Here is a 72,089-nt window from a genome sequence, read left to right on the forward strand (position 1 = left end):
TTAAAGCACAGTTTCCAGCTATACTCAAGGAGCACTCAGAAGAGACCTCATGAAAATCAGATTTCTCCCGTAAATCCCATAAGATGGATTCAATTTCCATTTTAATTAATAGCTTATTTGCTAGTCATTTGCAATTCAGCTTACGGGCAAGAGTGCTAACCTGGCTAAACAGTGTTTCCTTGTACTGGGCAAATTGCTTTATAATGTTAGGCCAGGTTCCCCCCTCCATTTCTGACTTTTTACGGATTCTCTGAAGAATCATTATGTGAATAATAAGACAAGTATTGAGTTACAAGTAGCATTGGCAGAGCAAACGTATCTACTTTACAGAGCACCTTATCTGTACTTGTGATAGACCATGTTCTGGATCTATGGTGGGCGGATGAATTGATGGTCTTATGGTAGGAAGTATATTTCCTTTTCGCCTTTTCCATTGCTTGGGACACAACTGAGCAAAAATTAGTCATGAGTAACGGTCCACTGAAAGCAGCGGAACAGGCCCATCTACATCCCGTTGCTTTCAGTAGGACCATGTCATAGCTAACATTTTGCAGATGATGACAGCACAATAACCTCCACAACATATATAAGCTGTGGTTGTCTATGCAGGGCCTAGTGGAATACAAGCAAATCAATTCCGGGCCAAACATACCATTCGATATACTGCACCATGTTACCAGGCTTGCCTATGTTGCTATTTACACATACAAGTGAACACATACATGTGTATTCATAGAAGCATGTTTTTCAGTCACTGCACTGTATAACTGTATTACTTGGAATTCATCAATGCCAATATACAGTTGGGGGAATTAGCAAAAACAAATAAATTTCAAGCAGATGCAGATTAAATGCAGATCATTAGAGATAAAGGGTGGATTTCAACATCACAGTATTACCATTCTATCAGCCAAGAGGTTTTGCTTGCCACACTCATCATATTTGAAGTGGGACATGCACTAAGATACTTGCAGTAGTAATGACTGGGGTTTGGACAAAACATGTGTAGAAAGACCTTTAGAAAATGGAAAGGAAGGATTGGGTTCCCTGAGTTTCACAGTAGCCTGGGAGTGCAGAGTATACCTAGACTTTAGCAATACTAAGCATGAGTTCCTTTAGTGGCTGGTCTGCTCTAGCTCAGAGTGAGAGCTTGCAAGGTTTCAAGCATGGATTTTTAAAATTCCCTGTTCAGAAATGGGACAGACTGGACTTTAATGGTTGCATCCACCTTTAGTCCTGGGACATACACAGGGTTGCAGCTGAACCAGGCTTCTCAGTAATGCACCACATTACCCAATAGTGGATCATATGTTAAATTGGCATAATTTACGCAAACATCATGCTCAGGAGAAAGTGGTCAGTTAATAAAATGCAATGTATTAAAAATGACATGGCACAATCCAGGGAAAATTAAAGGTGCATTTTATCCCGTTGAAATCTGAAGGATTCAACACTGCTTAACTCTGGCCATCATGTGCCCACTGTTTGCAGATAATCAAAGATGCTGTTCCAATCCACTAGTTTAAGCGCCTTGTTCAAAGGGAATGATGAAATCCTAAACGAAGCCACCAGAGATGTAGAACACAAGTCCTGCACAGGCATTCTAGTCACCCATGCACTTAGAATCAATGGCGGGAGAGGAGGAAAGAGCATGCTAACTCTCCTTCCCCCAACACTGTTCTTCTCATCCTTCATGAGCTGGACACAACCACCTGCAGCTCCGTGAACAATTTAGAACACAAAATTGCATAGGGAACCTGCCTGACTAGAAAGAGTTCTGCACTTCCGAAAATCCTGCTTCCATATCCTTGAGGGCTACAGGGACAGGGGCAGAGAACAAAGCCAATATGCTCATCCCTGAATAGGGCTCTAGTTGACCTTCTAAGGAATCATCTGTGGTCAGGAGAAGTTCATCAAGTGGGGCGGAGCTGCAACACTCACTTCGTGGCGGGGGGGGCTACTGTGGCTTCCCAGGAGGAGGCAGGTGGTGTGGAGATTGCTGTCGTGCAAAGCATTGATAGAAGCACCCGATTGGTTCTGTGGGTGTAGTGCATTTTTATCTGTTCTACAGTTCTACTTGGACCATTATCGCCATCCCTGATAAAGCTCCCTGCTACACAGAAGTATAGCATGGGGAGGGGAGGGAATAGTTGATGAATTACTAATGCCTCCTTGGTTTTGCCATGTAGTGCATGTTGAGTGGATTATTAAATGTTACAAACACAGTAAAAGCTAGCATGCCATGTACCCACAGGAACTGTGTGGTAACCCACTTTATACTGTACAAATCTATGAATGCTATGTGCTTCCTCCCTTCAAATCCTGAAGGGACCACCCACCCACTGACTTAGGATGATAACTTTCTCCAAAAATGACCTGTCAGCAAGACATAATATATATTTTAGTGATCTGGATGAAAGTGTCTGACATTTCCCCCTCCTCTTCCCAAATCTGTAAGGAGGGGGGGCTTTAAAATGCAGCAGAATGCATTAATTCCAGATGTTTCATACTTTCCCCATTTCACTTTAAAATGCTAGAAAAGCAGTTTCTTCCAGCCTGTAGTCAAAAGGTGCATGATAAAACTGCATGAAGCAAATGATGTTAATCCAACGAGTAGGTAGCAGAAGAAAAGGTGAAGGTGTGTGAACCAGGAAAATTAAACTATCGTGTCAAAATAAGTTCCAGAGTTTTAAAGTTGGAAAGAGCTATGGCAGAATCCATCTTCCAATTAGTTGCAAGTTTTCTTCTCCTGAGAAAGAGGCTTCCATTTTTCTGCCTTGATCTGAGGGCACTTTTCCTAAGAATTTTGGTAGGTGAGGGTTTTGAGGGTTATCATTGAAAGTGGCTGAGGGTAGGGATGTCTGAGAATGCTGATGGAAACAGAAATGGAGACAGAAATTGCTGATGTTCACTTATTCATCTCATGTTCATCAAGCTGGAATATGAGGGTTCAAGCCCTCCCTCCGGTACCTTGGACATAAGTTTTTGGTCTCACTGTGTAGCCAATGTTATATTCATGTCTATCCAACCAACCAAAGCTGAAGCAAATCAATTAGTACGAGGGGGGAAATAAATATACATCAGTGACCACCATTGTAAATATAAATACAAAGAAGAGAGAGTGACAAAAAAGAATAAATTGGAACGATAAAATACCTGAGTCAACTGAAAATGAAAAAATTAAATAAAAGCTGGAGTTATTGCTGTTAAATGAGGATATTCATGTAAATGTACTGTCCTTGTCGTCATAATTTTTTTTTTTGCAAGGTATCCCTTTCACCAGTGTACTGACTAATTATAGCTCAATATGGTAAGAAGAAATTACACAGAATTGCTTTCTGTATATTGATTGGACTTGACTCGTTATCCTTTGGCTGCTAGCCCTACCACAACATCAGCCTGCTTGTTTAAGTGGTAAAGGAGGCTTGCCAGGCAGTGAAGAGAACTAGTAATCACCACTGAAACCACAGTCCCACAGTGGCACAACCACAAAACTAGCGTACATAAAACATTTGCTTTCCTCATGACAACTCCCACACTGAAAAACATGCTACTCCAAAATACTAAATGCATTACATTTAAGGAAGGTTGAGAACACTTTGCTGATCGGACTCATAAATAAACTTTCAAGAATATCCTAAAGCGGCTTTGGACATTAGAAATATAGGTTTCAAGTAAGTCACCAAGAAGTTCTCACATTGCAGTTCACCCTAGCTACCTGATAGTGCTTGTCACATTCACTTCTCCAAATTCTTTCAAAGATTTACACTTTGGAAAGTGCTTGTGTTTAACTGTGTCAGAGTTGTCAAGTTGGAGTCAGTAATAGCTGGCTGTTCCCTTAAAGGTGATTTGACTTTTCCTTTATCAGACATGTGGCCTACTAAACATACATGTGAGAACCAGGAGAAACGTATCGTACCAAGAAGCCTGTACCATACCATCTTAAAATTTGTCAGACCTCACTAAAGGGCATACACAAGATGATGTGGTTCACCCAGTGGTGAGGACGGGCAGGGCTGAAGCAACACTACTTATTTCACAGCAGGGGTGATGATGTCATCTCCTGGGGTGCTGTTTGCAAATCCTCTGCATGCCAAATAAATAAGCTTTTCTCAGAATCTCGCCAAGAGGGAGAAAGTACATTAACAAACATGGCTAAGGGTTAAAAACTACTGCTTTTATTTTGAAAAAAAATGGCAAAATGTATTTATTATGACCGCCAAAATGTCACAAAATAGCACACGATGAAGCTTTTGTTGCATTATCTTAGGAGGGTTGTGGTTGTATGAGTTGCAATGAAGAAAGTCTGCACTGGAGAATTTACCTTCACACTGCTTGATGGATATGTTCTGTCCTGTGCTATTTTTCTAAAAAAAGGGAGATGCTGGAAATCACCATGAAAACCTCCCTCATTCTCTTAGAATGGCAATGGCACCTACCTGAGAGGTGCCGGAACTAAGTTCCGGAAAGTTCCAACTGAAAGAAAGCCTGGTTCTCTCTCTCCTATACAGATTTTGGATGAAGTTTTAGGGTTTAAGATATGAGGATGAAAACAAGTGTAATATTTAAAAATGGACTCACAAGAGCTATATACATGCTGGTTCTCCAGGCATATACAGTGGTACCTCTAGATGTGAACGGGATCCGTTCCAGAGCCCCGTTCACATCTAGAAGCAAACGTAACCAGCGATGGCACGTCTGTGCATGCGTGCATCACTTTTCGCCGCTTCTGCACATGCGCATGACGTCATTTTGAGCGTCTGCGCATGCGCAAGCGGCGAAACCCGGAAGTAACGCGCTCTGTTATTTCCAGGTTGCCACGGAGCGCAACACAAATGCGTTCATCCCGAAGCACATTCAACCCGAGGTATGACTGTAATGTATGCATGGAAAATGGAGCTGGATCATACCTGCTATCTCTGCTCACAACCTGCATGTGTCTTCCATTCTAATCCTCTGACATCCCCACTGCCTGACCTTCAAAAGCAGAGAGCCTGCTCTATAGGGTTCTATATCACATGTGCAGTCTTCTGAATTACAGGGGCACAGAGCAGACTCCCCACTTCAAATTCTTCCTTCCAACATTCAGAGGGACAGTGAGCCACAGATGGCAGGATGAGGGCCAGCAGAAACAGCCCCTCTCTCCTGCTCATGGATTTGTAATGATGGGTGTAGTGAATGCCTGAATTGGGCTGATATGCCAGCCTAAGCGGTGTGTGGATTATTTTATTTATCAGGAAAACAATGAACAGTGAAGAGAGTGCAAGTATTGCGAAAGAAATTATTTTTAAAATTGGACTAATATTCAGCCTGCCAAGTAGTGCAGTTAATGAAAGAGTGCCCTTTCGTGCTGGAAAATTTTTCCACAGTTTGAATATCAACCTGTTATAGAGGCCACTCAAGGCAATATGCAGGCCTGCCCTTCTAAAGAAATGGCTTCAAAGATGGAAATTGTGGCCCTCCATGGAAAATAATGTATTTTTAAAATAATTTTTTAAATTAATTTTCACATTTAAACATTATCAGCATATACACCATAACAAACAAATACAATTAAAATAAAAATAGAAAATAAAACATTTTCACATCTTATTAAATCCATATTTTGGAATTACTCAGATCCCTTGACTTCCCTCTATTCCCTCCCCTGGTTCTTTTATATTATCTTATATCATACATGTATATAATTTCCTTATCCTCCAATTATTTCCAGATTTGAACATTGTCCTTAATATTACAAGTGGGGTTTTTTTAAAAAAACCTGCTATAGTATTAACTTCTTTACAATGTTTTTGTATATATGCAATAAACATTTTCCATTCTCTCTTATATTTGTTGTCTTCTTGGTTTCTTATTCTTCCAGTTAATTTAGCCATTTCAGCATATTCCATTAATTAAAGTTGCCAATCTTCTTTAGTTGAGACTTGTTCTTCTTTCCAGTGTCGGGCGATCAATGTCGGTGTGGCCGTTGTTGCGTACATAAACAGATTTTTTTTCCATCCTGTTCATGGAAAATAATGTAGGGAAAAGAAATAAATCCTGTTTCCTGACAGAGAAATGGTAATATTTCATGTCCTCAGTAACCCCTCTGTCTGTCTTCAAGATCCAAATCCAGATCTCCTCCTTCTTTATCAAACTTCTCTTGACTGCAAATCTCTATGAGACAGAGCAACAATGCACAGGGGTCCCTCTATGGGTGCCTGCAATATATAGACCCTCTTTACACACATTGCACTTGGAGTCACCACAGTAGTAGAGGGCAAATGTTGTTCTCCATTTAGGAAGCATAGTTAGCTGCTCCCAAAGGGTTTCCACAAGGATTGCAAAGCATCTTTGATAAGCACTGCTACTCACTTCTATGTGTGTAAGCCTCTAAGGAGCTGAGGGTGTTGCCCCATCTTGTTTTACAACAACCCCGTGAGATAGTTCAGGCTGAGAGATAGTGAGTAGTCAGAGGTTACGCAGAAGATGTGACTGTGGATTCAAATCTAGGCCTCTCCAACCCCAAGTCTAGCACTCTAACCACACCAGCTCTCAAGTATGTGTGAGGCCCATTGAATCCAACAATATTGTGAGTGGATTTGAACCTGCACTGATTCTGATGTGGCATTTTATCTGTGCATGTTCCTCCAGAAGCATCAATGCACCTGTCCATTAGTTCTTCTTCACACAGTGCCACGTGTGGAGAACACAACTTTCCAGAAGGACTTCATCTGTGCTGGCATGTTATCTGAATCTGTCCCTGTGTAAAAATACAAGGATATCTGTTTTGAATGTCTTTTTGAGTAACTTGTTTGGAGAAAATACTTGGTTTTGGCTTGATGGATGGATGCAATTGGAACCCCATGGAAGAGTAGTGGAATGTAGGAAGCTTCCATATGCTAAGTCAGACCATTGGTCCATCTGCTGCCTACGCTAATTGAATTGTGGAATTGTAGAGCTGGAAGGTACCCTGAGGATCATCTGGTCTATCCCCCTGCAATGCAGGAATCTAAAGCTTCCATGACAAATGGCCATCCAACTTCTGCTTTAAGATCTCAGGGAAGGAGAGTCCACCATCTTCTGAGGGGGTCTGTCCCACAGTCAAATACAGTGGTACCTCTAGTTACCAACTTAATTCATTCCGGAGGTCCATTCTTAACCTGAAACTGTTCTTAACTAGAGGAGTGATTTCGCTAATGGGGCCTCTTGCTGCCGCTGCACTGCCAGCACACGATTTCCGTTCTCATCCTGGGGCAAAGTTCTCAACTCAAGATAACTCTTCCATGCTAGCGGAGTTTGTAACCTGAAGCGTTTGTAACCCAAGGCCTTTGTAACCCGAGGTACCACTGTAGCTCTTACTGTCAGAAAATTATTAGTCAGAATCTCCATTCTTGTAACTCGAATCCGTTGGGTTCGGGTCCTACCCTCTGGAGCAGGAGAAAACGAGCCCTCTAGATATTGGCAATGGTTCTTTTAGGGTTTCACACAGGGATCTCTCCCAGCCCTACCTGCATATGCCATGAATTGAACCTGGGATTTTCCACATGCAGAGAAGATGCTCCATCACTAAGCTAAGTCCTCTCCCCACCCCGGTGGCTTGTCCCAATTGGGGATGACATCAGTTCAAAAACGGTCAAGCGAAGCCAATATGTTTGATGGACATCAGTGCCAGTTACAAGAGGGAGAGGAGCGGCAGCAAGGCAGCGAGGAGCTCAGCACAGGATAGGCCATTGCAGCAGATCCAACCTTCGCTGGCCATTACCGCACATAATAGTCAATTCCACTTAACACATAGGATTACTTTGTAAGTCAGCTGCCCCTGACTTTTGACCAAACTATATGCATAAAGAAAAAAACCCTTAAATATAGGTCGGGTGAGGAGTTCTGTTCACCCTCTGCTTCTCATTGTCAAACAATATGTTTCCTTTCTTAGTCACTTCAAACATAACCTGCGGAAATTTTCTGCTTTTAACACACTTCCCCTAGTTCTTTCTCATTTATTTCTAGTCTCTGATGTTAAGAGAACACATCTCAGTGGATTGACTAAACTATATTATCTAAGCATTAGGCATACTTTAAGGCCTTAATCAACAGCCGGATCTTTGCTCTTTCCTAGTGAAAAGCAAGAATTGGAAACTGACTATGAGCCATGAAAGGCAGAAAAGTTGTCAGTGGGTGCCTCACTCCCTCTCCTGGAAAATCAAGGCATAGCACTGGTTTGATATGACATCAGGCTGCTGTTTGTGATTACATCTTCTGAAATATTCACAGCAGCTTGTTCCTTAACCATGAGAATGTGACAACTTCCAGGCCTGTTCGAAGACGGTTTTGTTCCAACAGGCATTCAGGAAAGATTGATTATGCTTGGTGGTGGTTTTTTGTGTGCTGTTCCTGTCTGTTTTTAACATGAACTCATTTTTCTGTTTTAAAAATTTCCTGATTAAAAAAAAAATTTTTTTTTAATGCTAGTTGCCTTGAAATAAGGCAGGACATGAATGCTCTTATAAATGAATCATCCAGGCAGACTCTGTGCAAAAATGTATCTCAGCAGTTAAGCAGCCCACAGTGGGCTATAAACTGGCAACCTAGAGGATATCAGATTCAGATTCAGTCTGGACACCACCAGAATACTGCAGTGAGACCTTATGCATAAGCCTGGAATCCTCTTTGTATCAAAAGTGGAACTTCCTGGTCTCTATATACAAAAGCATTCCAGTCAGGCAAGGTTGGTCATAGGAATAATCAATAGTTAAGACTTCCTATTTTGCATGCAGAAAAAGACCCAGGTTCAGTCCTCAGCATCTCCCCTTAAAACACCTGGTTGTAGATGATGTGGAGTGTATGGGGCATTAGCGGAGGGGTAGTATCTCTGGTTGGTGATACGCTCCTTCTGATGTATTTTGTCCTTCTTTGGTTCTCACCCCAGCCTGCACTCAGCTCTTACCAGTGGCTCCTAGAAGCTGTCAGCAGGTGACAGCGGCCACACTCTGGGAACAGCTTCTACTGGCCAACTAAACCAGATGAAAGTAGCCAATGGGTCTCAAACCCTCAGTGAGTTAGGAACTTCACCCGCATGTGAAGACAGGGTCCAGCAGATTCAGCTGACGAGACCGAGTCCAATGGTCAAGAAGGTGGTCTCTGCACCTGCTGCAAAGGGACGTAGGGGGGCCGATGGGACTCATCAACCGGGGAAAGCAGCCCATTTAAGGAAAGGAAAATTCTGATCCTAAACCTCCACTGCCTTGCGGGATATCTTCTGGAGGAGATAAGGAGTAAACCCTACACAAATCTGCAGTGGATCCCTAAGATGGTTGGATGGAGATTTGTATGCCTCTTTCCAGCAACTCCTGCAGCCAAGTTAGTGCCAAATGTATTGCTCTGCTTTCCTTTACACCACAAAAGTGAGCACCTCCATACACACTGCCCATGGTTGTGCCCTGGGGAGGTCACTTCGTTGCTGCTAACACAGGACAGGGCTTTGCTCTGCACCTAAAATTTGGATTGATTTTTTTCCACACACAAAATCAACAGAGGGCACAACATCCCAGTCAAAATGAAGTGTTTGCAAGTCTCATTGCCTGCAACGGAAGAGAGAAATACCTGCTTCCAAGGGTGCCAACTTGAGTAAAATATTGGGATGGCCCAGGTAAGCCCCACCCGACACAATCAATCATAGATCACCACATGAGAGCCAGTGTGGTGTAGTGGTTAAGAGCTATAGACTCGTAATCTGGTGAACAGGGTTCGCGTCTCCGCTCCTCCACGTGCAGCTGCTGGGTGACCTTGGGCCAGTCACACTTCTCTGAAGTCTCTCAGCCCCACTCACCTCACAGAGTGTTTGTTGTGGGGGAGGAAGGGAAAGGATGTTAGCCGCTTTGAGACTCCTTCAGGTAGTGATAAAGCAGGATGTCAAATCCAAACTCTTCTTCTTCTTCTTCATACACCATTTGAATGGCAATGTCTATTCACTTTGGGGTGGCAGCTCCCTCAAATACTTTATTGAGGGGGCTGAAGGGACCTCAGCCCTTAGGAGTTGGCTCCTACACCTGCTTCAGTTTCTCCCATTGAAATCTTTGGGACTTGGAAGTGCTTCACTTTGGTGGAATCATGCCCCGAGTATCCGAGGCTAAAAACCTGGGCTGACAACACAGCAAACTGAATGCAGCTGAAAATGAACTGAAAGAAGGGTAGCCTTTGAAAGAGCTGCATTGAATATATTCCAGGTTCCTGAAGAGGTAAATAGGCATAGCCTTGCTGCTAGGGAGAATGTAGGCAATACAAACTGTGATGTTTAATCCCTTTTGAATAACCCATTTAACATGAGCCAAGTTGTAGTTAACAGAATGTTACAAGCTGCTTCCCCATTGGGTAGTAATACTGGTAATTTTAGATGGGGAAGGTGGGGTGAATTTCATGTCTCGTCTATTATCATAGACTGCTTGCTTCTGTTTTGGATCTAAAATGTAAATAGTTGAAAGTCCTTTTCTCCCAGCCACAAATGTTGTGTGAGCAATAAATTTCTGAAGTATTCCTTGGATATCTTGAGCATAGCTCATCCAAAGGCAATATTTATTCTCAGGCTTAGATTTGTTTGGTTTTGTCGATGTATCTATGTACATATGATACATTTGTATTTCTTCTGGGCTCCGTGTGATTTCAAGTAGCAATGAGAAGGAGGCTCATGTTCCTAGCAATAAACAGATAACAATGCTAAAACTCAGAGAGAGAGAGAGAGAGAGAGAGAGAGAGAGAGAGAGAGAGAGAGAGTTCGCTTGGTTACATTTGCTTCTTGGTTCACAAACTGAGTTTGAGAATATATTATCCATTTAAAGAATTTCAGTCCAATGGCACCTTGGGGAGCATTTTACACGACTAAAGGTCAGACAAGTAAGCTTAAGCTGACTACTTGTATTTTTGAGAAAATACAGAGCCTGGGCAATACTCACTGCCCAGATTGGATATCTGCATTGGGTTTTCTGCTGAAAATTGCCCATCCGGGGCTATGTGCCCTGAAAGGTGTTGTTTGCAGTAAACAGCATTTTCAGGAGGAAAATGCACTCAGGAGGGACCAATTTTATTTAGAAAAGTGATGCAGAGCCCCAATACAGATCAGGAGCATGTTCTTGATCAGGAACTCATGACTGCTTTTTCTCCAAAATAAAAGCAGCCATGAAGTGTATGCTTGTTAAAACGCATGATTAATATCTAAGGATATACAAAACTGACCATTTTTATTTCTCTCAGTTTCTCATTTTTCTGATTCTTCAGGTCAGTCCTCAACATTTCCATACCATCATCTTGGTGTACATTTCCCCTAATATATACATTAAAGGTAAAGTGACCCCTGACCATTAGGTCCAGATCGTGACCGACTCTGGGGTTGCGGTGCTCATCTCGCTTTATTGGCCAAGGGAGCCGGCGTACAGCTTCCGGGTCATGTGGCCAGCATGACTAAGCTGCTTCTGGCAAACCAGAGCAGCGCACGGAAACGCCATTTACCTTCCCGCCGGAGCGATACCTATTTATCTACTTGCACTTTAACATGCTTTCGAAATGCTAGCTTGGCAGGAGCAGGGACTGAGCAACGGGAGCTCACCCCGTCACAGGGATTCGAACCGCCAACCTTCTGATCAGCAAGCCCTAGGCTCTGTGGTTTAACCCACAGCGCCACCTGTGTCCCTTAATATATATATTACTATATGCAATTTCCCCTAATATACACTTTTTGCAAAGCAATTTTTGTATGCATACTTTGCTGCATAACTGTATTATGAAATTCAGAGAAGTATAAATTTTGATGGATGGCTGTTCTTTGGCTTGCACATTGTTTTGGAATGTGCTCAATAGGTAGGTTTGCCTTTAAATGTGGACTGAATTGAATTTCTCCCCACCCCCACTAATATCATATGCAGTTTGGCCCTAAATATCAGTTCTTTCTGCACACGGAGTTCAATGGACATCTCATTTAGCTCTCGGGTGCAATATCCTCACAGACCACTTGTCTTGTGGCCATTTTAGGTGTGAGAAAAGTTACTGACCTCATCACATGGTAAAAATTGATTGTGACATGTGACAGAGCAATCAAATTACTGCTTTTTTGTGTGTGGCCAGCAGTAATGCACTATGCTACCCCCATCCCAGTGGTCCTGATGCAGTTAGTAGCCTCACCACAATTAGACTGTGCAGGATTCCCAATCATGGTGAATAAGGACTTTCAGCTCAATACAGCTGGAAACTCCCTTCCAATCTTTGTTCTGAGCACATGATGGTCAGAAGTAGAGCTGGTGGCGACACTGGGAATCAGGGTTGGTGTGCACAGTCCCTGGATAAGCTTTTAAATCCCTATTCTAATAATGGCTGAATAAGACTTTTCCCAGAACTGACAGCCACAATTGACAGTCTAGTGGGGCAGGGAATATAGAATTTTCCACTCTCCCAATAATTCAGTCTAGTACTATGTGTGTTAGGAGAATGCAGTATCACTGAAACAGAACCACTACTTTGAGGAAAGATATCCAGATCCCTCCAAGAAACAAGGAACAGCTGCCTATTCATTGAATCTATAAGACAGATTTTCTGAAAAAGTTCCCTGTTAGGAGAGCAAAAGATGCAATCAATTTCCTCCTGCCAGAAAGGCAAGCAATGGGGGGAAGAACAAGTTTGCGGAGGAGGCAAAATCCCAGATGTTAACTGCTTGCTGTCCTTCTCATTCAGACTAAACGATAATATTGAATCCAGCGTCTGGAGTATCTGACACAGAAAAACATATGAGCAAACAAATTAGCCAAGTCTAATTATCATTTGCATTTCTGTGTCAATAATTTTTACCTGCAGCAAGAACATGCTTGCTTTCTAAGATTACAGCTACTGCTTAATGCTCGTTGAACCCCAAATGTGTTATAGCTAATTTCCTAGCTAATCACACACACACACAAACATATATATATAAAAACGCTACCCATTGCCATGTATACATTCCCCTTTTTAATTATCACTAAAGTGTGCAAAGAGAGGGAGAGGGAGAGGGAGAGGGAGAGGGAGAGGGAGGGAGAAAGAACCTTAGCATTAAGTAATACTGCCAACATATCCTTCAGGTTTTTGTTTCTTTTTAAAAACATAGCTGGAAAAAGCATTTTATCTCTCTATATAAGATTGATTAGCAAATAACTGGAGTAAAAAAAATGTGTCATACATTTACTTTCATGGTGCACATCTGCCCATATCAAAATTCTACCTTCTTAAAAAGATGAGATAGTAGCACTAAAGCAGGCATAGGCAAGCTCTGGCCCTCCAGATGTTTGGGACTACAATTCCCATCCTCCCTAGCTGACAAGACCAGTGGCCGGGGATGATGGGAATTGTAGTCCCAAACATCTGGAGGGGCAGAGTTTGCCTATGCCTGCACTAAAGGCTACTGCACATCTGGAGATTGTTCTGCTTTTCTGGAAAAAAACCACCATTTCTGCAATTCAAGATGGAAGAACCACAGCGAAGATAAACGAGTGAAAGAAGTAATGCCATACCAAATGCTTAGTGTGGAAGTATCCTCATTCTTCATTTGTATTTGCTCACACCACCATTTAATCCTATTGTTATAAATCAGTGTGTGCTAAATGCTTGGGTTTAATGAATTTTAGAATTTAATTAGAACTGGTATATTAGAACCCAGAAATAGCCAGACCCAAGTATGTATTATGGATACTAAAAGGTATGTGGACACACTGATTGGTTGGCATCTGCCTTTCTTGGGAGATAATAGAGGAGTGTGCCTTTGGGGGTGAAGTCAAACTATTGGACAGTTGCAGCAGAGAAGTGGGTGGATAATAATTACTCCTATTGTGATAGTGTGCTCAAAATGTTGTCTCTCTTTGCTGTCCTTTTGCCCCTAAGCTCTTTTCTGAAATTTTGGGCAGAGATTTCAAAACACAAGCAATACCAGTGCTAAGCCCACAACATATTGCCAGGTTAAATAGTTGTAACTGAGATCAAAATACAGCACAGTGTTCAAGAGAGGAAAAGACACCCACACTTCCAACGCTCAGTCAGTTGCCTACATCTAGTGCTTTTCCCAGAAATGATACTTAGAGGAGCTTATGAGCTGAAGCAGAACCATTATGTCTCCCACTTATAAAAAAATATTATGCAAGGTATTGGACTTAAGTTTTACAAAATCCCCTGCACTTGTATCACATTATTCTGTGCCCACTTCTTTGTTTCAAGTTTCACCTGGCATTTAACAAAAGATATGGGCAACGTTATGCCAAAAAGCCCACTTGCTTTTGCTATTGACTGTAGCCTCTGTGTTTTATATAGGCCAGAAACTATGAAAATCCAAGTGCTGAGTAAAAGCCCAGATTTTGAATGCTTTAATGGCCTAAAAAAAAATTGAATCTAAAAAACCATGGAGTACACATACATTTAAATGTTTGCTGTCACCCAATGTATATTATATAGTCCAGTTGACCCTCCCATCAGATGTCAAGGGGATAAAGAACTACACAACTTTTAGAAGAGACAACTTTTGGAAACCACCCAGAATGGCTGGGACAACCCAGCCATATGGGGCAGGGTATAAATAAAAAAAGTTATTATTATTAAAATTGTTAAGCTGTTCTGTTATGAAGAGGGGATAAAAAGCCCTTTCCTTGGGTCATTTGGAGGACCATGGCCAATAATAGCCAATTGGGCTTTCTATTTATCTGAAACGTAAGGAGCATCGGTTGTGTGTATGTCCTAAAATAGTACCAGACGTGCTCATTGGACACATAATGCTGACCAGTGGTGGGAGAGAGAGAGAGAGAGAGAGAGAGAGAGAGAGAGAGAGAGAGAGAGAGAGAGAGAGAGAGAGAGAGAGATGAAAGGAGCTTTGTTATAGTAAGTCCTGCTAGTATACAGTATATTTATGTGGATGATGAACTCATCTTTCTCCTCACAGCTCCAGGAAGATAATATTAGCACAGTTTCTCAAACAAACAAACAAACAAATTCCTGTCATTCACAGAAGTTTCTGTTCATCCTGAACCATAATTTTTTTGCCTCGGTTTCAGGACACTTCATAGATGAGATTCACACTCAACCTTTGCAATTCCAAAGCCTTCAGACTTGCCACATGGAACACATCATCAAGAGACAGCCATGACTGATTGTATGAATCACAATGGCATATGAGAAAGAAGGTGGTCTCAAGGGCTTTATGTGCTGTGAATCAATACGAGTGACATTTTGTGATGGTGTTTCATTTTGAAATGGACTCGGGCCAGTACCGATTAAAGCGATAAGTCCTTCCTCACTCATTACATGTTGGTGTGCAACTACCCTTTGTTTCTGAAGTTATAATCTGTGGCATAGCATCCATTCCAATCTATCTATAGTACAGGCCTTACTCTTATTGAAGTACCAAACCTGCATCGAAACTGTACGACTTCAGACTGCAAATGAAGCCTTGGCGTGATTGAGCTCTTCCTAGCTCAAAATGTTCCCTGAACAATAGCCGCCTCATCCATTCCAGGGAGAAGCTAAGGACAGAATCCTACTCTCTGACATCTCTACTTTCATATGCACCAACATTCCCTATTTACCAGAGATATTCCCTATTTTCTGCTCTTTGTCTCTAGTAAATGATTTTCTTTATTTTAACCCTGGGTGGTGGTTGTGTTTGCTGTAGTTGTTGACCTTTCCAGGTGACACCGTGTTGAAATGTTTTATGTATTGCTGAGCCAAAACTTCTCAGTTGACATCCTTCAGGGAAAATTTATGATATTTTACATTTTAGCATCCCCTGCTGAAAAAAATATTATCGCTGGATATTCTCCAACTTTTTCATGGCCACTTCCACCATTCCCAGCAATGCCCTCAAACATTACTAGGCTTGGGTCTTTAAGAAGGATGTGAGGCCACCAACAGAGTTTCTGCTACCCCCAGCTGCGGCAGGAGCAGGAAAACGCCACGGGGGGGAAAGTAACTGTTAGACAATTTATTTTCCCTGAAGAAATTTGATTAAACTGCCTCCTCAGCCCATCCATTCATCCACCCACCCACCTACCCACCCATTAATTAATTATACCACCCTTCATCTGAACTTCACAGGGTGGTCCATGATATAAATACAGTGGTACCTCGGGTTACAGATGCTTCAGGTTACAGACTCCTCTAACCCAGAAATAGTACCTTGGGTCAAGAACTTTGCTTCAGGATGAGAACAGAAATCGTGCTCCGGTGGTGCAGTGGCAGTGGGAGGCCCCATTAGCTAAAATGGTGCTTCAGGTTAAGAACTGTTTCAGGTTAAGATCAGACCTCCAGAACGAATTAAGTACTTAACCCGAGGTACCACTGTAAAGCACATAATAAAAAAAGAACAAAAACAAACCAAAACCTCAAACACATTGAATGTTCAACCAACCAAGCTCCTGATGATAGAGGAACATTTTTGCCGAAATATATGTAATGAAGATGCCAGGCAAGCCACCCTGGGAAGAGCATTCCACAAATGGGGGGCCACTGCAGAAAAGGCCCATTCTCATGTTGCCACCTTCTGGACCTCTCATGGAAGAGGCACATGAAACAAGGCCTCAGATGATGATTGCAGAATCTAGGTCAGATTACATGGGGAAAGGCGGTCCCTGAGGTACTGTAGTCCTCAGCCATATAAGGCTTTATAGGTCAAAACCAGCACTTTGAATTGGCAGCCAGAGTTGTCAGGCCAAGATAATTTTTTAAAATTATCATTCTGGAATGGGGCGCCCCTATTTCCATCGGAGAAATGTTGGGGGGAGTATGCAACGATGAGGGTCAGGTAAGTGCCACTGCCCCATCTGCTACTGCATTAACATCAAGACACATTGCTGCCAATTCGCACACTGCAGCTCTAACAAGTTGATAGCATACTGTTATCCAGGGTTAAGTAACTAAATAAATGCTCTATAACAATTTTGTTTTTCTATTACATCTTTAAACAAAAGGATAAAAACCTGGCCAGCTTTTAAATCAATGGAAGACAAGCAATCTGTTATAGAACAAATGATTTTTGAAGGTGTCAAACAATGGGCAGAAGTTGCAAGTTAAGGCCTGGGCACTCCTTGACAGTATGAGAACTAGCCCAAGCACAGTATGGAGGGCATTAAATTATGAAGAGCTCATGATACCATCTGAAGTGGTGCAGTCCAGACCCATATGAATCCAGTTCCTATAAATTACGCATTTCTGTACATGCTTCCGGGACGCAGGTGGCGCTGTGGGTTAAAGCCTCAGCGCCTAGGACTTGCCGATCAAAAGGTCGGCGGTTCGAATCCCTGCTGCGGGGTGCGCTCCCGCTGCTCGGTCCCAGCGCCTGCCAACCTAGCAGTTCGAAAGCACCTCTGGGTGCAAGTAGATAAATAGGGACCGCTTACCAGCGGGAAGGTAAACGGCGTTTCCTTGTGCGGCTCTGGCTCGCTAGAGCAGCGATGTCACGCTGGCCACGTGACCCGGAAGTGTCTCCGGACAGCGTTGGCCCCTGGCCTCTTAAGTGAGATGGGCGCACAACCCCAGAGTCTGTCAAGACTGGCCCGTATGGGCAGGGGTACCTTTACCTTTATACATGCTTACCCAGCCTAATATGTGTAATTATTCCCATCTCAGGCTCCCTGAATTTCCAAGTGAATAAATGTCAGTAGAACTTAATTGGCTTCATTCCAACTACTTCTGTATAGTTGACTGATGGAATGAACCGTTAATGTGTTAAGGATGGAGATAGATGATAGAAGTTGCATGCACTTAAACAACTCAAATTACTCTAACACCTACTATGCTTGGTGGGGGAATGCCAAAAATAACATCCTTTCAATAGCAATGGACAACAGAGTGAGCTGTAATGTTTTACCAGTGAGGCCTCTATAAACAATCTCTCTCTCTCTATATATATATACATATATACATATATATATATATATATATATATATGCAGGTTTTGGTGTCCTCGGGTGTCTTCCCGTGTAAAAGTTGGGGTGTCTAGGCGACGTTTCGACGAGGTCTCACTCGTCATCTTCAGGCTGGTGCTTTCGGCTTCTTGTTACTGGAACAGAGCAGGATCTCAGTGTTTGAGTTCCTATAAATACTGTTGAGGGGGTGTGGTGTATAGCCTCCAATGTTCTGGGCAGAGAGGAAGTTCCCAGGCTAGTGTGCCTTTTCTTCTTTTGTTCCTTAATTACTTGAGGGATATCCTGAGTGATTTCTTGAGTGATATCCTGAGTACCACTTAGGTGGGTCATTAGGTGTGGATTAGTTGCTAAAGTCTTTGTGTCTTGACCTCTTGAACTTTGTGAAGAGTTTTTCTGAGAAGATGGCTGTACTGCACTTAGTTGTGCTCTGGCTTGGCTTCGTGTATAGGGGCGAGCTGTGGTTTTGTGGCTTGTGTCAGCCAGATCTGTGTAGGGATTGCAGGGGGGTGCAGCATCCGGAGGTGCCTCCATGGTTTGGCTACTGGATGGTGTCTGTAATTTATCTGTGGAGAGGGTCTGGGTTTGGGTCTGGTGTGGTTGATTGGTGATGGCGTTCTGTGTGCCTCTGGATCTGGTGTCAGTTTTTGTGGGGAGGGCTAATTTCCAGATGTCTGGCAAGCGGGATGTGTCGTCACGCTTGTTCATGTTGTGAGGGTGTTTCTCTATCTCGATGGCTTCCATGATTATTCTCTTGTGGTGATGTTCCATGTTAAAGAGCAATTTGGAATCTGCAAAATTAATTTCGTGTCCTGTTTCTTTCATGTCCTGAGTGATTTCAAGAAATCACTCAGGATATCCCTCAAGTAATTAAGGAACAAAAGAAGAAAAGGCACACTAGCCTGGGAACTTCCTCTCTGCCCAGAACATTGGAGGCTATACACCACACCCCCTCAACAGTATTTATAGGAACTCAAACACTGAGATCCTGCTCTGTTCCAGTAACAAGAAGCCGAAAGCACCAGCCTGAAGATGACGAGTGAGACCTCGTCGAAACGTCGCCTAGACACCCCAACTTTTACACGGGAAGACACCCGAGGACACCAAAACCTGCATATATATATATATATATATATATATATATATATATATATATATGGAACTCTGCCTGTGTGGATAGTGTCATTATATATTTTAGACACTAGGAGGCACTGAACATAGTTTTTTTTTTATGAACACAGGCATTTCCCGTTGCTGTTCTGTTCTTGTTTGAGAGAAACAATAAAGTTCTTGCCTCATTTCTTGATTGCTGTCACCTCTAAGCCTTCCAATATGCTGTCACTCGATCTGCTTAGGAAAATAATATTTCTGATTAGGCCATGAAATCTTCCAGAATAGAATGTGAATAGAATAAAAGGCAAACACAGGGAAATAAAGTTAGCTTTTAAAAAATCAATATTTGTTGGTAAGAGCATGCAGATTTTCAGGTTACCAAGACTTGCCATTCTTGACCTGAAGAATAATGACCTAAACATTTGCAGTGAGTAAATCTCTAGGCCTAGTCCAGAAGGGCCTAGTTTGTCAGTCTCCCCATTCCACTTCCTTTCCTTATAAATCCATTAGATGGCAGTGAAACACTATCATTTTCCTGATGTGGTCTTTGGTAATTGTTGCATTGTGCAACAGAAAAATCACTCCTACTGTCCTTTAGGGCCAAAGCAACTTTAAATGCTTCAGCATTTAGATACACAGAGGAAGCTTATCTATCATTTGGACAGGGCTTTTATAAGATTCAGGTCTAAGTCATTTAACGTTCCCAGCCACAAATACCTTGGCTATAACTCAATGAAGAGTGAAGTATGCCCAAGTTCACTGAAATCAGAGGACTTAAAACACACTTAACTCTGCATTGGATCGAAGTCTTTCTAAGATTTGTTCCTTAAAAGCAGTTTCTTACAAGGCAAGACTGAAGCTGTGCCAGAAACTGATGCTGCCAAGTTTTTTAGGGCTGCAACGCTATGCACACTTACTTTGGAGTAATCATCCCTGTGGGCCAAAGATGGTTTGGAGTGTTTTGTAAGGCTTCAGCCATGTACTTAGTACATGGTTTGTAGTGCATGTTCCAAAAAGACTGGTTACCACTACCACAGAGAGGTATGGGGTTTTTTTGAGAGAGAGAATATAACAATTATTGTAAGGCTTCAAACTGAAATAAACCCCCTTAATAAAATGTAGATGATGCAAGCCCACACCATATAAAGGTTTCTTTGATGCAATTTGATTTCATTTTTAAGTATGGGTTTATATTTTATTAGCCAAAGTATTGTGCTATTACAGTTGTTAATCCTATTACATATATATATTATTATGTTTATCTTCTTGTCATTGTTCCCCCCATCACTTAGCACAAGGCAGCTTCTAGACAACCTACAAGCAGATTTAAAAACATAAAGAATTGTTTGAAACTGCCACCAAAATTTAACATAAAACACAAACCGCCACAGACATCAAAGACATACCAACAATTCAAAGTTACGTTTTCATAAAGCCTTGACACTGCTGGATTCTATTCAATCAAATGCCTGGGAAAAGAGGAAAGGCTTAACTTGGCAATGCAAAAGATGTCAGTGTTGGTACCAGGCAGGTTTCACTGGGGACAGCATTCCAAAGGCAGTGGCCCACAACCCAAAAGGCCCTCTCATGTATTGCTGCCGCCTGAGCCTCTTCAGAGAGGAAATCCAGAGAAGAGCCTTACTAGATGATCTTAGGATCCAGATAGATTCATGCCAGGAATAAGAAAAACATTTTAAAATAATAAAGCAAATGAGAGGCAGTTGACCAAGTCCTAAGTGTTGACTAGATAGCTCTACCACCACCACCACCACCAAGAAAAAGGCCCATATTTATTGCATTAATTGAGTAGCAACTGTGCAGCATATTGTTCATTATACAAAACAGAGATGGAAACAGTTTCGGTCTTAAAAAGATCGCACACATAATCACATTATCATTTACAAACTGGCTACTATATGGCACCTCCCTCCCCCCAAAAAACCCCTAACTTTTATTATTTGGATTTCTTATATGCCTCTTATTGCAAAAGTTTTGTGGTTTTCTTTGAGATAATACATTATCTTGTAGCATAAGAACATAAGTAGCAGTTTAAAGAGATTGTTGGGGTCAAAACTCATTCGGAAAAGCATGGATCTATGTAATCAGCCGTGCTAAACAGTGTGATTATGGTTTATCATGTCAGCTTAGATTTATCTGAAGCATGCTTCTGTTTTTAATAGTACGATTGTAAAAAACAAAAACAAAATCAACAGGCCCAAATTAAAAAGTATGCACTTTTCACTAGACCACAGAAAAACCTTGAGTCACATGGCATTAAGAATCTTATTGGAAGTTACAAATGCCAGTGAATTTAGAGTTAAGGCTAAAAATATAGCCTTAACTCATTCTGTTGTGTTTAGGTATTCAAGGGAAGAGTGTACCTAGGCAGAATGGGGTTAGTTAAGGACCCACCAGGCAATTTGAATATATCCACAGACACAGCATTATATGTCGCCAGTCCCATTTGTGGATAGTGCTATATTAATGACACAATATTTGCTTTAGCGGCCGCTACATCTCTCTGCCAGGTCAAACATTTGTAATCTGGACCCAGCCTTAATATATCCTTTCAAATGGGAAAGCCACAAACAGCCATACGCTACATCAACATAACTTCCCACAATCTATTAGCCTGTCAGGATTACAGCTGTGGCAGAGCCAGTAATAGCAATCACCTTCCACGAAGGCATTAATTAGAATGTGAAAGTAATGAGCCTCCTTACTAGGTGCAAATCTTTATCTCACTGTGCTGATTCCCCGCCCCCCATCAAATGTAAAGAAATAAATTCAAAGGAGTTTATTTCCTGCCATTTTCCCTGAAAGGGACTCAAGACAACTTACAGAGAAAATAGGAACAGCTAAAAACATAGGAAGGGGAAAAGCAATAATTAAAATACAATTAAACATTTATATGAGATCTATTAAACCATACAGATTTTGTGTGTGTGTGTGTGTGAGAGAGAGAGAGAGAGAGAGATTAACACATACAGATAATTGCAATAAAAACAACACAGCACCAGCCCTTTCCTTAAAAACAGTCAGTTCCCAAAAGTCTGTTTGAACAAGGACAACAAGGAGGGAGTCAGTCTAACTTCTCTAGGGAGCGAGTTCCAATGTTTGAGAGCAGCCACAGAGAAGGCTCTTTCCCACATCTCTACCAATCTCTACTCTGTGAGGGTGGTGAGACTGAGAGAAGGGCCTCTCCTGAAGAACTTAGACCTGGACAGGTTCTTTATTATTATTATTATTAGCCAATCATGTAAAGCTGAATGTGAGCAAGTTAAACATGCGTTAGTTGTGAGTCGTCTGTATGTCTCAACTTGCTCTTCTAGGCCTGTAAAGAAGATTCTCTCCAAGTTATATACTGCTTTTATTCAGTTTATCTCAGTACAATATTATCCATTTCTTTCCCCTCTGGACTCAAACAGCCTTATTCCAGGCACTCTGCTAACAGTTTTGTCATGTTTCTGCAGGCTGGCACCACTATTTCAATACCTAGCAGTCTACTATACTTAGCATAATCATTCACCCATCTTGATTAGGAATTCACATGTAACAGAAATGTCATTTATTCTTAATAATGCTGTGGTGCTCTCTGTTGGTGGGAACCATTTCTTGCATGCTGCTTCAATTGATTTCTCTTTTTCAGAGTTCAGAAATGGTTCCCAATTTGTGTGTTTGTGTGCAACTGAGCTGGTTTGTATCCAGACTTGTGAGAATGGAAGTCCACTTCCCCAGTGGTTTTTCCCACCCACATCTCCTCACTATCCTTCTCTTCACCACTGAAAAAGTCTCTCAAAATGGCCTGGTCTGGGATGATTGAGGATTTTGATATGTGCACATTCTGTTCTGAGCTGACTTGATCCACATTTGTGAATTAGAGTGTAGTGATCCATCAGTTTATACACTTTCCTGAAGATTGCAACACATTTATTGGCTCAAAGCAATATCAAAATCCACTTTGAAATGTGTATTTTACAGTTAGAAGTGCCTATGTCTAGAGACCATGCATTCAAAAATACACATTTTAAAATTTTCACGCAGATTTGTAAAAAACAAACAAATAACCCCCCCCCCAAAAAAATAGCTGATTCATACAGAAATGAGATGGAATGAACTTGTAGGCAGAAATGCACATCTTCCAAATATTCTGATTTTCCAGGGACCATCACAGAAGCCATCCAGGTTTCTGATTTGATAAATTTAATAAATAATGATATTTTTTTAAAAGTGAGCCTATTATCATCATTATCCATAGCCATATATAGGTCTTCCCTATTGTCATTGGAGAAATGTTGGAGAGTATGGAAATGTGAAAATGATATGGCCCCCTAAATCACTGGTCTCTCTATCCCTAGCAGCGGGAGAGAGGAATTGAAAATATTTTGCCAGTATAATTTACATGAATGGTAGCTCCATTCCCAGCATCTGCCTTAAATGTTGCCCATACCCACTCCTGATATACTTCCCTGTACCCCACTATAGGACTTCCCTGAGGAGGGCAAAAGGTTCTGGAGACCTCACTGAAGAAGTGGAGAAGGAAAGCCCCATCAGATGATCAGATTTCTAGTCATATATTAGATAGTATCTGTGTATTTTTAAAATATATGGAATATTGACATGCATGTAGCATTATAAAGGTGATGAAAGATTTCCTATAAAGCAACAGTTCGTATTTGCTGCTAGTGTAATATAATGACTTTTTACATACCCTTTAATGTATTTTAAAATGCCTCTGTAATTGGATGGTTGCCCAACATCCATAGAGAACTAAAGGCTGGAGTGTCCTGTAGAACAGATTTGCAAAATGACAGGGGACCAGAAAAAGATGGATGAAGGAAGTGTGGCAGGACAAGGACCTGTGAGAAGGAGACCTTCTTTAGGCAGGTCTTTCACTGATGGAAATAAGGAGCAAGATCCATTCAGGTAAGGAGAGTATCATCAACAATACGCATGCTGTAGAGTAAGCAGCATGGCACAGCATGCTTCTTGTCACATAAAGAGTACTGAAGGACATGGAGTACTTTCCTTATAAAATAACTTTCCTGGAACTGGGTTTATAGCTGTCTTGTGAGATCCTGCAAGAGGGAGACAGATGGTAGGCCTACAAGTTAAAAAAACAACACACACCTCTCTTCTCAATTAGCTTAAGCGCTTATCACACTGTGGGCAGTACAATAAATGATGACTATGTGATAATTGCTGGGTTGGCTTCTTTTCAAAGAGTGGAATCCATATGAAAACAAACCCCAAGAGCCAACTAGAGTTGCAAGCTATGATAGTACAGTATGCAGTTAGGTGACTGATAGAAATTCTAAAGTAAGAGCCACTTCCCTGCAAGTTAAGAGTTATTCCTGGGGGGGGGGGCAAGGTGAAATTCCCAGCATGTCAGTGCTCAGCTGGCTTTTGTCAGTGGTTCCTAATTACACTTGCAGTCTGGTTTGTCTGAGAAGCATGGAGGGAAGTGCTGATGAAAGAACTGTGGATTAATTCAGTCTCCTGTCAGTGGTCGCAATACTAGAACATGCCAGATCCTGTACTGGTGTGGAAGGTTCATCACTTGCATTCTGTTCAATAAGCAACTTGGGGTCCTCCAGGTCATTCATTTATTGGTCATTCATTCTGACCCTCTAAGAGAGCTGACCCCCCCTTTTTGCCCCCATTTCAGCTTGGTCCTGACACATATATTCCTCTGGGAAAGAGCTCAATGCTTAATAATTATTATTATTATTATTATTATTTATTATTATTATTATTTGTACCCCGCCCATCTGGCTGGGTTTCCCCAGCCACTCTGGGCGGCTTCCATAGAAACCAAAAATACACTAAAATACATCAAAATATGGCAGGGCCAGTATTGTGTATATATTAGATGCTGATGTTTGTCCTTAACGGGGGTTGCCAGTGATCCAGCTCTTGTGCCTTACCTTCCTGCATGACTGGTTGATAAGAATATTATAATAATTCTATTATTTATACCCCACCCAACTGGCTGGATTTCCCCAGCCACTCTGGGCAGCTTCCAACAGAATATTAAAAACATGATAAAACATCAACATTAAAAACTTCCCTAAACAGGCCTGCCTTATTCATTTCCACTACAGTTTTCACCTGGCTGGCTGAGCTCTGTGCTTCAAAGGCACTATCTGTCTGTAGTACCAACACTCCTGATTATTCAGTCATCTGACTCCCAAGGGCCAATCCCTGTGCTGCATGTCCTGTAAAGCAGTATCCCCAGAACTTAACCCTCAGTCTGAGGATCTTGCCCCTGGTGTGAGGACACTGCCCAAGAACCTGCTCCTGCCTGGTTTTGCCACTGTAGAGGTTGCCTGGTTTTGACTGCTTATGTGCTTCTGACCTGGTCCTCATACAGGTTTCTCTATGAGACATTGATTTCTTTGTGGCTTTGATTACACCTCCTGGCCCATGGCTCTCTCCCCACACACACCCAACTCTGGAACCCAATCCTGCTTCAGCCTAGAGCAATGCCCCTCCCCCCTTTGCTGTAACCCAACAGTCCAGAACCTGACCTATTGCAGCTTGACAGCATTATAAACCTACTTCATGAACCCACTGAATCACATTCTTGGCTTTGGTCATCAGTTAGCTGCTATAATTACCGACAAAATTGAAGGTACAGCAAAGGGTTATTTGAAACTATTTTTAGTTTTATTTTGCTATAATAATACAACATTACAGACTGGCACACAACCAAGAAACTGGGTGCAGATTCATATATAACCTATGCATGTAAAACTGCTCTAATTAGGAATCTGGGCATAGTACTAAATGGTACTCTGAGGCATATTTATTTTGCATGTGCTTTAAGAAACATGATGGCTCGTTCACCCTCGTTCATAGTAGTTGTAACATTCTTTCTCACAACCACATGAAAAAAACGAGTGTAAATTCAGTTTTATGTGCAGGGAGCTGGAAGGCATCACTGTGATTGTGGCTCCTGGAAAAATGCAGCTACAATTGCTGACAAATTTAACTATGAATCAGCCTTTTTGAGTCCTGCAATCTGCATCTTCTAAGGTTTTCCCCAATAAGATTTCCCCTCAGAAGCTGCCTTTACCAAATTTGTCTTTTGACTGGCAGACCAGCCCTTCACATCCATGTGCAGACTAACAAGCTAAGAGACACAAAATACGCTTTCAATAGAGCACTGATTCATACCAATCAGGACTGATTCACACACACCTATCCCAATCAAGGCATGTGGGTGATATAGTGCATGCTTGTTCATGCATTTTCTGCTCCTCCAATGAAACTGATCCCACACTTTTGTGCAATGGGGCAAAAATAACAATGAAACTGATGAAATACTGACCATTTTTATTTAAATGCATATTCTTATACATTCACTCAAAACCATCTACACTTTTATATTTCCACAAGATCAAGAATAGATAGTGTAATATTTGCCACAATTCATAATAAAACCATAATAATATGGGGGAAAATAAGCTTATTCATTGCAACACCCGTGTCAAACAATGAACTTTATTCTCAGGAAATCTTAAAAGGTGGGGAACACCCAACAAAGGTTACAGAAATATAAAAGGGAAACAGATGTTCTGTCATATAAATACATAAAAAATACATTTTAAGTGCTGCTTCCAGATAGCAATCAGCATATTGTATTTAGCAAGTTTGAAAGTCCTCCTCAAGCCGTCCTCATAACATCGGCTGAGTTTGGATGTAATACCGCAATGTAGTGCTACCTGAGTAAGCCTCAGGTTTGTGCACTTCCTCAGACTCAAGTATTCATATGAAGGAGGACTGGAAATATTTTCTTTCATTTTCACCAATTATATGCCCAAGCAACCAACTTCAAACCATGGTTTACAAATCTGGCAAGTTCAGACAAACCATAGCTAATGAAAAGCAGTTCTCACTTCATACATCATGACAAGCTATAGTTTGTGGTGATGTCCAAACAAGGCATTTGTTGTAGTACAAGGAACAGGAGGCGCTGGCATGGTAGACGGGTGCCACAGAGCCCCCCCCCCCACACACACACACAGTTGTGTTCCTACTACTTGCCTGAACGGTGTGGGGGCTGGGCTGCATGAGTACACTGCTGGAAACGGACTGACTCTGCCAGTGAACCCACATAACCTCAACCTGACTGCACCCTGCCGCAAACCTGCACCCTCCAGGTGAGCAGCAATTATGTTTTCGTTCACTCCATAGCACTGCCCTACCATGGCAGTTGCTCCCAAACAAACTGTTCAAACTGAGATATATTAAGTATTTTGCAGCAAAAGCCAAAATCAGTGGTTTATCGGGGCTGCTCTTGTAGCAGCAGAATGTGGCCCAAAGTGCACACTTCTCATGGAGCCGCAGATAACCAGAGCTCCCTGGCGCATGGATCTCTATTCTATTTATTTATTTACTTACTTACCATATTCCTAATTTCCCTTTAACATCTGATCTATGATATACAGGTTCAAGATATATTTGTTGCATTCCTAATTCACAAGGTACATTTATGGGTGCATTTAAAACATTTCGGGTGTACGACTTTAAGCGGCCTCAAGCTTTATGGGTTAATATACCTCAAGTTGCTGTATTATCAGTGAATACATCTGAGATAGTTGTTTTTATGGGTTCCTTGGTGCATCATTGCATGATTTTCCATCAGTGGTAGAATATATGGGCTGTTCAGCTGGCTGGCAACAACATGCTTAGTGAAACAGCTTGATTGCCATTTAATCACATGTTGAATTTGGAGAAAGAGAGTACATTTATTATTACTAGGCTGCCTATTACTTTCAACTATCATTGTTTGGGAGCATTTGGGTCATTGTGACCAGGACTGCTACAGTTACTTATGATGAATGTAAAAAATGTCCCTACATAATGCCCAGAGTCTTGAAACTATTTACTTATATGGTTATAGCACTATAGTCAACAAGGATTTTAAAGAAACCATTACAGCTTCAGAATGTGAAGTTTGATTATTGTTATGATCCCACTGATACTCAGTTCCACTGATATTTTCCTTCTTGCAGAAGATTAAAAAAAATCTATTTGAATATGCCATCATTTTCATATTCATTCTTTCAGATGGATTGCAATCATCAGTTTTGCTTATGCCAGGCCCTATCTGCACTATACACATGTAAAGCAGTATCATACCACTTTAAACATCCATGGCTTCCCCTGCAAAGTACCCTGGGAACTGTAGTTTGTTCAGGATGCCAAGAGTTGTTAGAAGACTCCTATTCCCTTCGTGTAGCAGAACAGCCCTGCCCCATCCCTGTGGAAATCTCTGGTGCCCTGGTCAAACCAACATTGACAAGGCCCAAAAGGGTGGTGTTTCGGGGTGGTTTCTGGGCTTGCTAATGAAGGAACAGGAAATGGCTTGGATTTAAAGGATTCAAAGCTTTCTCAGACACCTGACATGGTCCCATACCAGGCAGAGATTTAGGCAAGCTTAAGTGCTGGTCTAAGTCTTTTACTCTGATTGCTCCCAATGGGAAGGCTGAAGTGTGAATGTTTTCAAAGCTAGAAAATAACAGAAAAGCACAATAACAACACACCTTCGCCTTCACTTTGCCTTGCTGGCAAGAGCCCAGCAGAGCTTCAGGTGGGGTGGTTTAACCGCCTTAAGCAATACCATTCTTAGTTTAGTAATTGGTTGGCCAATCAATTAAATTTGCAGAAATCTGGATTTGAGTAAGAACAATAGTCCTGAAGCAAAATGAATACTTTATTTGCTTTTTAGATGATGCATGAACAGAAGGCTCAGCATTTCCTCCTGTGTGACAGAATTCCTCTTGTGGTTTTTATAACTACTTATATTTTTTTTTAAAAGTAAGGTTTTTTTTTAAAAAAAAAAACAACCACTTTCTGATTAATTAGGGCATTCTTAAATGATTCAAAAGGCTTCTATCAATAAGTTAGGTGAGGGTTTTGGTTTTTTAAAGTACCACTCTATTTTTTGGGTACTGCACTCTACCAAAAAGGTGAGGATTTTGTTTTTTTTAAGTACCACTCTATTTTTTTGGTACTGCACTCTACCAAAGCAATTTGGTTCCCTTTTAAACCTAAGCCACTAGTTTGCATGCCCTATATTCTTTTCTCATCTCATTTGTTTTACTAAAGATTGATTTGATAGCCATTTAAACAACCTGATGTTGATGTCATAGGATGTGGAGTGCTTTGGTAAAGAGATTTTGTGTATCCTATAGGACAATCTGCTTCCCCTTGTCATGAAGGTGACAATTATCAGGGCACATTTGGTAATATCAAAATTAAAGCTACCACTCAAAGAAAACATTTCTAGCACCATCATGTGTAGTTAACACTATAAGCATGAAATGTTAGCACCAAAAATTGTTGTTTGGTGAGGAAATCAGTCAAAATACTCAAGTAATTATTAAAACATGTGAAAGCTGTGTTAGACTGCTAACAACATTTTGGACAAGCTAGCCACTTCCTATTCCTGGGACCCCACTGATTCACCATGCATCTGGAAGTCCAATTCAGTTTACTCTGTTCTAGTCCTCTCCCCCCCCCATCCCCATTTTTTGGTAAATATTTGTTTCATATTTGAAGGAGAAAAAGATTGCAATGTTCCAAAAATGTATTTTTACAATGGCATGCCTATACCAGTCAGGAAGCCACTGATCAGTTTTCACCCTAAACTTAATCAACATGCAGCCCTGTAATAATGAAGGCATTGAGAGAAATAGCAATTCCAGTGAATGACCGCAGGGACTAGTCACCAGAATTTCTCCTCTGTTAAAAAAGAAACTGCAGCACATTCATACTGCAACATTTGTGCTGCTCCAATTTTGTACACTGTGTATTTGCCAGCAATAAAGCAAGACAGCAGTTGAGTAGCTGTTGCTCCAGATATTTGATGGATTGTTGTCTAAGCTCTCTCTAGAATTGTCCCATTGTTGTTAGCAAAAAAGACATAGCCTCACACGGAGCTGTTCTCTCAAGCACCATTTGATACTGGCCATGGAGGTAAATGTATATTTCTCAACTTTGCTATTATATAACCATTACTTTCAAACCTCATATAGTCAAGGAATGTTTTCTACATAAGTTTGTTTGCCAAGGGACCCATATTGTTCTGCTAAGGAACCTATGCATCTGCCAATCAGTCATTGACCTGGCCTGCTAGGCTCTTCCCGAAATATAACCGCCTTTCCTTTATATCACAGAAGATCAATAATAATAGAGGTGACCCAAGTTGTCTTTCAGGAAAGTTTGACTGCCACTGCTGAACGTCTTATTGATAAACCCTGTGTTTCTGAGGAACCTAATTTAAAACCCACTGGCATCAATCAATCGAAAGCTGATAGTAAGTAACACAAGATTACAGGTAAACACAGTATTTTAAAACATCCTACTATTCTTCAGTCATATAAGTCAAATATGTGATGCATTGAAATGTCTCCTAGCTGTGTGGAGGGGAAACTTTTTGAACCCTCCAAAACTTGCTGCCTTTTTAAAACGAAGCTGCTCTTATGAAATAGCTTATCTCATTTTTGTTTCCTGTTGCACTTAACAGTGTGTTTATAATGGGTTAATCCTGGCTTCACTGAAAGGAATGTTGTTGTTTTTTTTAAAAAAAAGTCATTGCTTTCAATGCAGCCAGACCTTCGCCCATTCTTAGCACCATTGTTGTAGACTGTGAAAAAGCTTATGCACCTCTTTGAAAATAGAAAACTTTTGTTACTTGAACTGTTGAAAGACAGCTATTCCACAGAACCAGCTTATTCATACAATGTAGAAGAATAACAGTTAATAGTACCATATGTATGTAATAGTTTCTGCTACATTACAGAATCATATATTTACAGTTACTAGCTCTGTTTAGAAAGCATAAACACTGTTTTTTAAAAAAGTATTGCGTTTTTAATGTCATACTTATCCCCCCCCCAAAAAAATATTAAAAATATATAGGATTTGCATTTTTCTCAACACTCATCTTCTCCCTAGACGAGATCATTCATACAAAAAGAACAACAGCTTATTTCACAAGAGTAAAATCAGTTTGATGTTGCACCCATGAATATCAGTTACGCTTTAGCTCTTTAGTAACATGTGAAAGGGATATTACGTAATTATGGGGGGCAGTATTGTGTTCCTGCCCCTACCTCTAGCATCTGCATGCTGCTAGCCCCAGCTCCAGACATCCACATGTTACCGTGGTCATCTGCAGCAAATTCATCTATGCTTCCTCTGCCTGGCATTTCATTCAGATATATGATTGCAAAGGTTCAACCACAACTATCACTCACAACTCTGTTACCTAGTTTAACAGAACAGAGCCAGTTAAAGATAAAGGTACTGAACTGAGTCTGACTTGGTCATAGGGAACAGCAAATCTGAACAAGGCAAATGCAGCAAATTTTCTACCACGAATGAAGGAGCCTAACAGCTCCATCTAATGTTACTGAACATCTTGATGTGGTCCTGGGACCTGCATCAGCACGACAGCAGCTATCAGGTCTGCTCTCTCAACAGGGAGTACCAATCCAAGGGGGAAGGGGACCACCCTGCAGTGCCCAAAGAAACTTTTATGGCTTCAGGTATGAGCATCTGGTCAGAAAAGGTACGTCAGGAAGGGCATAGCCAGAAAGTTCTGCCTCTTTTGACATGGCTAGGATGTTACTTGCTGCAGCAACGTTTTCCATTATTTGTGCTCTCACAGATAAAATCAGTCCATAGCACCAGGCCACAATTGCAGTAACACACATGCTTTGAAGAAAAGAAATAAACTAGAACATTTGCTCAATACTGCTTAGATTCTGGAACAAGAACCCTTTACAAAACATACACTGCTAAGGTTTAAGTAAATTTTCCCTCACAAAATCATCTGAAGGCCTCCCCCCTTTTTTTTACAAACATTATGATTATTATTTTACCAAAATGCACTTGCTTTTCTCATTCTAAAGAATAACAGACACACAAAAGAATAATTCATAGGTGATTTTGTTCTATTACAGAGTTAATTTGCGTTCCTTAAATTGTTTGATTTGTACATATCTTCTATTTTGCCAGTTTGGCTAGAAGACATTTGTAAAACTCAGAACATTGCATATCACTACAACCCTGTAATGGTGGAGTTTTTGAAGATAAGAAAATATATTCCCAATGACTTTTAAGGAAGCAGAATTTCATTACCTTAAATCCAAGTACCCCAGTTGAGATTGTGGATCACTCCATTACTTGCCATTTCTATAGCTTCCTTTTCTTTCTCTTTGTAAATATATGATATCCCTCTCTGCCTATCAGTGATCTGGAAGGGTGACTCTGTCAATTAAGCAGGGCTGAAGAGGATTTTTGCCACATCCAGAAATCTAATTATTCAAACTACTTCACAAAGTACATTTATTATTAATATTATTAAAATTATTTACATACAATATGTGCAAAGTTCAATATACAATATTTTGTTACAGTCTCATTTGACCAGAATAGTTATTGGGATGCTGCACTATTTTACTTAAACCAATATAAGTAGTTTGATGTTACTCCTGGAAAGCAAAGATTGTCAGTGCAGGATCCTCCATAACTGGGAGGGCAAGCAGAACACGGCACCCCTACTTTATATGGCGCTTCTCCAATCCAGTTCCCCCTGAGGAATAAAAGTAATAATGTGATTAGCACATAGAATCACTGTTTGAAGTATCTCTCCAACAGATCAATTAGGTTTAGTTTTCTATCTGTTATGCAGGGCTAAAGATTCTGCACAGCAGTGCTCAGATGATCTGTGCCACAAACTAGATATAATGAGTACTAATATTGGAGTACTCTGTAGACTGTTAGCTGTGGTCTTATATATACTAGCCTTTTGCGCTCTTCCACTTTTGTCTGATGTTCCTAACCCTTGTTTTAGACCTTCTTCGTCTCTTTTGGATTCTTATGGACTTTTTTATATATATTCTGTTTTACCTCCTTTTAGTTTTTTTTAATAAAATAAATGTGTTGTTGTTTTTTAAATGATTTTACCCCTCCCTCCTTATGCTAATTACGACCGTAATAACATGTTGTTGTTGTTGTATGTAGGGCTAAGTCTATTGTGTGATTCGGTGAAGAAGAAGAAGAAATCACAGAGTTGGTACTTGATACGGAATAGTATCATAACCATATGTGATATTCATGTTATTTAAGTTTCTAGGCCCCATGGCTACGAATGTAGGGTTGGAAGCATATGGACAAAGCCTGGCCACCTAACCAAGAATGCCAAGCTTTGAAGAAGAACCCCTGCCTGGCCCTGCCACCCAGAAGGGGCAGAGAAGCTGTCAAAGCTGGAAAACCCATGTCCTTCCAGATGTTGCTGTATTACAGTTCCCATCATCCCTGCCCATTGACTGTGCCCTCAGGGGTCAATGGTATTCAGAGTCTGATTACCCACCCTTGCTCTACTCTCATCTGTCACAAATGATAGAAGAGAGTAGACAGAAAAAATGTGAAAGTGCCATTATCTCCTCATTTGCTGTCCAGAGCAAAGAGGATCCGCCCTGGCCCTCTGGCAGATGACACCATCACTCATACTGTGAAAAAAAGCCCCAGATCTGCGCTTCCAGCCTCTTCTTGCTCTGTTGCACTACTAAAAAGATGATGAGTCAGCTCAGTCAGATAGCCTGCATGCTAATATGAAAGCTGGTGAAAAGAAAAGAGAGCTACTTACTTTGGGGCATAGTTGCATACCAAATAAACAGCTCGTCGCCAGACTGACCCCCAGACATTCATGTTGTGGCATGTGTGGATTGCACAGCCTATTCGATTGGAAGTGGCCCAAACCATCTGAAGAAAGATTAATATCCATTTGTTAGAGTCAAATGTGGAGAGAACCACAGATAGCGTAGGGAGCCGAGCACTGAACTGAAGCATGATATTGATGTATGAAAAGCTGAACTCAAATCACCTGGGTGTAATGTGTGCACACGGGCCCATAGCATCTCAGGGGACACCTTGGATTACAGTCCTGAGGATACGGAAATGCATAGTCTTTCACTTCATCGTACCATGGCTTCACCAGCTGGAGAATAGATCGATACCTAGGTGTGATTGAAGTCACAGAGAGATAGGGACATTTCTGAATGTTCAGCATTATTGATGTGCATAAGACAGATATTAGGCTGTGGTTATTTCCTCCACGTGATCAAGTTCTCAGGTATGCTCTGGCCTCTTACAGAGTGACTACGATTTCCATGATCATGGTGTCTTGAAAAACTGACCTATATTTTTGTGAATAAGCCCTGGGACATGCTGAAGAAAATGCATGCTCTGTTTGATGCTAGAGTGTTGCTGATACTTATACATAATCTGTTATTTATATAGCTTCTGATTTTGCTGGATGGACAGAGCTGTGAAGGTGATTATTTTATTTTTTTGTGTATATGTCCTTTTAAAATTTTAGAAGTTTCCAAATGGTGAACAATAAAACAGTATTTTAAAAAATGAAATGTGAACATTTGCATACATTTACAACAACTAAAGAGTGATCTCTTTGCCTAATTTGTATATCATGTATTCATGGACCCACGTTGCAATAATTTTCTTTATCAAAATAGCAACAGTCACTGCGTTGTGTCAGACCCCATTGCTGATCCATGTGCTCCAGTGTACACAGAGTACTCCTGCACAGATAGGCTTCTCTGTTTACTTCACTGGAAAGGAATGCTCTGTGCCTGGATCCTATTGCATGTGTGAAGCTGGCTCATTAACTAATGAAAGGGGCTGCTTTTGTGCCAATGTTCTCAGGAATCTTCTGCATCAGGGTAACTGTTGCCAAAATACATTGAATGAAGATATGCTACAAGTCATCTGCCCACCTTCCAGTCCGTACCGACAGATTTTGTCCCAAGAATCTCATTAAGTATGAAGGGCCATGGTCCCAAATGCAGATGGCAGCCCATGCTTCAGCAGACTTGGCTAGATTTTCATCCCACACCTGGAAAAATACATATTCTTTAGTAATACTGAACACAGAAACAGGGTGGGGAGTTCTAAAATATTAACTGCATTGCGTTAAGTGGGAGCAGGGCTTTTTTCAGCCAGAGTTCAATGGAATTCCGCACCTCTCAAGTGGGCTCCATTGCCATTACAGTGGTACCTCGGGTTTGGGTTACAGACTCTGCTAACCCAGAAGTAGTACCTCAGGTTAAGAACTTTACCTCAGGATGAGAACAGAAATCATGTGCCAGTGGCACGGCCACAGCAGGAGGCCCCATTAGCTAAAGTTGTACCTCAGGTTAAGAACGGTTTCAGGTTAAGAACGGACCTCCGGAATGAATTAAGTTCTTAACCAGAGGTACCACTGTAGAAGAGAACAAGGAAGGCATTCATGGGGAGTTCCAGCACCTCTTTTTCTATAAAAACAGCACTGGAAATGAAACAGAGAGAGTTGAAGGTAACTGCATGGGGTGTGGCAGAACTTTCCCTCTTCCCTAAATCAGATTGGTCACTTCTGCCATGTTTCTTACACAAGCCTGATGGATCGACCAAACATGATGGTGGTGACTCAGCTAACTCAGGACCCCCTTTATTGTGGGTGTATTCTGCAAGATGTTATTGATACAACATTAGTGCATTGGTGATGGAATTATTCTGCTTTAGTTCCGCTGTGCTGCACCCAGGTAATTGCTACCTGGAGGTGCTCTGGCACAACAAAAGTGTGACAAAAACTCCAAGCCTGAACATTTGTGATAAAAAAAGTTACAGGAATTCAGCAGAAAGTTACAGGGTGTACATTGCTTGGAAGCAGTATGACCACCCAAGTGCAAATAGTCTTGGACATGGGATCACAAGAGACTGCCTCGATAGCATCATGAGCACCAATCATCATGAATGCACAATAAAAATGATGTCTGGCAGGCCCCTGAGGCTTAATTCTATGCATGTATAAGCTTTTTCAGGCATTTGCCTAATAATAATTATTATTATTATTATTATTATTATTATTATTATTATTATTATTTATTATTTATACCCCACCCGTCTGACTGGGTTTCCCCAGGCACTCTGGCTGGCTTCCAACAAAATATTAAAATACAATGGTCTGTTAAACATTAAAAGCTTCCCTAAACAGGGCTGCCTTCAGATGACCTTTAAAAAGAGGATAGCTGCTTATTTCCTTGACATCTGATGGGAGGGCATTCCACAGGGCGGGCACCACTACCGAGAAGGCCCTCTGCCTGGTTCCCTGTAACTTGGCTTCTCGCAGCAAGGGAATCACCAGAAGACCCTCAGCGCTGGACCTCAGTGTCCGGGCAGAACGATGGGAGTGGAGACTCTCCTTGAGGTATACTGGACCAAGGCCGTTTAGGGCTTTAAAGGTCAGCACCAGCACTTTGAATTGTGCTCAGAAACGTACTGGAAACTCAATATATGAAGGGAGCACACAGTACACCTGCTCCCAGCATCTCTGCCCCCTGCCAGCTTTATCCATGACATTGGTGCATTGAGGGGGGGGGGGAGATCTGATCTGAAGGGGAATCATCACGTTTATTTGCTGGGCAAGCTTACAATCCTATGTGTTGTTGTTTGCCCCTGGTGGTGCGGAGGATTCTGAGCACATCCCGTCACACACACACACACACACACACACACACACACACACAGGTTTTTCATTTCAGTCAAGGAAACCAATTCCAAGGCACTTGAGTCCATATGCATAAATCATGTCCCTCTGTTTAAAAAAAGTATATGGACGATATTGGGTGTGAATAAACCTGATGTAATCTCTGGAATGCCCTTCCCACTTGACATAACATGAATAATCAGATCCAAATATGCAGTCATTTCTAGGGTGCTTGGGAAATGTTTTCACCGCACAGTGATCCATTTGGCAGAGCTATTCTGAGACTTGTAGCTTTGTGAGGGGGGTAGGGGTCTCCTCACAACTATCAGTACCTTTAACAAAATACAGCTCCCAGAATTCTTGGGGGGAAGCCATGACTGTTTAAAGTAGTATCAAAGTGCTTTAAATTAATAGTGCTTGAATAGTGTTAGGGTCAAACTACACATGTTGCAAGGGTTCTGTGATTAGATCTCCCACATGCCATATATCATGGCAGGAAGATTTGGACTGGCCTCTGTGGCAAGGCAGAAGGGATTTTTTAAAACTCTTTCTCCAGCATGGATTCCATGATGCAAAACAACCCTCTGAAATTGCTGTTGGCTCCAGAAGGGGTGGGTGGGAATAGAGCACAATACAGACACCTTTCTTGCTTAAGCAGCTCAGAGAGGAAGGATTTTGCATCAATTAGCACAAGGGAAAGGGTTAACCACACCCCATTTACATTATGACCTGATCTAAAACCCCTCCCCTACAGCTGCTTTTAGGAAGAGAAGAACACACTGGGAGATCCAGGCAGCGACAACTTTAAAGGAGAGTATTTTGCGACACTAAAGAGAGATTGTTGTATCAGCCTTTGTAGGCAGATCCAAAGATTCTTGACATGAACAGTGGACAAGCATTTGTGCCACAGCTTTGGGAAAACAAATAGGGTACAAGATGTTTTGCAGCTGAAGTTGGCTCTAACACCACCATCCAACCACAGTCTGCTATGTGATGCAGGTAGAAAGAGATGTTTTCTTGGCCATTTGTATTATGGACCTTTGTTTCTTTAAGCAGTTCAATGGACACATGCAACCTATGTAGCAATCACCATATATGGCCAAGTATTTAATATAGAGGAAACCACTTCTCTATCTGCCTGCTTTTTACCCATGGCTGGAAAATGCCTCTCCTCTCCTTTTCAGTGCATACTAAGTGATGAAAACACATGAGCTCATTGGAATTTATACAGACAGATTTGGCTGGCATTATGTATTTATTTCAGCTATGAGATCACCTGGATTCTGAGCTGTCCTTTTGCAAAGAAATCATTCTTGCATTTGTAATCTATTGGAAAGTCCATATACTAATAGAAATGAATTAATACTGCGATCAGCTAGCAATTGGCACTTTTCTATGAGCAATTGCATGTGTGTGTTTTAGATTAGTAACTATGTAATCTATTAAAGAACTATAAACAAAGGTTTGGTTCAATATTTCAAGCCAATGGTATCCATCCACTGAGGTTGCCATGCATAAATTGTCTTGATGTGCAGCAGGAATAAAATCCCATACACCACCTCACTTCTGGACTTATAAAAATGTATGTATGTATACAAACAAGAGGTTGCTACACTTGTAAGAAATCCCCTCCCCTTAATAAACTATTCTCAGACATCTAATTCTAGTCCTATTTCACACTCCATCCAATTATTGGTAGGAAGTGTGGGTCAACAGATCTGGCTGAAAATAAATAATGAGTTGTATCTAGAGCAGACCTCCTGAAATCAATAGACAGGACTAACACAGGTCCATTAATTTCAATGCATCTACTCCAAGTAAAACTTAGTTGGATGCAGCCTATAGTTTCCCAATCCCAAAATAATATTTAATAGACCTTGAAATGTTTGCCAACCTTCCAAAATGGAGTCATTCCTTTCAACATATAGAATGTTAGTTTCTTACCAATCTAGGACATCACAACACTTCAGCCAATAGCTATAAGGGCTCACAGGTAAGCACAGGGGGGAAACAATGTCATATATTGTGTATTTTCAAGACCATTTGCGGACTGCTGTTAAACACTGGTCAGTGTGTGTGTGTATGTGTGTGTGGGTGGGTGGGTGTGTGTGAACACATAGATGGAAACAGTGAAAGGCTGCTTCTTTAAAAATATTTTCCATTATGCATACAAAATAATGGAATTATTGGAAGTCAAATATGAACATTTCACTATCCCAAACTGGTAGCATTAGGCTTCTTTTTCAAACTAAATTCAGTGGCATTTGTACAGTACCAAGTTAGGGATGAAGCTGATCTGGAAGCCCTGTCCCCTACTTTAAAATACTTAACTTTTATTATCAAAACATGCACAGTGCTTACTTCTAATCCTGTGTGGTTGAGTACTGCTGTTTCCATTTCACAAAGTGAGAACTAAGACCAAGAGGCAGTGGTCTGTGCATGATGGCACATAGGCCTGGGTGGAAACCTCTCATGTTCTACCTGTCAAAATTCAAGGCACTGTATTTGCCATGCTCTATGGAGTTCTTCTGAAAATTTCCCTTGCTTGTGTTGAATTAAACAAAACCTCTGTTATTTCATCAGCAGAATGAACCTCTTGCAAAGTCTTACAGATTGATTTTAGCGCTTGCCAAACTCATCATGCAAATCCTAATTCTGTATTCCACTATTAGTCTCCCAGCATTTCTAGGAATTATATTCTTTGGATGCAATTTTTATCCTGTGGCATCACTGAATATTCTGTTGTTAACTTAAATAGCTCAAAACCCGCAATATTCCTTTGTTTTGTTTCAGATATGGAAGTGAATTAATGATGTCAAGGGGAATAGTTTCCATATGTTTCGGTGCACAGTCCTGAAGTCCTTGATATGTCAAATATAGAATCTCATTTGATAGGATCTTTCTACATTCAGAGCTGAGGGAATAGTCAGACAGTAATTGTACTAAATCATTAATATACACCTAATTCTGATGCCTGCCTTTCACAAGGGATCTGGCTGCATTTATTTTGGGATGACTGATCTTTTAAAAGACTTTCCACAAATATTAAATTTGCATATGGTACCTATTCCTCCAATCAGACCACTTTCAGGAGAACTGGAGGGAAGCACTCATGCCATAGCTATTCAAACTAGGCCATTCCTTGCTTCCTTCCTTTTTTCTTTCTTTCTTTTTTAATAGTTCAGGAAGCGCTTTGTACTAAAAGGAGATCCTTTCCAATGTCTATTTGTTAAAACTGCTCTGTGATCTTTCATTGTTAACACATTTCCTGGCTTGATTTTTAAAAAACATTTCCAGTAAGAATTTTAGTTCAGCCTGTAGCCGGTTGCTGCAAAAAAGCCACCATGTGGATTATATCATTTGGGGGGACTGGGAAGGGAAGTCAGTTGAAAAATCTACAGCTTTTTACACGTTCTCAGATTTTAATACGCCATTAAAAGCTTCATAGGGACCTGGCCAATTTTCAAAAACATAGCTATGCATTTAAACAGATGCATATCTTGTGATGTTAAAGACATTATGTGCTCTTAATGTATCCATGTATATCCCAGTCAAGGTTCAGTTTTGGAAACATTCACTTTGACAGTCTGGCCAAAATCAAGGCAAAGCAATGATAAGAACATGACTATGACCTTGTTAATGTTTCTTGGCTGACATTGCACACCGACGGCTGCTTCTGATGTTGCATTTCCTTTCTCGCATGTTGGAAATGTAAGCAAAGATTTATCCCACAAAAAGCCATAGGCAGGAGCTGTGACTTTATAATGTCAGAATGGTCACATGTCAGTAAAAAGCAGTGGCCTGCAGAGAAAGTCCCAGGATCTTTATTAGACACGTTTATAATATTTGCCTCTGGTATTCTAAAGCTTTGAAGACGTATGCTTTCAATTACTTCCTGGCTACTGCCCTGCATGTGTTTTCAAATCTCAAATATAGAAATGAGCTACTGAAAGCAGCGCTGAGACAAGGATTTTACCCAGTTGGTTCCTGGGTTGGGATCTAAAGAAGAGGCATGAATGCACAAGAGATTTCCCTTCAAGAAATCCACTTCCTCTGCCAGACACAGCAGTTTCCCTCTGCTGAAGAGATAAGCCTCTTTTTAAGTTGAACAGTAACTTTTAACTTTGGCAGTGGACATCACTGCAGTGAAAATATTTGAAATCTTTGGCTGAGCAATGTATTTCTCTTCTTCACTCACACGTCTCTTCTTTTCTTTTCCCCCTGTCCCATCATTTTGATTAGCACAATAATTAACTTACAAACTACCCGAAGTAACTGCAGGATGATTGACAGCAGGTTTGTTTATGTAAGAGCTTCCTCACTCATTAAGTACTTTTTGTTTATGGGGGGGGGGGGGAATGGGAAGGTCACCTTCTCTGTGGTTTGAAGGTTGAGTCAACATAGTATGGTGGTTACTGAGGTTAATCTTCAGTGGGATTAATTTTATTGCATGGTTGATATTATTAACTGTCTATTGTGTATCTGATTAGTTGGGCATAGTTCACAGTCCAAGACCATTCAATGTCAACACAGGCCAGCATGTTGTTCCTAGAACTGAGAAGAACAGTTTTCAGGCCTTGTTTGAATATAAAGGCTCAAAAGAGCATTGCACTCTAGCGGGTCAACAGCTGACTTCCTGAAAGTGCCATTTGGGAGCTCTCCTGGGTGCTGTAGAGCCCAAACCACCTGCTACTTGTGCTTTGCATATGCTACCTAGGTAGTAGTTGGCTCCTAGATGAATGCAAGCTCTTCAGACATTACTTAAGCAATGTCTTTGGACCTAACATTTCCATACATTATTAAAAATTGCAGTCTCTTTCATATTTGGCTGGCAGTGCAAGTCCACAGAGCCATTGTCTAAGCTATATAAATTGTAGCTCCATTTCCCCATCTCTCTCTGACCTTGCTCTTGAACAACTCTGAGTGCTGGTGCCACATCACATCTTGTCCTCTATATACTACAGTACACATTATTGAAAGTTAGATGAGGCAGTTGAACCACCAGGTTCTGCATCAACACAACTTCTTAGAGTAGCTTTGAGTGACTAACAGTAAATTGGTACAGAATTCAAACATGTTACAAGACCCCTTGTGCCCAAGTCTACTTATCTGCTAACAAAGGAACTTGGAGGTAGGGCAAGATTCAGTTCCCAGCCCTTTGCCACCTACTGTTGTGTACAAAACAATATTGCAAGGTTCTAAGGCTATTCAGTGGAGTGAACCTATGCCTGTGATTTAGTGTGCATTTTTAGTTCGTAACAATTTAGAGGGTCTTTTATGCAACCATAACTGAATGCAAGATCATAACTTGAGCTGGGAAGGTTTTTTATCTAAGGACTTGTCCACACTTCCATTTGCCCCGCCACCCTCCCCTAACCTTGGGAAAACCCACAATTTAGCACGCAATTGGAACAAATGCCAATTGGGTTTTTAATGGATTCAGCACTAAAGAGTGGGTCTTCCAGGGGAAAGCAGTGGGGCAAAGGCAAAACCACTTGGACTCATGGCTAGAAAGCATGAGACAAGCAGAGAACTGCTCAGACCCAAGTGGAAGTGTGAGTGAACCCCAAGCAGTAAAGCACATAATCTGTATGCAGCAGGGCCCTGTTCTCAGGTTCTCCTGTGAAAAGAATCAGATACTAGATACCTCTGCCTGAGATCTAGAGACCAGCTGCCATCACTGTGGACAATATTGGGCTACATGAGCATCCAGTCTGATCTAATGCAAGGCAGTTTCCTGTGTCCCTAAGACTGAACTGACACAAACATGCAATTGTGGTTTTCTGAAGGCTTGTCCTTTTCCAGTGGCCTTGGAATACAAACCCATTTTGTGACCTTTCAGCGCAGCACATTTGTAGGCATGAACAATGTGTTCCTAACTACTGCATGTGACATTTGCTATTTGAGCTTCAAAATATGCTAGGGGATCCAGTGTCACTTGCAATGACTACCTTTCAGTGAAACATGGATAGTTTATAATCAAATTAAAGGCTCATTCAGGCTGCACTTTCTAGTCCCACTTACCTGGAAGTAAATCCCATTGCATACTTCTAGGCATAGGCAGGATTGTGCAGTAAGAATTTATGCCAAGAAGGATCGTGTGTGTGATTGGAGATACAAAATATATGCCATTTCAACTAAAGTGTTTGGGAGCTAGGTTAATAATTGCATGTGTTGGTGCCTTCTTTTTGGTGGTGCCAAGCTTATGGAACTCTTTCCCTAGGAGAAAGAGTTAGAGGATAGTATTGATATAGTGAGCAAAATGGAAACCTGGTGGTGTCGCTCTGTACATCAAAGAGGGCATTGAGTCCAGCAAGGTAGAAATCCCAAAGGGGACAGACTCCTCTGCAGAATTATTGTAGGTGATGGCACTGGACACCAATAATAATTGCATACTGGGGACATGCTGTTGTTCCCCTAATTGGTCTGCCATTTTTAGTGTCTTCTTAAGACCTCTGTGTACTTAAGTAGCTGGAAGCCACAGGAGAAATGAATGCTCTTGTGCTTGAGTCCTGTTTGCCAATTTGTTACAGGCATCTGCTTGGACACTGTGAGTACAGAATCTTGGACTAGATGGGCCATTGGCCTGATTCTGCAGGCTCTTCTTATATTTTTATGTGATGCATTTGCCACTCTCCTTCCCTTATTGTTTAGTAGAATTTTCACCAGATGAAAATTGACCATCACATAGTGAATTCCCCCTTCCCCACTATTGACCACCATGATGTGAAAGATAGAGAGTGAAGCTCTCTACAATAGTGGACAAGATTCAAATACAGTAATGAGTGTTGCAATGTAGTTAGGAAACTATAGTTTCCTATAGAGATGCTGAATCCTGTGGATCTTAAACTGGAGACTGAAAAGAAATTGTAGCACTAGAACAAGTAATTTAGATTTTCTCTCCAAAATTGATTAAATAAATATCCATTGTTATAGTTCTGGGTTCCCCCCTTTTCATTTCCAGTGTTTATCTTGATTAATTTCCTGAACTCTGCAGTGAAAAGTACTGTTGCTTTTGAAGTGATTTTCTTGGCACTGCACAGTTTCAGAACTCAGATGGGGAAGCATGAGTAAGACAACTTGACACTGGAGCACCACCTCCTAGTCCCGAAGGGAAGATTTGCTTGGTTGTTGTTGTTTTTTACTTATTTATTATATATAGTCAAAAACAACCTCCGTTGATATTATATATGTTAATTATTCCTAAAAAGGTTCACCTATTAAAATTAAGTTTGAATTATGCCCTTCCTTCCTTCCTCTGAATTTCCTACTCAAAATAAGTCAATATTGCTGATAAGTCGTTAGCAATACGTGGCCATCTAAGATGCTCCTGTGACTTTAAGATGAACATTATTCTTGTATAATAAAACAATAGCCCTTTCAGAACTATGTGAATTCTTTACTCAGTAGGTAACAGAATTTATGCTGAGCCAGCCTATTTGTTACATTAAAATGCATTCACCGAAAGCTGCAAAGAAATGAAATTTTATATGTAGAGCTACTGTAGTACATAGTAATTCATCTCCAGGGGGCTAGAATGGCAGGATCACATTACTGGCAGGTGCTCCAGAGTGTGCATTGACTTCCTGAAGCATTCCAGGGACAACTTAAGATGCTGGTCATAAACTATAAAATCCTAAATAACATGACTGCAACATATCTTGGAAGTTAACTCTTTCCCCATACCTCATAACCACCTGTAAGATCAAATAAAAATCTTGTCAGCTACAAGTTTTGTGCATCAAGTAGGAATAATGAGGACACACAAGGGAGTACCCTCAGAAGTGCTTCACTGAGCTGTAGCTCAGCAGCAGAACAGATGCATGAAGAAGGCCAAGCATCTCCAGGTGGACCTGGGAAAGACAGAAGTCTGAAATTTTGGAGAGCTAGATCATGATGGAGTGAGCCCCTGTTGCTCTGTCCCAGCTTCTGCTAACCTAGCAGTTTGAAAGCATACCAACTTGAATAGATAAATAGGTACTGCTGTGGCGGGAAGCTGAACAGAGTTTCCAAATGCTCTGGCTTCCATCACGGTGTCCCGTTGTGCCAGAAGCAGTTTAGTCATGCTGGCCACATGACCGAGAAAGCTGTCTGCAAACAAACGCTGGCTTCCTCAGCCTGAAAGCAGAGATGAGTGCCATAGCCCACAGTCGAATTGACTGGACTTAACCATCTAGGAGTCCTTTACCTTTACCTTTTACCATACAACCTCTCAACAAGTTCAAGGAATGCTATCCTTGAACATTGGATTGTTGTCTGACATCCCCCCCCCCAATCCCAACATTATAACTTAATGAGGCAGGAAGAGCAAATCTTTAATGTGCAAACAGAGCTCTAAATCTGGTTGTGCAATTATATATTTGCAAGGGTTTCATGCATAGAGAGAACTATGGGAATTGCTAGATTTACAAGACTGATTCAACCAACCATTTCCTTGCATATCAACTGGTTCACCCCATGACTCTTGTTAAGCAAGATTTCTCTTCTAGTTTACATTGTGGGGAATACAGTTAAGGTTGGGTCCTTCTCACTCAGCTGATGATTCTGTTGGGTCCTGAAATTTTTTTGGTCAATACCACAAGGTATTCTGGTCCCTTAGAATCTACAAACTTAATGATTGGCTGCATTCCAAGAACATGGGCATTTCCTGGCTCTCAGCAAGCTTGGTTCCAGCATGCTGCACTTATTGCCAAATGTCTGGTATGAAAAGCTTCGACAGCAAAGGTAATCCAAACCTGAATGGCGGAAATGGTAAAATTGGCTTCCAAGACACAGACTGCTTATACAAGACAGCAAGCTTTGCAAACATTGGGGGAGGGGAGGGAATCAGGAATCCATCCTCAGAATGCATTGACTAAACACTTGGGCTACTGGCATGTTTGCTCAGTCACTGGGATTATCTCCTGCTCTTTCTGATCCCCGTTTTCATGTGTTTGTGTGTTTTACATATTTTTCCCTGATGTCTCTTGTGATGTTGTAGGAAGAAGATGAATGACCTGGATGTACAACACTGTATATGGAATTTATATTTTCTGGGAATGGGGTGGTTATTTTGGTGATAAGCCAGGAAGGAGGGATTTCAGCCAAAGAAAGTCATTCTATTCTTGTTTACTTTGTTGCATATTTGATGCTCTTCTAATATCAAAGCTAAAGAAAACAATCACATAAAAAAATATATCTGGTGAGCATGTGGGTTGGATGGGTCATGTGGGGCATCAGGGCAGCTTGAATGGGAGCGGTAAAGTACCAGGCAATCCCCTATAATTAATAGATGTTACTGCTGCAGTATGAGATTCAACCACAAGGAAACGGTGCCATGTGCTCCTCAAAATGACCATGCAACATTAGCTGCCTTTTGTGGGGGACAAGGAGGTAGGAGAAGCTGGCAGGAAATCTATGATCTATATCCCAACTCATAGATAAGCTGAGGATGGTCCGTTCTAGGCAGTTTTGTGCTGAATTCCAATTTAAAGTTGTTCTTCCCTGATCCCTTCTCTCCCTCTCTCTGTTTTCGTCCTGGGTCTTTTATATCTGTTTATATTATTAGTCCTTAAGTTCAGTGGCGGAAGAACCCTCTCTTGCACCTGGGGCGGCGCAGCACGTATGGACTGCGCATCTGCAGCATCCTGCATCCTGCGCATGCACACCCCGTAAGGAATGCTGCGCATGCACAGTCCATACGGGCTGCCACTTGCGCATGGCGGCCATACAGGCTGCCGCTTGAGTCGCCATGCGAGAGGCAGCCCATACGGAGAGCACATGTATGGACGGCCATCTTGTCACCCCTCCCAGAGTGGTACCCAGGGCGGACCGCCCCCGCCCCCTCTTCCTACACCACTGCTTAAGGTAGAGATGGGAAACTTGTGACCTTCCAGATGTTATTAGACTACAGCCTCTATAATCCCTGACCATTGGCCATCCTGGCTTGGGCTAATGGGGTTGTCGTCTTAAACATCTGGAGGGCTGTCCCTGTATCAGGAGATAACCAAGGTGAAGAAAATTCAAAAGTGCTGTGGCACAGTTGCACTTACTAAATGTACCATGAGCTTTCATGAACAATAGCCTACATTGTCAGGTACAGTGGAGGAGAATTTAACCTAAGCCAATCCACTACAAACTTTTATTGGCTTCACATTAGGTAACTGCCATGACTTTTCCCTCTCTCCCTTAAAAAAAAGAAAGAATGAATCTTGGAGACTGTAGCTTGCAGAACAGGATGAGAATTCTCTTTTACAGATCAGTAATATCCCTCACAGAACCACAAGCACCATGATTTCCTGGAAAGAGGGAATGGCAGTTCACATAGTTCAAGTCTGCAATGTTAATATGTCCCATAGCAATGTTAACATACTTCCTTTTATTCCTGGCTTTCTCTCTCTCAAAAGAGAGTATCACACAAGTATCACACAAACATACCATGATAACCGGAGTGTTAAAAAAAATCCATGCTTTAATATTGCCATGGTTTTTAGGGCTATGTTTAACCCTTAAAAACCATGGGAGCATTAAAGAATGGATACTAAACTATGGGTGAAGTGCTGATTCCCTCATTCCCTGACCATTTTGCCATGCTGGTTAGAGATGATGACTACTGGAATTCAACAACATCTGGAGGTCATTCTGTTATTTTAGGTATAGTAGGAACCCTACATTCAGATAAACCATTGCAAAGAAGATTGAAAAGCCCCTCCACCCCTGCTTCCGATTGTTTTTGTGTATTTCATAGAGAAAGCACCATCAGTGTATATTGCACCTTGCAGTGACACAAACAATGCAGCATTAATGCAAGAGGTTACTGACATTCAGAATATGCACAACTGAAGACAGACCTGTAATAGTGGCGTGGCAGCCACTATTATACCCTATCCCAAATTTCTGTGCCATAAGTGGCCTGGGTTATTCTGCTCATTCAAAGCTCTAGAGAGGTTTCAAAAGCTACTGGTCTAATTTAAAAGAGGGTGGGAAAGGAGAGGTGGAGAAATGACATAGTGTAATATTAAGAGTAGCCAATGTACTGCCTTCCAGTCATTGTTGGACTACCACTCCCTTCATTCCTGGACAGTGGCCATGCTGCCTGGGGCTGATGGGAGTTGTAGTCGAACAACATCCGGTTTGGCGCCACTTTGGTTTAGTAGCATGAAACACCAGCTTTATACTTTCTAAAGTTCAGGAGTGGGTAGGGAAGTAAATGAACATCTACTTACCATATATTCCATGTTAGATGCTGGTGGGAAGACTTTGCCTCTGACTTGGTTGTGATAATCCAGAATGGCAATCATGTCATTCTGTGAAATATATCGTTTCCTCCTGGTTTTGGGAGGGCTTGCAGAATCCGGAGGAATATTCAAGGCCACTCCAGCGTCTGTGTAATTATTGGCTGACAAGAACAGCTCAGTGGAGTTGTGTGACTCTATTGCACTTGTTTCACAGAGAATGGAAATCAAGAGGGTGCCACTGATGGCAGAAATTACTGTCATTTTGGGCCCTGGTGGTGGGATGGGGAGCAAAGATTTACTTCAACTCACTATGGTAAGCAGAAGATCTGTGAAGGGAAAATGGTTAAATAATGTGACTGGGGTGAATGTGAATATATTTCTCTTTCAGATGAGTTTCCCCCAACCTTGAGTTTGTTTATTTATGGTATTTTTACCTAGCTCTTCAGCTGTTTAGTCATCTACATAAGGTAACTCAAACTATAATGTTTCCAGAGAGTCAAATAATGCCTTGCTTTGTCTCAAGTTGCCTAGCAACCATATACACACATTGCCCTATAACATACAACAGGATTTATTACTGGCCATCTGACTACAGCATAGAGCACCTAATAGCCTGACAATGAAAGCTCCATCCATCCTGGTGATTAGGAATGTGCTTTTGCACTCATTCCCCCCACCCTACACCCACAATAAATATTCAGCTGCAAAGCGATAGGCAAGAAACCTGAGAAGACATGGAAACACAGTATCTCACTCGTACGGCTAATAACTGAGTCCAGCAAAATAGGATGTGCATTAATAAAAAAAGTGCATGCAAAGCAAACTGACAGAGCTCAATGGCTTACCTCTTTGCAGAACCAAAAAGCCTAGTGTATTGTCCTTCCAAGTTAAACAGCTCTTGTCTGTGCTCTAGTGTGAACCCTTGGAAAGAAGTGTGTGTCTTATTACAAACCCTCAAAGAGAAAGAGAGGGAGAGGGAGAGAGAAACTTTGCAAGCTTTCTAGCGGCTGGCTACAGGAGCTGCTAACAGCTTTTATATGTTAGTCTGTGCGAGCCACGAAGGGCAATTTTTTCCAAGAGTCTTTTGCACAGCCAAAAATGAAAGGGGAGGAGTTTTGCACAGGAAACACAGTGATTGGGTACCATCTGTTTGGGGGGTGTTGTTTTACTGTGGGATTTTAGGTTATTATTTCACTCACCCCTACCCCTGACTACAAAGAGGCAAAAGTCAACCCTTTTCCCTTTCAAAATGTTCAACCTTTCCCACAGTTTTCCTGCCCCCACCATCCCCTTCCCACACACGGTTGGCATCCAGTTTGGTTCCCTAATCCCTAGTGCTGATAAATATATATCTGATAAATTGCACATATATTTTGCTTTTCGTAAGTTTTCTTTATATTATGATATTATAGCATGTACAATCAGTAGCTTGAAGCAACAGAGAAGTGTTTGGTTGATCAGGCAGTACTGTGTGAAGCCGACACTTGAAGCACTGCTAATAGGTTTATTTTCATGGCAATTGTGAAGCCGGAATGAATAAACTGATAACTTGGGAAAGATGTTCAGTCACCTGAATGCCTGCCTATGAAAAGCTACAGAAGCAGCTTGACTTGAGAGCAAAAGGGGGTCAGGGAAACATCTGGTTCACATTTAGCAGAATATAGTTGGAATTACTTAGGCAGGGAGCATTTCAGCCACTTATACAGCAAAAGCTGAGGGCATAACACTAGGTCTGTGAAGAATGCAACAGCAGCAGGAAGGGTAGCCAATCACCCGGAGCCAGGAATCCCATATTATGGGGTTACAGATTGGAGCGCCTTCAATGTTCGGCAGAAGCAGTGCCAGGTCTGGGAGGCCTGAAGAAATCTTCAAGATCAGGCCCCTCAAACATTCAGTAAAAATATTGTGTGATGTCAGTGGACAAAGTATTCACAGGAGAAAGTAATGGAAGCAACAGAAACAGAGAGGAGCACTGTGGGTATACACTCAATATACTCAGGTGCTTACCTACTTTGCATACAGAGAACATGTGAAGCTGGTTCACAGTCAAGTCAGATCGCAGATCCATCAAGCTCAGTATTGACTATACCACAGTATTGACTATACCACTTGTGGCCCTCCACTTCCTTTGGGGTGGCCCCTCAAGCTCTGAGAGAGAGAGATGAGTGAAGATGTCTGTTGTTGTGAATGTGTGAGAGAGTGGGGGCAGGGGGAGAGAGAATGGATGGCTGACTTAATGAAGGGGGGGAAGAGGGGAGAAGAGGAAGTTGTGGGGTGTATCTTCTCCTTTTTTTGTTTTGGGCCTGGACACCACCATTAGTATGTGCTACCCAACCACTTTCTCCCCAGGAACATACGGTCCTTGACCCAAAAAGATAGTCTAATACACACTGACTGTCATGGTTTCAGACAGAGGTGGGGGTTTTTAATGGACAGCCATTGTGGAAGATACAGTGGTTAAAGCAACAAGCAGCAAGCAATGACACTTTAATTCTACCGAAGAAATCACAAGATGCCTAAAAAAGGCCACTCAATGCCTCATTGTTACATAAGGCTCAATGGGCTATTTAAAGGTGTAAATAATATGGTGTTGGAATGTTCTTGAAAATATATATGATGTTCCTGTATCATACCAATGGGCCAGACTTTGGTAATAAGGCACCTTGAGCAATGACAAAATTTGGCACACGCACACACGCAACGAATAGTTCTTGTTTTCACAATAATTCCTTTTGGTACTTTGAGTAGCTACCTGTATTTCCTGGCATTCATCTATCTCAAAAGACAATGGAGTGCACCTCCAGTGGTGAAGGCAATCTGCTGGAGAATCACAGTGCCTGATGTAGCTGCAGAGGCTAGTAACTTGTAACTGCTGCCTCTCCCATTGTTTTTGCTGCATTAGCAGCACCAAAGTGACCTCTCTGGGGCGCAAGCCTGGGCAATGTGTATGGAGGTCCTGGGCTGCCCAGATGACAAGGCTCCTCTTTTGGCCTCATTGATGTGGTCCAAAGGAAAGCAGAGCAATATATTTGGCACCAACTTGGCTGCAGGAGTTGATGGAAGGAGGCATACAAGATGCCATCTAACCTTCCTAGGGGCTCCACTCCAGATTTGTGTAGGGTTTACTCCTTTTCTTCTCCCAAAGCAGGTACAGATTTTTCCCCAGGGTTTACTCCCAAAGACTTTCTCACACATAAGCATAGCCATAAGGCAGCGAGGTTTAGGACCAGAGTTTTCCTTCTCCTATATGGGCTACCTTCCCAGGTTTATGAGCCCCATCTACCCCTCACTTTGACAGCATGTGCAGAAACTGCCTATTGATTGTTGTTGTTATTATTTTGCGCCCCCTCAGCTTGTTGTCCTATGTGGGGGGACCACCTGCACTGCCATAAATATGGTGCTGTCCACAGTATGGCTGGCAAAACTGCAGCCCAGGAAGCAGAAATCTGGATAGATGCTGGAGGGTCTGTGGGCCTAGTGATGGCACGATGACAGGCCTACATTGCCTATGGAAGAGAGCCAATCCTATGCTTTTGCTTTAACATAGTCCTGCTGTTTGGGGAGCAAAAAATTAAAGAATATTACAGAGCATACTCTATAATCTCCTGAACTGAGCTGAAATTGTGAAACAGAAAAAGTTGGTCCCTGCTACTGCCTCCACAGTGTCCAGTTATATATTGTTTCGCTTGGGGTGGGCACTTCTTCAGGTATCTGAAGAAGTGTGCATGCACACGAAAGCTCATACCAAGAACTAACTTAGTTGGTCTTTAAGGTGCTACTGGAAGGAATTTTTTTGTTTTGACTATGGCAGACCAACACGGCTACCTATTTGTAACTAGAGCTCAACAAATTCTACTTTCATACCCATCATCCTCTTTGCTAAGTTCTGAAAGGCAACACTGGGCCTTAGAAGGACGTCCCTATTTTTATCAGATAAATATTGGAGGGGACATCTCTATTTTCATTGGAGAAATGTTGGAGGGTATGATAGAATAAATTTTGGGATTTCTACTCAGCCCATTGCTGTGCTCCGCAGGAGACGGCATCCTGCAAATAACATCTTACATCTGCATGTCACTGTGAAATCACTTTGAAATGCTTTATAGGAAGCAGTTCATAAATGGGATAGACAAGATAACAGGGCCAGCCTTGGGCCAGACCTGCCAGGAATGCTGCGAGTGTATCTGCCATTTTGTATTTTCTGATCGTGTGTTGTATCCTTCTCCTACCCCCACCCCCACCCCCAGGCTGAGCATACATTGGATGCAGCTGCCATTCCGCTGGTGTAGCGGCTGCATGTCTCTGGTCTCAGCATAGTGTGAATACAGAATTACTCTGCCAAGAAGACCCCTTTAACTTTGTCAATATTGTATGTCTGGTTAGATTAGTTACAGTTTTATGCATTGAGCTACACAATCGTTATTTTGCCATTGAGCCAAAACGTTAAACAAAAGCCTCTGGTAACGGAAGTAGTCAAAATATTTTCCAAAATGTAGTTGATGCTCCTGCTATTTTGCTAAGGGATGAAAACACAAATCTCCATTCCTTATTTTGAAAGCCTAAACATGAAGTTTGGTTTACCAGTTGTCTACAACAATTCTTTCTGATTCAAAGTGAAATGTCTCTCAAATTGTTAGCAGCTAATAAACTCAAATGAAGGAGTCAGTGTAGCTTTTATCTACAGTGGTACCTCAGGTTAAGAACTTACGGTAATTCGTTCTGGAGGTCCATTCTTAACCTGAAGCTATTCTTAACCACTTTAGCTAATGAGACCTCGCACTGCCACCGCGCTGCTGCCACACGATTCTGTTCTCATCCTGAAGCAAAGTTCTTGACCCGAAGTACTATTTCTGGGTTAGAGGAGTCTGTAACCTGAAGCGTCTGTAACCCGAGGTACCACTGTACTTTGATTTGGTATTTCTTACTCTACTCAGTCATTTCATTTACTTTGGAAAATATCATATGGAGAGAGCATCTTAAAGCAGAAAGGTGACAGCAGATAAGGAGTGCTTAACATTTTTCATATCTCCCACTTTCCCTCTCCATACCTTATGCCCAAGGTACTTTCCCCGCATGTGAAATAGCAGACAAGAACTGAGGGACAAGAACCAAATCTGTATCTTCTGTAAGTTCACAACAGTTTAGACCGGTGGAATTCCAAGCAATGAATTCCAACTTTCAAAAATGTGCTATTTAAACTTGAAGGTGTCCAAGAACTGTTATGGCCATGCAGCTCAGTGGCATGTGATCTGCATGCAGAAGGTCCTAGGATCATTCCCTGGTATCTCCAGGTCGGGCTCAGAGAAACTCCTCCTTGAAACCTTGGAAAGTCACTGCCAGTGAGTGTGAACAATATTGAGCTAGATCAGGGGTAGGCAACCTAAGGCCCGGGGGCCAGATGCGGCCCAATCGCCTTCTCAGTCCGGCCCATGGACAGTCTGGGAATCAGCATGTTTTTACATGAGTACAATGTGTCCTTTTATTTAAAATGCATCTCTGGGTTATTTGTGGGGCATAGGAATTCATTCATCCCCCCCAAAAAAAAACCTATAGTCCGGGCCCCCACAAGGTCTGAGGGACAGTGGAACAGCCCACTGCTGAAAAAGTTTGCTCACCCCTGAGCTACACCAATGGTGTCGTTCAGATTAAGTCTGCTACCTATGTTCCTGTGTTCCTTCAAACACACACACCTTTCTGAAATTTGAAATGGCCTCTTACAGTGATGATATACCAGAATCCTCCCTGTCTCTCTGATGTTAAAATCACACAAGTCATTCTTTTAGACTAAAAATTAGCATCCTAAGTCATGATCCTACACATGTCAACTCCACAGTAAGTTCCACTGAGTTCAATGAGGCTTAGTCTTGGAAAAGTGTGCATAGGATTGAACCTATGAGCAAAAGCAGCAATTCCTGGCATTTCCTAATGGATTATTTATATATAACATATGAGGTAGTTGTGGGCAAGAAGCTGAGCTTTACAGTCTCAAAAATATATTAATTTTTATAGGCAAAGAATGTGTAAACACTACTTTTTGAAATCATCTTCATGCTAGGGAAAACAACACCCAGCCAAAAGTCTACATTGTCTTATGAAAAGTATGAAGGCTCACACTCCTTGAAAAAGCATCTGTTCAGTCAGTTCTAGGACTTTTTGATTTGATACAGTGTACAGTATTACACAGAATAGTGGATTTGTTCATCCTGCAAGCGTACGTAACTCTGTGAAAACCCTTCCAAGCTTTACATTGTGCCAAGCGAGATTCACTTCAACAGATCATAACTTATCCTGGCAACTGGACAACCCAACACAGTGTGACGCATTTAGCCGCTGAAATAAAATCTCCAGTCTTTTACTGACTTTGACTGGAAACGCTCCTTGTCATATTACACTGAAATGTTTCTAAACAAATCATTTAAAATAACAATGGGAGCTAAGCAAGCTAAGAGAGAGATAAATGTCATCCATGTCAAACTGAGTTCCAGCTGTGGAAATGTTGACTTGAGCTTTTCTGAGTTTCTCATAGTCTATGTGGGTGGGAGGGTGACTCCTCTTTTTTTCAGAAGAGAAATTCCAGTGATAACCATAGAATTCTTACTGCTTTATACCTATGCAGATGAAAATCTCTCCTACAACCTCTAGTGCCAGATAACCTTCCCAATTTAGTAGCTGCCACCCCCAAATTCTTCACTGTGCTTTTATGCCAATGATATCCTCTCTCTGTGGATTTCCTACAGCTGGCAAGGAAGTTTTATTTGGGAAAGCTGTTTATTAAATGTGAGTATAAGTACTGAAGCAGGTACTATTTTTCTGCAAATTTGTGAATTCTGAAGACTGCTTCAGATTTGATACTCTTAAACTTGGAGACCAAAGCAAAAAGTTCACACATACGATGTCAGACATGTATTTCTCAGCACTTTTCCCTCTCAAATACAATGGGAAGTCACTCCTTTTGTGATTGAAAAATACGTACATGTGTGTACTTCAAATCTGACGTACCCAATGTTAAAAATAATACCAGGTTGAAAAAATACCTCATTTGAGCCCCAGTCTTTCAAATGAGATGATATCATTTGTTTTAGAGGTTAAATGCCACCATACACTATATGAGAATTATTTATATAGATTTAGATGCTTGTTGTCAGCCTAGGTATTCCTTTGATTAACCCATCAGTGGCAACTGATACAACTGGAGTAAAATAGTAGAAACCAAGAGCAAAATAGTAGAAACCAAGAGCAAAATAATGACAGGTCTTCCTCTCCAACCACTGATGCTCCTAACCAAATGAGATCTTTCAAGATAACAGCTTGACACCATGGACCAACACAAGCAGTGGCTGCACAGTTGTGATGCTGGCAGAGCCTTTTTGCTGGAGATTAAGGGAAATGAAGTATTTTCTTTTTCTCTTTTAGTAGTGTCTTTACTAACTTCGGAAAGGAGGAGAAGCACAGCAGATCACACCTGGAGTATTTTTCACTGCCTCTTTCACCATCCTCAATGTGAGCCTTCTTTTTCTTGGTAGGGAAGAGTCTTTGTGAGGAGCAAGGAAAAAGATGGAGCCCAAGCTGGCTGTTGAACTAGCTAGCTCATATAACCAAACTCTTCTTTGCCCCAATTCTAACTGAGAATAAGTTGATTGCACCTAAAACAGTGTGAAATTATTCCAGCATCTACAACTATATATTTGAAAATACTTTATGAATACTTTGTGTGAAACTGAGCCCATTTTCTCTGGAACTTCATCTGATTTGTACTCTTTGTATCCAACCCTTCAGACTAGTCAAGTTATGTGCAGGCTTTCAAGTGTATTCAACCCTAGAACTCAAAAGTAGGACTTAAATGTTGTGAGCCCATAAAAATTAACAGCTGAGACAAGGTTCATTTCGCTTGAACTGAAATGTCTTGTGGGCATCCTTTCACTTCAACAGATGATTTGAGTTCTACTATGGCAGAGCCTTGTGAACTCCTTAAAAACAAGCAAAAGCACTCCTGGCATTAAAAAAAAAAAAGCCTCACCGCTGTTTAATAATTATTTGTGGATTTCAGCAAGTATAAGAGAACAATACCACTGAAGAAAGGACAAGAAATATCACAAGATACAACATACACAGTGCAACTTAAGAAGTGCAACAGGTGTCTACACTAATCTGACCAGGACAAATGGGGCTTTTGCCCAACCAACACCAGTCTGACTGCCAGCTTCCTCCTCCTTGGTTTCATTATGGCCCTTGCGGAAAACAACTGGGAGGAGGATCGAGACAATCTGAAATTAGTTGGCTCTGCCCATCATTGGCACTGACTTCACCTGCTGTCAGTCTCCCTGTCTTCTGCCCTACGGCTTCCAATGGCACAAGGCAACATTGAATCTGATATACATCCTTGTTTGCTCCACAACTCACTTTGGACTGAAGCAAAGAAAATACAGTAATTATGTCCCTGCTCCACTAACATGCAAGTTTTAGTTCCTAGCTTGGTTGCAAACACTGTAATTAATTTTCCTGGGCAAACTTTAACACATATACTACTAGTTTTCATATTACATTGAAAGTGATGTGATTGTTTTCTGCCCATCGTTTCTAAATGGTCATTGTCTGTAGAGAAAACATGGTCAATATGGACTGTGCGCCCAGCATACACTAAAACATATTCCATCACCCAACGAAGTCTGGGAACTGTAGTTTACCCTTTAAAGAGATACAAGTCACAGCACCCCTAACAAACTACAGTTTGCAGGATTTGGGGGGGAGGGGATCATGTGCTTTAAATGTATGCTTTTTGTGCAACCATAATCTCTGTTTCATTTTAGTAGGAATACGTGGCTGCTTTTATGATATTAAAGGGCTATCTTCCCTAACTTGACAAAAGATACTTGTCCCTAAACTGGCAGAACATAGCCAGTGGCAGAGCAAGAGGGGGGCGGGGGAAGCACACCGCCCCTGGCACCACAATCCCAGTGGGGTGCCATCGCAGCTGCCCCCTTCCCACGCTGGGCCCCACGGCCCCACAGACGGTGCACCTTGCCCCCAGGACACGCACCACACCCTCAGGACACGCGCCAGCCATGCCCCCGCCTTCTCTCCACTCCCAGTGCTGGAGCATGAAGCTCTGCCACTGAGTATAGCTATGGGCTCATGTAGACCATTTAGTCTAACATCTTGTTCAATGTAGAGAGCTAGACCATCCCTGATAGATGGTCTGGGTGCCCAGCCTTTGCTTGAAAACATCCAGCAAGGAAGAGTTCATCGGGGTATTGGATTCCATTTTTAAACTACTTTAACTGTCAAGAAGATTCTCTTACTGATCAACCAAAATCTTCACACCTGAAACTTAACCCCATTAGGCTTGGTGCTGCCCACTAGGAAGCACCAGTGGCGTAGCGTGGGGGGTGCAGGGGGGGCCAGCCGCACCGGGCGCAACATCTGGGGGTTAGGGTTAGGGGGCGCAAATTACTTGCCTTGCCCCGGGTGCTGACAACCCACGCTACGCCACTGGGAAGCACAGAACAAGTATTTATCCTTTTCTATGTGAAACGCTATACACACTTTCCTGGAAGCAGGCTACATTGGACTCAGTAGGGCTTTGTTCTGAATATGCATTCATAAACTTGCACTGTTAATATGGCAGAGTACAAAAAAGTTGTCATGGTACCTAATAGTTCCAAGAAGCCAGAAGGCTGGGCAAACCCAGCCAGATGGACAGGGTATAAATAATAAAATTCTTATTCTTATTCTTCTGGGATACCCATGCAATACAGAAAACAATTTTAGTGCTTGGGCTACCTTTAATACTTGGGCTGTTTTTGTTATAGTCTTTCAATGCTAAACCAGAAATGAGAAAACGCTATGGACATTTTACTACCCCCCCCCTTACAATTTGGCTATTTGTCAGACTTTGACCAACGTTAGGTGTAAATCACACAGGCACTTGTTCCAACTTAAATATTATTTTTGAACTGGATCTTAGACTATTCCATAATATACCAGCTGTTCCCATGCAGAGCAGCATGAAAACTTCTGTTTAAAAACAATGTGTTTATTTTATTATATCTCTCAAACTTGCAGTTACGAAAGCATAGAGCAATACTGGGAAAAGAATTAACTCTCCTCTCCTTGCCTCCACCATAAGATACATGGCATCTTATTTGGCTAAAGTGGTAACAGCTCCTCCAGCACAACTTTTCAGTATTTTACCCTATCAGCACCAAAGAAGACACCATATCTACCATAGGGTTTTAATGCAGGAGTTTAGCTATGCGCTGTTAAACTTTTCAAAGTTCCTATAAATAACTGAACAATGACTATATATATTTAGAGTGCCTCCTGCTATTGTTTAGAGAGATCTTATGGGAAAATGTTTAATAAGGACGTGCTTTAGGAAATCTTCGTGTTCAGTATCAGTCACTGGTGGGTAACCTAATATTTCTCAGGCCCCATTTGTAATACAGTACTGGGATAATAATAAAGAATACAGACTACCATACTGACCGATACATGTTCGCTCTGACAAAGTGGTAGGATTCATACCTTGGGGTAAGGTAAAATAAAAAGAGCACATAAATTGCTTGTTGTGTTTATGTAGCTGACAAAAGGTTGGATCCAATGAAAAGGCTCTTTCCATCACGTGATTCTTTCTGCTGGGGAAAAACTCTTTCCATCTGAAGAATGGAATCTTTGGATCCAATGCAGTATTTATTTACTTATTTGCTTAGCGTTTGTATGTTTTACTCTGCTGTTTAGCCAACAAAAATCCCAGAGCAGCTTACATAAAACCAATAAAAACAGTTAAAATAAATAATTCTATGAAAGAATAGCAACAGCCAGTCAAAATCAGTAGAATAGCATTAAAATAAAGATCTAGGAGGCTAAAAGTTTTTCCACTAGCCATCAGGGAGATTGTTCCAAAGTTGGGGTACCACAACTGAAATGGGTGTGTTTCCCGTCGTCCCATTTCACCTTCAATAGCAGAGGAACTCAGAGAAGAAGGCCATTCTTAGAGCAAGGCAAGTTCATGCATCAGAAAGCTGTCCTTAAAGTCCCCAGACCACAATCCACAGTCAGAGGCAATAATGCTTCTGAATGCTGGCTCCTGGAAACTTCAGGAGGGGAGAGTGCCAGTGAGTTCAGGTCGTTTGTGGGTTTCCCATGGGCATGTGGTTGGCTACTATTTAGAAATGGATGCTGGACTAGAGGGGCCAGTGGCCTGATCCAGTAGACTCTTTTTATGGTCCTATGTTCTTGATAGTATTTGTGCCAGGCAGCAGAGGAAACAACCCACCACGGCAGATTGCCAGATGAGACAAGAAAAGTTCTTACCATCTGCTTTTTCTTCAATGTTTACACAGAGAGGCTTGGGAATGCAGCCTCTTGGAATAATGGTGTTGCCCTGAGTAAAGCTCCGCCCCCTTTTCTCCCACTTCCTCATTTGTCACCTTTTCCCCTATGGGTGGCTCCGAGGGCCCTTTGTTTCTGAGCCCTTTGCTCGCCTACTTTCAAGGCTCGCCAGGTTCTGGGAGAGGAGGGTCTGGAATGCTTTCTAATGACACTGTGTTACCCTCAGCTGTTACCCTCCTGTTGCTTCTTCTTCCTCCTCTCCCATTATTTTCTAGCTTTCCCCCTCACATGCCTCTGAGCTGTGACTTCCCTCAAACCCCTATTGAAATTCTGAACTGTCCTCTTCTTCTCCGGAAGGGTCAGGCTGGGGAGGCGGTCTCCACCATTCCTCCTCTGCCCAGTCCCTGACAATTTGTTAGCTTCAGGTTCTAAATCTTTTCATACCTGACGTTCAGAAGACATCTTAAGGCAGCCCTGTTCAGGGAAGTTTTTAATATGTAATGCTGTACTGTTTTTAACACTGATTGGGAGCCGCCCAGAGTGGCTGGGGAAACTCAGCTAGATGGGCGGGGTATAAATAATAAATAATAATAATAATTATTATTATTATTATTATTATTATTATTATTATTATTATTATTATTATATTTTAACAATATGTGTTACAAGCATTTCTGCTCTGACATAGCAAACCAGTAGTATTCTAAACATTTTCAGTGTATACTCATTTCACTTGACTTGAAATCAGTTCTCAACTCAATAAGTGTCAACACTTGGCCAAAACTATTTGGAAGCTGTTAGCCTTGTCATATATATCCTTTCTACATACCCTAGTGGCATGGAGTGGAGATATGTTTCTTTTAAAACGGGATCGATGGAAGGGGTTTCCCCAATAGGCACCTCTCTAGCTTCTGGATTCGAGCCTACTTATTTCTTATTTCTACTTATTTCACCCAGCTACATATTTCTTAGCACGTAGTGTGGTCAGCAGAACCAGATGAAGAGTTCATTAGGTTTACAAATAATTAGAAACATACCAGTCATAACCAAAAATGAATGGCAGGTCATTTCTTAACAGGAATTTACAAGTTACAATTGAATAGGGAAATGATTTAAGGAATTATATCAGGCATTCACCGGGGGGGGGGGACAGAACAAGAAAATATTCAAGAATGTTTCTAACGAGCACAAATAAAAATATGAATATATCCTAATGGAGCAATAAAGAGATTTAGGATGCAATCCTATGCACACATACCTGGGAGCAAGTCCCACTAACCTCTGAGGACCCATGTGTAGGATAAAAGATCCGTCCTTGTCATCTGTTCACCACACAGGAAACATTTACTTAGCAGCAAGGGTGGAGAACTTGTGTCTCCCAGATGTTGTTGGACTCCAACTCCCACCAGTCCCAGCCAGCATGTCCAGTGGAAAAGGACAATAAAAGCTGACACCCAACACCAGCTGGAGGGCCACAATTCCACACTCCTGCCTTTTTGGAAACATTACATATAGATGACCTGGAGATCCACTCTACTTCAGATTAAGGTGTTGATCATACTTCATATTGGTAGATACAGCAAATGTCCTTGGGAACCTTCCTGAGATCATCATTAACTTACAGAGCTGGAAAATGGGGGGGGGGTATCCAAATGTAATTGCTTTGGCTCTTTGGTCATGCACCAAATCTTGTTTTATTATTTCCCATGCTCTAGCACCAAATCTTGTATTATTACTTTTCCAGGACCCTACCCTGTGAATCTTGGCATCAGCTGCAGGGGTGAGATTCTACCTGCCCTGCTCCTTGGTGAAATTTCACATAGTTATAGGATGTTCATGAATGTTTACTGATGTAACAGCTGGTTGGGATTTACCATGTCAAAATCTTCCCAAAGCTGGCTATTTGCTTCAAGCCAAGAGCAGCTCCCAATGTGAAACCATTTTGTAACTTCATGCAGCCTTGAAATAATTTGTGATGTGATATGGAAGTGAAAGGCCTGCTTGTTATGAGCATCATAAAGACTTCTTGGCAGGGCTGGTCGGAGGCGGAGGAGGAATGGGATAAGAGTGCTGAGCTTGTTGCTAGGGAGGGAAACATACCCATCATGCAGGCATTGGATGTCCCAGCAGAGGAAGGAAAGCAACCTCAGTGCCCCCCAACCTCCTACTCATGTGATATTCCCAATAATTGGGGAGGCACCTGAGTCAGCTGGACAAACCTCATCTAAGACCACAACTCAGACTCAGCCTATTCAAAGGATTGCTCACTTGCCTGCCCAGTTCCATTGCTCAGGACCCAAAATATGTGAATGTTGGTGCCCACTCTGCTCTGCAAAAGGGAGGCAAAGTATGCGTGCCAGGTGTTAAGACAACACCTTAGCTTGTGTCTAGCCATGTACTCTCCTGTGGACTCCTGTGGACAACCTGTAATTTGATCTATGGTTAAGCCATATAGTGATTTTTGGAATAAAGCCTTTGTGAATCATTGAACTGACATTATGAGTACTGTGTCCACAAGTGGGAGCCTGCTGGTCACAGAAACATCTAGAAACTCCATAGGATTCACAAAATCTTGGGAAAGCCTTTGGATTTGTTTTCTTAAGTCATCCCACTAGACATCGCAACAGCCACTTTGGATTAGAGCCAGCTGCCGTTCACCACCACTGCTAGAAGATGGATGACACCCATTTCCAAGAACTGCAGATGGGATAATAGCGGAGAGGAACGCATGTTGTACTGAGAGCTAGGACTGACGTTCGGAGCAGTGGGGAGGTGCTCAGCTCTGCTCAACTCAGATTGTTCGAACTGGAACACAAAGTCTTGAAAGTAAAACTGGATTTATTCTAAATGCAACTTATAGTTCTCTTTTAGAACTGGGACTGGCTAGAAGCAGTTCTCTGTGTCAAAAATGCACACTGTTCTTTCCCCCTAAAAGGGACAGTTTGGTCTTTCAACTTCTTCCCCTTTAAATGAATGGCATGTAACTATTGCTTGACATTATGCACTGAACATGAGTTCATATTGTTCAGCTAGTCTTTGTGGAGTTCTTTTTTTATTATTGATTGCATGTTGATAGGATGGGTTATAAATGTTCCGGATTTTAATTTATGCTGGTATATTGTTATAGGTTTGTATTTCACTGTTTTGTTGATGGTGAACTGCCTTGCTATCTCAAACTATATGGAAGAAAATGCTCCTCAATCCAAAATGTGTGGTAGTGGGTGGCCGTAGTAGCTGATATGTAAGAGGAGAACACTTTGCACATGTTCAGAGGATATTTGTGAGTGTTTCAAATTCTTGAGCTCAGAACACCATCAGAGCAAAAGAAAACAAATGTCCCAGTGAGGAGGATCATTTAGCATGGTAGAGAGTATGGTGGTCATATAATTATGCCCACAGAATACAGGCAGAGACATTCTACAGCAACTCCCTCCAGTTACTGAAACCAGCACAAAACATCCTGAAATTAGACATCCAAATTCTGCACCACTCAAATAAAAATCTCAGGCTGCCTGCTCCTGACCCTTTTACTAGTACCTCCCCAACAATATTTTCTTTGGAGGTTCAATAAGTATATTTTCTTTCACTCTATTCTATTGCTTTGTTCTCCCCTAGCTTAAGTGACTTTGAAAAATGTACATGCCTTTAAGGAATTTTCCTTAGCTAAACATTTTTCTCTCACATGATCCATTATTCTCAAACATCTGAAAGCATTATAGGGTTTTACAATAGAGTAGAAAGTTTGGAGAACTTTGGCTGGCACTTGGGATAGATTTCTGAAGGTTTCCAATATTATATTGGAATCTGTAGGTGTATTATTGCTGAGTTTGCCAATTATGAGTATACAGTACAATTTCCTAGAAATCTTTCTTTTTTATATAACATTGCAGATTAATAATCTGAGTACCTCCAAATGTGTTGCCAAATATATAACTGGCAAACTCTTATATTGTTATAGGGAGACAGAGAGAAAAGTTAAAGGGCATTTGTATTAGAAGGAACCAAATAATCCTACTCCCTTTGCGTTGCTTGTATTAAATAAAAATATTTCAGTAACTGTATAGTAAAAGTTTATGCTATGCAAGCAAGTATATATTGATACAATGAAACATGATGAACATGAAATTGGGTTAATAGGAAAGAAGAATGTTGGAAATAAATTTCCCTGAAAGAAGAATCAGATGTATTTATTTATTACATTTATATCCAACCCTGCCTTTGACAAACTCAACACAGAATGTATCATTTTACACCCCCTCCTATTTTATCCTCACAACAAGTTTGTGAGGTAGGCTAGTCTGAGAGTTAGTGACTAACCTAAGGCCATACAGTCTTCTGCACCCAAGTCTTCCTGAACTAACATTCTAACCACTATGCTAAATTAATAAATATTATGCTGCATTGACTCAAATAGGAGCCCTGTGGGTAAAACAGAAAATACCAACAAAGACATTTGGGTGCAGTCTAGTTCTTGCCCTGGCAGGGTGTTAGAAAATGAGCATCAGACCATAAGGCCTGGTTACCAATTCATCCCAACAGTGGAATTTGCTGTTGCTTGCTGGTTCTCTCCTCTCCCCGTGTGTGTTTTTGTTTTGTTTTGAATTTTACTAAATTTAGATCACTTTCCGCTGAAAAAGAATTCATAGCAAAGTGGACTTAGTTCAAAACCGCTTGGCCATTCTACAGCAGCTCCATATGTGGGTGTTGTCAAGGTCTGCCATCAGCCCTCAGGTACTGCGGACCTTTGATCAATGTGGGAATGATGTGAAACGATATTTACCATACTTGGCATTTCAGGTCACACAATTCACAGTATAAACCCTTTTTGACCAAGTTAAAAGACTGCACATGGTATCTGTTGTTTGACGAAAGGCTCCAGGAAGTCTGAACAATGTCAAGATACACCTGCTCCTCCAAGAATAGAAAGGTGGGGGGATCCAAGCAATGAAAGAGAAAAACAAGATTACCGTACCTTGTTCTAGTTTGTGTTATGACTGATGTGTAAAACACCAGTGTAAACTATCACAGTTTTGCAATATAATACAGAACAACTGCAACAGAATGCAGTGAAATAGCCAATCTCCCTGTTAGAAAAGACAGCTTTAAACCTTCCTGCATGACTTGGTTCTAATCCTAGACATGTTAAGAACAGCAGCTTCAGGGGGGCGATTTTCTCAAGCCACATCATGCTCCAATCCAGCAGGAAGCCCCCAACAGCTAATTTTGGTTAAAAAGAAACTATGCCAGGCCCAATATCCTATATGTATAACTTTGGTCCTAAAAGTAAGAGCATTCACTGTTTTGTAGGAAGGGGAAGATGCCTTAGCTCTCAAGTATTCTGGTTGTCTTTCCTTGGGTTCCACGCAGTACATTTCATTTTTCCCCGACCCAATATTAAATGGTTATTATTAAGTTGCTCTGGAATTTTTCACATGCCTTTCTATTCTAGGCTAGTCTAAATAATATTTTTTCTGACTGACCCTACAACCCCTCTTGCCAAGTTATTTATAGATCTGCATCTACAGCAATTACCCAACCCACTGTTAAGTTCTCTGGCTATAGGGCTGGATCAAAGGAACCAGGAGCAGAAGGAAAACAAACATGAACATTGTTCTTTGGTGCTTCCCTGGGACCTTTTGCAAAACTTCATGCTGGGCTTTATAGCAGCTCTCATATATGTAACCTTCCTAGGTAAACGTAATACAGTGGTACCTCGCAAGATGAATGCCTCGGAAGACGGAAAACTCGCAAGACAGAAGAGTTTTTCGTTTTTGAGTTGCTTCGCAAGACGAATTTCCCTATGGGCTTGCTTCGCAAGACGAAAACGTCTCGCGAGTTTGTTTCCTTTTTCTTAAAACCGCTTGAAGAGGTGCAGTTGCGAATGACCGTGCTTCGCAAGACGAAAAGACTCGCGGAACGAATTAATTCCGTCTTGCGAGGTACCACTGTACATGATATTTGACTTATAAACACAATGTCTTAAAAGTTTAGTTGGAGCTGGGGATCGAGGGAAGAGAACTTAACGTATTCAGTGCATATCCCATATCCAGACAGGTTACCAAGAGTGGAGAGATGAGCAAGGTTTCTCACACAGGAAAGACTGATGATGTCACTGCTACAGTTTCCATTGCAAGTGGGTCCCCTGATGCTATCACAATACTGGAAGAAAATTTCACAAAGTTGCACAGTAATTACAAAACTTTTTTTTTATTGCAGCCTAGAGGCTGAAAATGTGGTTTTGTTTACTAGAGTTGAAGCCATTTCACTTTTGTTTAATGGCAGTAACTCATAAGTACAAATGTTTCATGAACAGAGGGTGTTTGTGGCTCTGAACAAACGCCAAGTCTAATAATTTTGCTAGTGCACTCCCTCTAGTACCCCTCTCCACCTCAGGTACAGGTCACTGTAACCCCAAATGATGAAAGATAACAAAGTTTTAGGAGACCTTAATTATTTATTCCTGCTCTTTTCATTGTTGACATTCACTCTCTTTGGACTTGCAGAAGGTGGGATGTGACTGCACATTGGGAGAGGGCAACAGGATCTGACCCATTTTCATGCACATGCCACAAGTGGAAGCATACTTCAAGGGTAATATCTGAATAATTTTTTACTACAAGTAAGCTCATTAAGGTACCTAAGTTAGACATGGTTATTAATTTCAGTGGGTCTGCTCAGAGTAAAAGTTAGTTGATGAAAACCCAAATACCCAAAGGAACACATAGTGAGGGTCGGAGCCTGACCCTATGCATAATCTTTGTATGCCTCATCCTCGAGAGGTCCGGAGAGTGGCAACACGAGAATGGGCCTTCTCTGCAGTGACTCCCCATCTGTGGAATGCTCTCCCCAGGGAAGTTTGCCTGGCGCCTTCATTGTACACCTTTAGGCACCAGACAAAAACATTCCTTTTTAACCAGGCTTTTGGTTGATTTGATTGGCATGCCCTTTTAAAATGAGGGGGTTGTGGGGGGCTATTGGATTGTTGTTTTTATTTTGATTATATATTTTGTGGTTTTATATTTTGATTTTGTTCTGTGAACCACACTGAGACCTCCAGGTGTCGGGCAGTATATAAATTCAAAAGAAGAAGAAGAAGAAGAAGAAGAAGAAGAAGAAGAAGAAGAAGAAGAAGAAGAAGAAGAAGAAGAAGAGAACAGAAGGAGCCTCTCCCAGATGTATGAAGGTGCTGCTGTTTTTTATGTTTGCCATGTTGCTTTAAATATTATGTTATTGGTTCGGGGGTCAGTCTGGATTATACCTGTGGTCCCTTCAAGGTCTGTGGTTCTGAACCAAGAAGGGAACAGATCATCAGGTTGGGTTACCTTGGAAGCACAACTACTGATGCCTGATCAGAAGGGTTTTTTTTAAAAAAAAATGGGTTATAGGAATGTAGAAAAGTTATATACACTAATATACACTGACTGGCACCAGGCTGCAGAGAGAAGTCCTTCCTATTCCTACACAAAGCCCTTCTACACATAAGGACATCTACCAATAAGATTATAATTGACAGTAAATATATAAGTTTAAGCTCTTCAGATAGTTTTCATGATAGCCACCAGACTCAAGGATTCCCACTTGTCCCAAGATGGGAACTTAGGAATTCTTGGGCAATGCTATCCTGTATTTTTCCCCCTGGAGTGATTGTCCAGGAGCTGCCAACCACCAAGTGATGTCAAACGTGTTGTGTGGGCTTTCTAAAAGAACCATCAGGCAGGCCATTAGTGTTGGGCAGAGTCAGCATCTAATTCAAAACATACTGCAGTCTTTTTTCCAAAGCAAGATCACTATCCAGATGAACAGCTGAGAAAAGGGAAAGGGTGGAAGCAGAATAAGCCAGTCTAGAGATAGGATTACCAGAATCAATCCAGCATGGACTCTCATTTGATATTTGTGCCTGGGTAGAAAACATATTTTTAATGAAGGCAGCTTCTCCCACTACTGTAGAATGGTACTTGGGCAAACCATTCGAACATTCCAAAGGAATGTATTCCAAGGAATATATCTCCTCTTTAGGTATCTCCCAAGAGTATATTTTGTGGAGAACAGCTGAGCATTGGCTATGTGCCAGTGTTCAAAATATTTCACATGTAGATCTAAAGTTCATGCTGCCTAGGATGAATGCCTACAAAAAGTGCCTCAGAGAGGTTACATCAATTGCCCACTCATGCTAAAATATAACATAAATATACCCATTACTGTCAATTGATCTACTTCAGCATGTGTCAAGAATGCTTGCTCTGATCATGTCCTACATTGTAATATAAAGGTGGCTACAAGAAGACTATTACTTAAAGTGAAATGTTTTTTGAGTATCTACTTTTAAACAAGCTGCTAGTGTGGTAAATTACTTTAAAAACCTCTAAAAGAAAAAAGTTAAATATTGAATTACTTTTCATTAGCTCGGGGTTTCTGTTTTTCATTTCTGTATTAGTTTTAACATATTCCAACAATAGATATGCAATATCACATATGTGAAATCTCAGATTGTTTAACTCTATACTTCAGGTTCTTTGTGTTTATCTTCTGCCTTTTCCATGCTCTGCAAATCCCTGATCTGTTGTGATCAATGACTTTCTGCTACATACTCTTGACACCTTTTCTTCATCCTTAATGTAGACTTTATGCAATGCTAGAACTAACCCTGCTCCAAAAAACACCATCAACAACTTAACATCTGCCGGCTTATCATTAGCCTCATGCAAAGTGGGCTTGCCAGCTGAAACTCACTATGTGTCTGACAACATCTTAACTCACAGCATTGTACTCAATTCCAGATATGTCATCACTTTGTATTTCTCCAACTTTTTATCATAACAACCCAATGAGCCTTACAGTTTTGTAGGGCTGATTTCACACTTCCATTTTGCTTTTTTTAAAAAAGCACAGTTCTAAGAAGAGATAACATGGAAATACTACAATGACCTGAGACAAAAGTCCTGTTCAGGCATTATTTCTGAAGGGGACTTCCAAGGGCATTTGATGAAGCACAATTAAAAGCCTTCTTGTGATCTGGAATTAGGCTCAGGGTCATGACGGCTACACTCTGCCTCCAGGGTCCAATGACAGTAATAACTCTGAATACCAACTGACGGAAACCACAGAAGGGGAAAGTGCTCTTGTGCTCAGGTCTGACTTTTGGGCTTTCCACAGTCATCTGGTTGGCCGCTGTGAGAGCAGATATTGCATTGGATGGACCACTGGCCTGATTCAGCAGCCTCTTCCTTTGTTCTTATGAATCCTGATAATACACACTTCCTGACCACAAAGAGTTGAATCCATGATTTGTTATTATGATGTTTAGTGGAGTGGGGGTTGTGATGTTCCCTGCCTTTAAATGCTTTGTAACACTCCAGTTTGTGATGACCAGAGGATTTCATTTAGAAGCTTTGAAACCTCTTCTGTATCCTTAATGCAGACTTTATGCAACACTCTGGGCCAACACCAAATTTCAGGGCGTCCCAGGCAAACTGCTTCCTTCCCCCCTCATATCCTATCTTGGTGGATGTCTGCAGAGAAAAGAAGATAGTGGCTGTTGCTGAGTGCCCCATATGTCCATATGTGATGTTAACCAGGTACCTATGTACAAAATTTGACCAAAGTCATTGCAATATAATGGAAGGCATATTTAGATACATTGCCAGCCAGTCAATAACATTTCTCCACATCAGCATTTCAATTACAGAGAGCCATCATCACCCCGTAATTAAAACTGAGACTGAGCCAAAACAGACCATCTAACTTTTCAACTTTTCAATTATTATTAATGATATTATATTATATTACCGTATATTATAGTATAGTATAGTATAGTATAGTATAGCATAGCATAGCATAGCATAGCATAGCATAGCATAGCATAGCATAGCATAGCATAGCATAGCATTGCATTGCATTGCATTGCATTGCATTGCATTGCATTGCATTGCATTGCATTAATACCCTGATAGGGACTGAAGGCTACCAAGTTGAACTTCCTCCTTCCATTAATGCTACAGGTGGCAGGTGGGGTGCACAATTATCAATTGCTTATGGGCACGTCTAATGTAGGGATACACCTCTCTGTCTGTGATGTGCTGCAAGATAGTGTCATAAGATAAGGAGAATCAGCCCTTATTGTCTTCTTTGCTGCCCTCCTGAAGATAGGGTAGGGTTCTCAGGCTGCCAGGGCAACCAGGGATCTGCCCCTATTTTTTTGGTGCTATGTGGGCCACCAGACCATAACACAGAAACAAGAAAAAAGCACATAGCAGCAGCAGAGGGACAAATCATTGTGGCTACAAAGTTTGACGAAACTAATTCAAGACACTTATGGTGGGGAAGGATTGAACATCCCCAAAGCACCATATTTCACACACTCAAAAAACACACTCCTCTGCTGTGTTTTAAAACTCTTGAAATAGTCATATGAGAAATCAATGGCTTATTATGAAGAGCTCCACCAGGTGGTGGCAGCAGTACTTGAACAGTGTTTTAGGTCCAGATCAGATCAGATCAGATGCCATTCATGCATCTGCTTGGCAGGGGGTTGGACTCGATGGCCCTTGTGGTCTCTTCCAACTCTATGATTCTATGATTCTAATTAGTGAATGCATGAATGACTTCTTAAGAGTAAACAGCAGGCTCTTGGGCTGGGGCAGGGGATCCAGACTGGATGCGTGGAGCAAAGGCTTTAACTCCACCTTGCCTCGCCTGCCCCTCACCAGCACTGTTCCAGCTTTTATTTCGGTGTGGAGCTCAGTCTGGATTGGAATTACAGCAGGGGAGAAGGTTGAGGCCCCCCTGCCACAATGTCAGGGTCCCCCTCCAAATCAGGGCAGCAACACCTGCTACTTTCTTTCAAAAAACCCATGCACAGAATTTCTAAGAAATGGTTAAATTCCCCCTTAATGCCTGCTGTGCTCCTGATAATTACCACCCCAACGCCAGCTGCTGCTATTTGCATTAAAAAACACCCACCCACCTACACATGAAATACAAAAACACATTTGTCATGGGTCTAGTTAACCCTAATATTCCTGTGAAAGCAAAAATTGTGATCTGGCTAATGAAGGGTGCTTTTCAAATAAATGTCTCAAAGTAAAATTATATATTAGTGAAGGACACCATAGTGCTCTTAATAACTTTTGTACTTGTACAATTTACTTGTATTCCTCCAAAATCCCAGTAATAATCAGGTTTCACAACAATTCCCCCCCCCCCAAAAAAAAAAATGTTTCTAAGATAAGGCCTCCATCCTGCAAATTAGTTCAGGCAGTTGTACAGCTGGGTTCATGCAGAGTCCTGCTGAAGTCATGCAAAGCAGAGGCCAAGACTACGAAGAGGTAGAGCAAGTGAAGTATAGCAAACTGCACAGAGGTAATGCAGAGTTAGAGGTAATGCAGTGAAGCACAGCTATTACAGCAACAACAACGATAAGACGGTTATGCAACGACATAGGCTAGCTATACGTATAGCCTACTGGTGCCAAGTGATTTGGAAGGCTCCCATTTCACAAGCACATTAAATAAACGAGATAAGCTCTCTCTGACCTCCCCTCAACCTATCTGTGGCACATGTTCAAAGCTTTGCTTTCCCTGAGCCAAAGTTAATTGCAACTGCTAATAAGGTCAGCAACATATAATTCTTCCCAACTGAATCAGTGTATTTGTGGTTAACAGTTTAATCCTTATAGGAGTCTTTTGGCATCTGTTCTGGTCGAACTTGCCAACACATAGAAAAGGCATCAGATCATAGCCCTCTTAGACGTTCCAACTGTAAATGTGAGCGATCGGGTCTGACGTTCAACACGGAGGAAGCAGTACCAGAGCAAACAAGTGCGTACAGTCCCAAGGCTCAGAACAAGTGTTCTCTGTTTTCTTCCCTGGAGCTTGCTGATGCACATTTTCCTCCTGTAATTTGAATTGTGATCACATCCTAGAACTGGACTGGGATGGGGGGGGGGAGCAGGGAGTTGTGACATTGGTTTTGATTGCTGTTTATTTTAGACATCACTGATACTGCCAGAGGGGAGATGGTTGGTGTTGGAGGAAAGCCTGAATCCATTCAGGCAAGTGCTCAAACTAGAAGACAGATCACACACACACACCCCACACACCCCTCAGCTCTCCCCATTATGCTGTGTGCAAGGACCGGTTCAGAGGTATTCGGTTACCTATTGAACCTTGACAACAAGCTCCAAAGACCTGGGTAAATTACCAAGTCTATTAACTGGATCTTATGGCTCTTAGCCTATGCCTGCTGCAATACGGCCCTCCTAGTTTGCTTTTTTCATTCCTCCTCCAGTTATTGCTATGCATACATGACCTGTCTGTCTGTTTCGAGACACTGCAGGTGTCTGCAAGGGATTCCCACATGCCAGGGTTGATGTTGCCAGCCTTCATGTCACCTTTGCAAACATCTTTGTAACACAGAGCTGGTCTGCCATCGGACCTGGTGCCTGAAGCCAGCTCCCCATAGAGCACATCCTTGGGGGATCATCTTCTATTCTGTAGACATGACCAAGCGAGCTGAGACAGCAGTGTGAACATGCTGGGAATGTGGGCTTGGGAGAGCACATCTTTGTTTGAGGCTGTCCTGCTCAATACTAGTACAGTAGTACCTCGAGTTAAGAACTTAATTCATTCTTAACCTGAAACTGTTCTTAACCTGAGGTACCACTTTAGCTAATGGGCTCTCCCGCTGCTGCCGTGCTGCCACCACCCGATTTCTGTTCTCATCCTGAAGCAAAGTTCTTAACCCGAGGTACTATTTCTGGATTAGCGGAGTCTGTAACCTGAAGCGTCTGTAACCCGAGGTACCACTGTTTACAGATAAGTCCATGAAGGGTTCATGTGGACTAGGTTTTTGTGTGCTTTGTTTTTCCTAAACGACACATTTCTTTCCCACATATTTTTTTTTACATACTTTTAGGCATTTCCTCAATATAGGTAAAGGTAAAGGTACCCCTGACCATTAGATCCAGTCGCGGATGAC

General features: G+C 41.6%; 1 protein-coding gene across 1 annotated transcript; it reads right to left on the minus strand.

Moving 5' to 3' along the window:
• Window positions 1-30,166: 30,166 nt before the first annotated feature.
• On the minus strand, window positions 30,167-48,832 carry PI15 (peptidase inhibitor 15). Its single transcript, XM_081919933.1, has 6 exons — window positions 48,629-48,832; window positions 47,772-48,109; window positions 34,820-34,938; window positions 33,910-34,042; window positions 33,673-33,788; window positions 30,167-32,616 (listed from the first exon to the last, which is right to left on the minus strand). Exons 2-6 carry the CDS (start codon window positions 48,042-48,044, stop codon window positions 32,481-32,483), a joined length of 777 nt encoding a protein of 258 aa, XP_081776059.1. The 5' UTR covers window positions 48,045-48,109; window positions 48,629-48,832; the 3' UTR covers window positions 30,167-32,480.
• Between the last annotated feature and the right edge of the window lie 23,257 nt (window positions 48,833-72,089).

The sequence above is a fragment of the Podarcis melisellensis genome, assembly GCF_964234715.1.
Source record: "Podarcis melisellensis genome assembly, chromosome: 7".
NCBI lineage: Eukaryota > Metazoa > Chordata > Lepidosauria > Squamata > Lacertidae > Podarcis > Podarcis melisellensis.

Bases quoted from the DNA above. Each gene is read 5' to 3' on its own strand.
- PI15 (XM_081919933.1), bottom strand. From the start codon at position 48,044: ATGACAGTAATTTCTGCCATCAGTGGCACCCTCTTGATTTCCATTCTC. The intron at 33,789-33,909 runs GTGATTTGAGTT...ATCTTTCTTCAG, and splicing joins TGTGCACACATTACACCCAG to ATGGTTTGGGCCACTTCCAA. The intron at 32,617-33,672 runs GTAAGTAGCTCT...TTTATTCCTCAG, and splicing joins GTATGCAACTATGCCCCAAA to GGGGAACTGGATTGGAGAAG.